The sequence below is a fragment of the Meriones unguiculatus genome, chromosome 1, assembly GCF_030254825.1.
Source record: "Meriones unguiculatus strain TT.TT164.6M chromosome 1, Bangor_MerUng_6.1, whole genome shotgun sequence".
In the NCBI taxonomy this organism is placed as follows: domain Eukaryota; kingdom Metazoa; phylum Chordata; class Mammalia; order Rodentia; family Muridae; genus Meriones; species Meriones unguiculatus.
This window is the reverse complement of record NC_083349.1, coordinates 18,802,090-18,866,352: the sequence shown is the minus strand read 5'-3', so window position 1 is coordinate 18,866,352 and position 64,263 is coordinate 18,802,090. Positions and strand designations below refer to the sequence as shown.

General features: G+C 52.1%; 1 protein-coding gene across 1 annotated transcript; it reads right to left on the bottom strand.

Moving 5' to 3' along the window:
- Positions 1-32,667: 32,667 nt before the first annotated feature.
- Muc2 (mucin 2, oligomeric mucus/gel-forming) lies at positions 32,668-63,979 on the bottom strand. Its single transcript, XM_060382773.1, has 48 exons — positions 63,896-63,979; positions 62,739-63,000; positions 61,581-61,695; positions 61,130-61,220; positions 60,926-61,035; positions 60,580-60,790; positions 60,281-60,406; positions 59,931-60,048; positions 59,710-59,848; positions 59,450-59,560; positions 59,291-59,360; positions 58,937-59,074; positions 58,673-58,837; positions 58,046-58,140; positions 57,688-57,814; positions 57,092-57,347; positions 56,788-56,840; positions 56,581-56,681; positions 56,079-56,233; positions 55,666-55,804; positions 55,088-55,195; positions 54,829-55,008; positions 54,471-54,710; positions 53,588-53,744; positions 53,230-53,361; positions 52,700-52,847; positions 52,125-52,168; positions 51,457-51,679; positions 43,296-50,005; positions 42,424-42,663; positions 41,468-41,742; positions 40,949-41,123; positions 40,228-40,475; positions 39,443-39,626; positions 38,947-39,160; positions 38,044-38,222; positions 37,774-37,843; positions 37,541-37,638; positions 37,381-37,412; positions 35,961-36,138; positions 35,551-35,655; positions 35,309-35,349; positions 35,064-35,186; positions 34,690-34,788; positions 33,912-34,040; positions 33,693-33,732; positions 33,179-33,305; positions 32,668-33,054 (listed from the first exon to the last, which is right to left on the bottom strand). The coding sequence occupies exons 1-48, from the start codon at positions 63,966-63,968 to the stop codon at positions 32,832-32,834; spliced, it is 13,377 nt and encodes a 4,458-aa protein (XP_060238756.1). The 5' UTR covers positions 63,969-63,979; the 3' UTR covers positions 32,668-32,831.
- Between the last annotated feature and the right edge of the window lie 284 nt (positions 63,980-64,263).

Here is a 64,263-nt window from a genome sequence, read left to right as displayed (position 1 = left end):
CAGGCTTGGGCTTAGATACATGACAACCCCGCTGCTCCAACCACTAACTGTTGTAGAGCTGGGACTAGCCTTAGCACTGAACAGGAAGCCTGGAGAAAGGTTGGTAGTGAGGCCTTGCTGTGGGGCAGGCCAAGTGGACAAGGCTAGCCATGGCTGGGTATCTGGACTGTGTGATATTTGGGACCAGTGCTGAGGAGTCCATAAGGAGCTGCAGGTGGTGACCAGTCCCAGACTGGGGAGAGTACTTGACCTTGGTCATGCCTTCCTCACACCCTTAGCAATGTAGGAGGCTGCTTGGCCACCAGGATCCATGACCCTAGCACAAAGAAACTATCCCAAAGCACATCTTGACCCCTGAGTTATCAGCCTGACTTTGGTGGAGATCACACCTGTGTTGTGGGTTGAACCACGACAAGCTGATTCTTTGGCCAACTCACAGACCAGACCATCCCTAGGCATGGCACACAAAATTCTAGGACTGCTCTGGGGACCAGGCCCATGTGACTGACTCATCCTGTCATGTCCATGTGGATGTTGAGTTTCCTTTAGTACCTAGTACCTGGTTCTGGGCATTTCAACCACTGGACATCAGCTACCAGGAGTACTGGCTGTTTCCATGTAAATCTAACCTAGATGGACCCTTGGCAGAGCCCAGTATTCTCCCTGAGGTTTAACTAACAGTCTCAGCACCCAGGATTCACAAATCCACCTTGTAGGGCTCCCGTGGCTTCTGGCCCCCCACCTCCAGCCTCACTCTGACACCTCTGATGGGCCCCAGTTATTCCTGCTTTCCCCTTGCCCTTTCTTCCACCCTAGGACAGAGTCTGTCAAGCTTCTGATCCAGGGCATGTGTGGGAGCAATGGCTGGGTCTAGAAGCCAAGGTGACAAGGCCTGATTTGCAGAATGGATCCCAGGCTGTGGCTGTGCTCAGCTGCTGGAACCTGAAGGACACTGTTCTAAAGGACATACAGGAAAGACCCTGTGCACACGAAGGCAAGGGGCATGGGGCCAGGGCAGTGAGCAAAAGCCTTCTTTTGCTTGGCCCTTGAGGCTACCCAGCTCCAGGGCTGTGCCTGGGCTGAGCTGGAGCCCTCCATTCCCTTATCAGCTCCAGTTGATAAGTGGATGGCTCACTACAGTCCATTGAGGAAGGCCTGGGATAACACCCCAGCTGTTGCCATGGAGTTAGGGAAATGTTAGGGACCAGAACAGGGCAGAGGCCATGGCTGTATTCCAGAGCATCACTGTCACTCTGTTGTCCATTAGTCCCACCTTTGGCCCCCCAGTGTAGGACAGGAAGCCAGTATCTGATATCCCCTTGATCCTGGCATGCTAGCCTGGTGACTCAGTGGAGATTAAGCCCCATCTAGCTTGATCATGTTGGGATCAGGCCCACAGAATGGCAAGACATAGCCAGTCTGGACAGCCTGGAGAATTGAAGGCATAGCTGGAAATATCAAGACTCCATGCCCATCATAGAAAGACCCCTCATCTGCAAGTCTAGCATGGTCTTGGAAGATGCTTTACATTTGATGGGTGGTATGCTCATTCCAAATCCCTTCTTGCCTGTAGCAGGAACTTCTTAGAGAATTCCTTGTCTTAGGCGAAGCCTCTGGCCTGCACCTGACATTAAGGTATCATTCCCACTCTACTGGCACCTGCCTCGCCCAGCCCAGCCACAGTTTGACTCTCAGCCCAGCCTGTCACTGGTCCATATGAGCGGGTCTCAGATCCCAGCATCTGGAGCTCCAGGGCTGGCATTCCCCCACTGGCCACACCGTCTCCCTTCCAGTTTCTAGACATTGTCCTGAGGCCCTCAGGTCAGTGTAGCTCTGCCTAGAGAAGTTCATGTCCCTGCAGCAATGTGCAGGCCTGAGATCCTCGGCTTTCTTGCTCCTTCCCAGGGGTGAGTAGGAAAGGACTCTTCCTGGGACATCAGGGGTGCACTTTGCCAGAGGGTTTGCTTCATGCATATGGCACCTGGCTGCTAGCATGGTTGGGCAGCCCTGCCGCTTTCAAGAATTAACTCGGGTGTTGACAGAAGGGGCAGGCTGCACAGTGGGTCTTTACCAAGGCCGGAACTTCCTTGATAAGGGAGAAAAGCATCTTAAATTTCGCCGGCTTTATTGGGAGTGGGGGCAAGGGAGAGACATGGTGAAGCAATGGCCACGAAGGTGTTGTTCCACCCTGCCCGGAAGGAACTGAAAGTTGGCTTGGCTTGCCTGAGGCCAGGAACTGCACCCCAGCATCAGAGGTGAAAGGAATCGCGTCAATTTGATTTTGCGGCGGGGCTGCCATGATTCGGAGCATTCCTGCGCTTATTTGTTTCTCTGAATCATTAGGCAAACAGAATTCCTCCCAAGATCTGGCTGGGCAGCTGGAGGAAGTCCTAACCCCTCTGGTCCTGGTTCTAGCCAAAGGGCCAGTTCTCCGGCAGTGCCCACAGCAAGGACCACATAGATGGCTGCTGAAAGTGACCAATACCAGCCTCCACACGGCTGGTGCTCCCCTTGCCTTGTCTGGAAGCATAGAGGGCTCTCTCTTACTGTCTCTGGGGGCTGAACCCCCTCTTTGCCCTGCAGCCCTTCATTCCTCCTTCTTTTGGGCTCTAGTCACCTATCGCTTCCTGGGCTTCTAGAGCATGTGAACCTGAAGATAACTTTGGGGGCAGATGAGACCATGAAGCAGAACACCAGACCCATATCCTTCTCTGGGGCCATCACTCAGCCCATCAGCCCAGCCTTCTCCCAACCCTGAGAGGCTCTGGGTCTGTGACAGTCAAGTGGACCCTGTTAGTGCTATTCCTTGGTCACCCCTTCATACTGCTGTTCTCCCGCTCTGACCTGGGGAGCCTGGTCAAGTTGCTCACCTCTCTGTGCCACCCTTTCCTCAGCCTTAAAGGGAGAGAAGGAATATTTCTTTACTGGCTCCCCAGGGCCAAGCCCCAACCAGAGCACTGGGACACAGATAGTAGTTCTAACCCTTTGGATGGAAAAAGAACACAAGTTCAAGTTGCATTCTATACAGCAGAGTCGGCGTATTTAAAGGACATTTTCTTCAATAGCTGTCATCCCCAGGGGCAGGAAGATTACTCGGTCGGTAGAGTGCACTCCAGGAAAGCATGAGGACACAATATTTGGATCCTCTGAACCCTCATTAAAAAGCCTGACAAACATATAGAACACCAGCACTGGGGAATCAGGAACAGGCGACCCCTGTTCCTAGTAGAATCAATGACACCAAAATCAGTAAGAGAACCTGTCTCAGAAACTAAGCTTCAGAACGATTCAAGAAGACACTTAATAACAACCCGTGGCCTCTACAGGCACATGCATGCACGTGCACACAATAATGTCTGTTGCAATTTATATTAATATGTAAGTACTGTTTCTGGATACACAATATAAGTATTGCTTCTGGAACAATGCAAGGGAATCTCCAAGAGACGCTTGCATACCCAGGCTCACAGTAGCACAAGAGCCAAAATACACTAGTACATGCACAGTCATCCTGTGTCCACACACCAGAATATTGCTCAACACACACCTGTAAGCCCAGCACCCTGAGCCTGACACAGAAGGATAGCAAGTTTGAGGCCAGCCAGAACAACACAGAAAGATAGCCTGTCTCAAAAGTCAGGGGCAGGAAATCCTGGCACGTGAGATAAACCAAACATAAAAAGATAAATTCAGGGCTGAGCATGGTACAGCATGCCTTCAATCCCAGCACTTGGGAAGTAGAGGCAGGTAGATCCGAGGGCAGTCTGATCTACAGAGCTTGTTCCAGGACAGCCAGAGCTGCATAGCGAGAACTTCTCAAATTTAGAGAGAGAGAGAGAGAGAGAGTTGTCAAATCCACAAAAACAGAAAGCAAAATGAAGCTGGGAGGTGGTGGCACATGCCTTTAGTGCCAGCAGAAGGCAGAGGCAAGTAGATCTCTGAGTTCAAGGCCAGCCTGGTCTACAGAGCAAGTTCCAGGACCCCCAAGGCTACACAGAGAAACCCTGTCTCAAAAAACCTAAAAAGAGAGGAAGAAAGAAAGAAATGAGATGCCTGCAACTGGAGACATGAGTCCGTGTTTAATGCAGGCAGAGTTTCAGTCTAGAAAGGTGGAATATTCTGGAAGTGAGTGGCGGGGACGGCTGAACCCTTATGACACGGAATGAAGCACTTAAAACGGCTGTGGAGGGTTAGTTTCAATTGTCAACTGGGCAGTCACCTGGAAGGGAGTCTTAGTGGGAAAATGTCTGCACTGGTTTGTAGCGGGTACGAGGTCATCTGTGGGTAGACCCAGCCTAAAAGCAAGTGGGTTTGGGTCCTGGGCCATGTAAGGGTGGAGAAGTGAGTTGAGTGTCAAGCATGTGTGCATTTGTCCTCTCTCAGCTCTTGACAGCGGGTGAGACATGACTGGCTGGTTCAGGTTCCTGCCGCCTTGACGTCTCTGCAGTGATGGAGTGTAAGCTTTCTTCCCAAAGTTGTAAGCTCTCTCTCTCTCTCTTCTCTCTCTCTCTCTCTCTCTCTCTCTCTCTCTCTCTCTCTCTCGCTTTTTGGCAGGGAGTTTTGTTACAGCAACGGAAATGAACGTAGGATGACTCAGACGGCGGGTCTTATGTGATGCATATTTTATTATGGTTTTTAAAATGGAAGGGGACATGGCATCAACTGTTGCTTCTCTGGGTTGAGAACCATGTGTGCACTCTCCCAAGCCTTGTTGACCCTGGCTGGACTGGACTCTTGGCTGCTTGGCTGAGCTGCCATCCCTCCTCACCCAGAGGTGCCACTGTGGGGTCAGTTTTCTTGGGTTATATGTAAACCACAACTACTGCCCCTGGAGTACCGAGAATGAGGCTGAGATCACCCGCCAAAGCCTAGTCCCAAGAGCAGCCAGATCAGAGGCACGCACATATTAGAGTCAGGGGAGCCACCCCAACACCCTGCTCTGAAAGTGCATGGGCTTACTCCCACACCTTGGCCTCTGAGCGCCGAGCAGGTAAACAATCCATAGATGCCCATGTGTGCACAGCTCTGAATCACTACCAGGCCAGCTCAGGGTCCCAGCATGCCAGCCACGCACTCCTGTCCCACAGGCCCTGGACTCTGCCCTTCCAACCTCCGTGTGCCTCCCTGACAGCCAGTCAACCCTTCAGTCAGAACCCACACGGAGCAACCCTGACCTGCCTTGTTTTACCAGGCCTGATGTGCTCATCTAGAGCATACAAGGGTGGCTGAGTCCACCCAGAAGCACCGGGAATGTAGAAAAGGCAAGCCCAGCTGCAAGCAGTCGCCCTGGGAGACGGCGTCCTACAACAGGCAGTTCAGACTCACACACACAGTCCGCAGAATTACACAACTAGAAAGAGGAAGATGAGGAAAAGCACAGACATAATAGCAAGGCTCAGCCCTCAGGTCAGACCATGGCCAGAAGCCTAGACAGCTTACACCAGCAGGGCTGAGCCATGGCTGCCTCAATGCATCTAGATCAGCCTCCAGCAGCGGGGTTAGGAGGAGCCTCAGAAAGCTGTGGCTCCTTCTCAGCCCCCTCCAGAGGCAAAGATATGGGACCTCCCTATGGTTTGAACTCAGGACATGAAGATCTGTCCAGTTTATTTATAGCCACTAGAAACCTAGCTAAAATGTACTTTTTTCAAGCCTTTTGTCAAGTTTTTTTTTTTTTTTTCTTGAATTAGGGTATGTACATCTCAGTAGAGAAAGTATTTGCCAGGCAAACATAAGCCCCTGAGCTTGAGCCCCAACATCCATTAAAAAGTATAATGATGCTTGCCCTCCATCCCAGTGCTGGGGAGGGAGGGTCCCTGGGGTTAACTGGCCAGTCTGGCTGAACTGGCAAACCCCAGGTTGAGTGAAAGACTGTCTAAAATAATAAGGTAGAAAATTATTGAGGAATGACATTTGACACTGACCTCTAACACACACACACACACACACACACACACACATAATAAAATTTTTTTAATGAAATAAAGCAGATAGAGTCGTGGGCCTAAGGCTGGAACTCAAGGAGGTGACTGGGGGTGGGGGGAGCTGCAATCAGGATGTAAAGTAAATAAATTTAATAAAAAAAATAAAATAAAATTGAATACTTTAGTATTGACTTTCGAAATGACTGTATTTTCACTACTCCTTACCTGCACGTGAGTCCTTAGAGTGTGCTGTTTAAATAGTTCTTAGTCCAAATTGATTTCTAGATAAAGCATACTCTGGTCATTATTCTTTGCCACAAGGTTTTCTATGAGCTCATGAATAGCTACCTGTAAATCTGCCTATAGGTCGGACAATCTCCCAGTTCGATTAAGGTTAGTCCATTAAACTGTGTTTTGTTTTGTTTGCTTGCTTGCTTTGGTGACCTGCAGTACAGAGACCATTAAAGAAAGTGCTGCTGCCCTATCTCTAAGAACCAGATTAAACTTTTTTAAATTAAAAAAAAAATGAAATAAAATTGAGGTAGGCTCTTTTCCATATAGGTTTTAGGTGTTCTTTAAGTATGCACCATGTAAATCCCCTTTGGAAATATACTGTGAATCCTTTAACTGTCTTTTGATGGAATTCCTGGTTCAGGCGGTATCCAGTTTATCAGTTCTCTTCCTTATACGCAGTGTCTTAGCCTTCTCTTCAAGCAGCCTTGGCCTAAGACTTGGTCTGTTTTAGGCCATGCAGCATCACCACCAGGTTTTCTCCCAGGATATTATTTTTTAATGTCTAGTTTCTTTAATCCTGCAGTTTATTTTTTTATTTTTCTTTCTTTCTTTATTTAAACAGTTTACAGCCTGATCTCAGCCTCCTCCCTTCTATCCTCCCAGTCCCACCCTCATGTCCATCCCCCACCTCCTTCTTCTCAGCAAAGGGGAGCCCAGGATATTATTGCCCTGGTTTCAGCTGTAAGACAGGAGCCACCTGAGGAGAGGTGATATAAAGTCTGAGCCAAGGCTTGTTACTACCCACTCCCACCTCCGATTTGCCACCGTGCTGCTGTTTTCCAACAACGGGGCCAACGGTGAGTCAAACGGCCGCCTGGATGACAGTGTGTGCCTGGGCTTCTTACTCATTGCATCTGTCTTAGACCACTCCACCTTTACAGGAGTTGCAAACAGTGTCCTCTAACTTAGCCCAAGACTGCCCTGACTGTCCTAGAAGCCACAGGCCCATACAAACCTCAAAAAATGAGCATGTCACTGTCTGGAAAGAAACCTGCTGATCAGTGGCGAGGAAAATGCCATCTCAACCATCCCGAGTCATCTCTTCTCTTCTCCTCTTGTATTGATCTCTACATTTCTTCTGCTTTCTCCTGTTTCCGTGTGGAGGTCCTGGGTATATTTTGTTAAGCTTACTCCTAGGTGTTCATGGTTCTATGAGTCAGCTGAGGACTTCCCTTTCCTTGTAGTCTGCTGATGGTCTGAGGATCTAGGGAGCACGGTGTTGCTGTTCACCAACTGTGTCGGTCTCAGTAACGCAACCCCCACACTCTATATTAGCTTTCTTGCTGTGACAACAAAATACCCAGTAAAAGTGGGTTAAGGACGGGAGGGCTTTAGTCCACAGCGTCAGAGTCCAGGCCATGCTAGAGAAGTCACGATGGCAGAAGCACAAGGCATCTGGCCACACTGTGCCTACAGCTAGGAAGGAGAGGTGAGTGGTGGGGCTCTGCTTGGGGGGTGGGAGGGGGTTCTTATTCGGTCTGGGACCCCTTCCTTGGGATGACGCTGATCACACCTAGGGTGAATCTTCCCACCTAAAGTATCACAGTCCAGAAATTGTCTCACAGGCACGGTGACTCCAGACCTTGTCAGGTTGACAAGTATTAACTATCATGGATGACTGTGTCCGCTCCCTGTACTTGTGTGCACTCCCTTTTTTTAAATGAAAGTCTCAGGTATGACTGTAAGAAGGATCTTGGGATAGGGTGAGTGTTCTGGCTTTCCTGATGGCCCTAAAGTGACCCCAGGAACTCTCACAGAGCAATAGATGAAGAGGTGAAGGGCTTTGGAGACAAGAAGGAGACAACAGCCGAGGGATGCAAGTAGCACTGGATGGTGGAACATGAAGGAAATGGATTCTCCCAAGAGCCTCTGGGAGAAATAGGGCCCTGCTGACTCACTGCAGACCTCCAGCCTCCTGGACTGCAGAAGTACATCAGTGTTGCTTCAGGCCACTGAGCCTGTGAGTATTGTGAAGTTCTCTGTGTTGAAAATCATTGACTGGCAAGAACTTCATGAATGTGGAGAGACAGAAAGCTACAGGTAGAGAACCGAGTTTTCTTGAGCTGTCTTTAGTCCCAGGATAGCCATTTGTCATCTCTAGATCTGATCCACTATCCTTTCAACTGCCAGGTAAAGCCTTTGGAAAGTATTGACTTAGCAGACAGCTAGATCCTACCAATTCAAAAGCTAAGAATGTCATCAGATAGTAACTGAGCCCTAGAGCAGAAATTTTCTGCTTTGCTGGTGGTGACAGGCATCCCTGCTTCTTCCCAGAAGGGAACAGAAAGCTTTGGCCTTTAGCCATTGAAGACACTGTTGACAGGTTATGATATGTGTACTGTGTGTGTTTGTGCATGTGTGTGCATGTTTGTATTCATGTGTATGCACAGGTATGTGTGCTCATGTAAATGTGTGTGTGTGTGTGTGTGTGTGTGTGTGTGTGTGTGTGTGTGTGTGTGTACATGTGAAGGCTAGAGAATAACCTCAAATCTCTTTCCTTGGAGTTGTCCGCTTATGTGAGACAGGGTCTCTCATTGGCTTAACCTCACCAAGTAGATCAGGCTGGCTGGCAGTGAGCCCCAGGGATCTGCCTGTCTTTGTCTCCCCAGTGCTGTGATGGCAAGTACACGCCACCACATCAGGCTTTTTCCCTGCCAGGGGCTAACCTTAGCAACTGAGCCATCCCCTCATTTCCACAGCAGAGTTTGTATAGATGGTTTTTCATTTTCCAGAAGGCAACTTTCTGTGTTCCTATTTCTCTGAAGCTTAACATGAGTGATGGTTGAACTTCCCAAATGCATTATTCCCTGGCCATGGGTTACACAGCCAAATGCTCCTGGCTGGTCAAGTGTTTGGAGGTCCCCTTGCTGTTTTATGTCCTGATTTCTGATTTGATTCTACTGTCATCAGACTCAGTATGAGCAGGATTATTTGAGATCCCAGGACATAAAGCACATAGGCCTGCTGCATGACTTTTTTCTGCAGACATAAAGAAACATTTCTTCATCTCAGATAAGGAGAGTCCCAGCAGACCAAGGAGAGCCTGTTCAAGTCCACCTTGGTGAGTAGAGCAGCTATGACTTTCGTATCTAGTAACCAAGTATCTGGCAAGACACATCTCAAGAGAGGCTGGGTTTAGTTTGGCTTGTGGGTTAAGAGAGTACAGCTCAGGGAAGGGATGAAGACAGGAGCAACTCAAGACTGTGGAGATGGAAGCTTGCTCATGTCTGCCTGGGGCTGGAGGCAGAGCTAGACTGTAAATCTCATGGCCCACCACCCGTGACCCCCTTCCTCCCTCTAGAACCCACCTCTGAAATGTTCCACAGTCTCCCAAAATAACACCTCAGGCTGGTGACCAAGTTCACACACAGGAGCATGGCGGAGGCATTCTACTTTCAAACCCCAACAGTCAGCCAGTGAGTCTGTTGGAGTTACTGTCAGGAGTGTGGGTAACTCTCCAGCAGCTGCACCACCATAACCCCCCACCCAAATCAACCCTCCACCTCTTGCTTAATCCAGCATCCCTCACAACCCCATACAGCTAGGGCACGACCCCTTGCAGGCTCAGCTGAGGCAGAAGAGACTGTCACCCAGAAGCCCAGCATCCGTAACTCTCCCTCTACATAAGAATATTATCAGCCCCATCACCCCCTGACCACTCCATCAGCCATACTTCTGCTTAGTCCTTGCCGTGACTGCAGGCCAAGGTCTTCTGAGATCACCACATCAGCTTTGCTTCCAGACAACGCTGGTCACATAACCTGGAGGAAGCAGCTACCAGACAATGGTCCCTGGGCGTTTGAGAGGAGGGTGTGTGCCCCAGGGTGGAGTGCCCTCAGATGAAGGCTAGGTCCTGTTAGCTGATAGCATTAAGCCCTGCTACATCCTTGTTGGTCTTCGGTCTCATTGTTCTAACAATTGTTTAGAGAGGGGTGTCGGCGTCTCTAACAAAAACTGTAAATTTGTGTTTCTCCTTTTGTTCCTTTCAGCTTCGGGCATTGGCCTTTCAGCTGTTAGTCCCTTCTTCTGAGAAGGTCCTGACCCCTGGATTTCTCAGAGTCACCCTCGCTGGAGTGTCATTCTGGGCTGGGGAACAGTTCTTCCCACACTTGGAGATTGCTCTGCCACCTTTGACCTTCATGGTTTCTGATGAGGAATCTGCTGTCGGCTGAGTCAGTGCTCCCTGTAGATGTTTTCCTACTTGTTCTCTTGGGTTTTGAGAAGTTTGGCACTGATGTCTCCATGTGGCTTGATTCTGTTCGAGGTTCACCTGGTTTCTTGAGCCTCCATGTGTTTTGCCATACTTGAAAAGTGTTTACTTTTTTAAGTAATTTATTTATTTATTTATTTATTTATAAGTAATAAATTAATTAATTTATTTATTCACTTTATATCCCTATCATAGCCCCCTCCACCCCCTCCTCATGGTCCCACCCTCCCTCTTTCCCTCTCTGCCCTCCTTTATTCCTCAGAAAAGTGAAGCCCTACCCACCCACCCGCCGCAGCTCATCAAGTTGCATGAGGACTGAGTGAGCCCTCTTCCCCTGTGGCCTGGTGAGACAGCCCCACCAGGGGAGAGTGATAAAAAAGGAGGCAACAGAGTCAATCTCAGAGATAGCCCCTGCTCCCCTCACTAGGGGACCCACATGAGCTACCCATTGGCTACATCTGTGTAAGAGGCCTAGGTCCAGTCTATGCATGGTTCTTGGTTGGTGCTTCAGTCTCTGCAAGCCCCTGTGGGCCCTGGGCAGTTGGCTCTGTTGGTCTTCTTGTGGAGCTCCTGTCCCCTCCAGGTCCTTTTATCCTTCCCACTGCTTTTCCACAAGACTCCCTATGCTTCACCCTATGTGTGTCTGTGAGTCTCAGCATCTGTTTCAAACCACTACTGGGTGGAGCCTCTCAGAGGATAGCTATGTTAGGCTCCTGTCTGTGAACATAGCAAAATATCATTAATAGTGTTATTTTTAATTATATGTGTGGCTATGTGTCTGTGCGTGTGAGGTCAGGTACCTGTGGAGGCCAGAAGAAGGAGTCAGATCCCCTGGATTTGAAGTTACAGGCCATTCTGAGCTTCAGTATGGGTGCTAGGAACTCAACTCAGGTCCTCTGTAAGAACAGCAAGTACTCTTAACTTCTCACTCATCTTTCTAATCCTACTCAGGAGATTTTGACCTTTTTTGTGGTACTTTTTCTGCCGTACCCTCTGCCTGTTCTTCCATGATTCCCACAGCTTTATGAGTCAGCTTTGGTTACTATAACCAAACACAAATGCCCGAGATAGCCATTTTAGGACCATACTGGACAATAATAGGGTTGGTCTGGGGCTTAAAGGGCTCATGTTTGGAGGTTCTAGACCATGACCGTTGGGCTCATGCTTGGGCCATGCTTGGACCTATGACAAGGCCACACATCTCAACAACAGAGTGTGATGAACCAATGCCTCTAGCCTCATGGGTGAGAAGCAAATGAAAGAAAAAATGGGAGCTAGTCTCTCAATAGCCCCTTCAAAGCCATGCTCCTAGTGTAGTGGTTTGAATAAAAATGGCCCCCAAATGTCTATAGGGAGTGACACTATTAGGAGGTATGGCCTTGTTGCAGTAGGTGTGACTTTGTTGGAGGAAGTGCATCCCTAGGGGGAGGGCTTTGAGGTCTCAGAAGCTCAAGCCAGGCCTAGTGGCTCACATTCTTTTCCTGCTGCTGGTGGATCCAAATGTAGAACTCTCAGCTCCTCTCCAGTACCATGTCTGCCACCACACTGCCATGCTTTCTGCCATGACAATAATGGACTAAAAGTCTGGAAGTGCAAGCCAGCCCCAGTTAAATGTTTTTCTTTATAATAAGAGTTGTTGCAGTCATGATGTCTCTTCACAGCAATAGAAATCCTAACTAAGACACCCACCGACCAAGATCTCCTGCCAGACCTCATTTCATAAAGATTCTACCACCTCCCCATGGTATCACACTGGACACTGAGCCTTCAAAATATTGGCCTTTCAAGTAATACCAAAGATCAAACATACCTGACGGCTGATATTGACCATCAACTTGTCCACTTGATCTAGTAGAACCAAGGAGACAAAACTCTGGGCATGTCTGTAAGGGAGTTTCTGGATTGGGTTGACTGAGGTGTAAATGCCGCCCTGAATGTGGGTATCACCATCCCATGCTCTAAATAAAAAGAAAACAGCAAGCTGAGTGCCAGCATTCACCTGTCTCTCCTTCCTGTGGACTGTGGCCTGTGCCTTGCCTGCACCAATGGTCTGTACCCCTCCAAAATGTGAATCAGAATAAGCCCTATCTTAAGTTGCTTTTGTTGGGAATTTGGTCAAGTGAAAAGTAACTGACACGCCACAAGGCATCGCTGTGAGCTTTCTGATACAGTCCCTCAGAAGCTGGGGCTGTGTGTGTGTTCTTGGTCTATCTCCTCTCTAGCCTGGATCATCTTTGTTGGCCTATATCTTCCAGTTCAGTGTTTCATTCTCTCAAGGGATCTTTTTCCTTCCTTTACTTAAGTCCACTGTAGTAGCTACTTCTCTTGTTGCTGCGACTAAAGACAAGAAGCAACCTAAATGATGAAGGGCTTATTTTGGCTCATAGTTTGCAGAGATAAAGTCTGTCGGGGGGGGGGGAAGATGGTGGTGGGCCACTCTGTGCCTGGTGGTTGTTCACCACAGGGGACCAGGATCAAGAGAGACAAATACAACAAGGGCTAGGCTACAACTGTCAAGGCTAATCCCTCAGTGAACCACTTCCTGCAGCACATCCCCATCTCCCAAAGGCTGTGTAACTTCCTCAAACAGTATCCCTCAGTTAAAGACCAAGGGTTGAAACAGATGAACCTGAGAAGCACATTTCACATCCAGATACACACACACACACACACACACACACACACACACACAAATATCTTTTGTCTTCCCCCCTCCCTCCTTTTCATTGCTGTAGTTTTCAGTCCTAAAAGTCCCATTTGAATCTCCTTGGTATCTTTTTTTTTTTTTAATGTGTGTATAGGTGTTTTGCTTGCATGTATGTTTGCACACCATTTTCATGTCTGGGACCCAAGGAGGCAGAAGAAGACATTGAATCCCCTGGAACTGGGCTATGGATGGTTGGGAGCTGCCGTGTGGGTGCTGGGAATACAACCCAGGTCCTCTGGAAGAGCAGCCAATGTTCTTAACATCTAAACCACCTCTCCAGCCTTACCCCTTAGTATTTTTCCTATCTCTGCTTGGATTCTCTGGTTTTGCTGAGCCTCTGTGTGTGTGTTTTAGCTTGTCCCATGGGAGGGTTTTAACAGTGGCTGTGCTAAGGTCTTGGCTGAGTTAATTGTACCATCAGTGTTGCCTCAGTATTGACCTCTACTGATCACCTCTGACTTCAGCTTTAGATCATCCTGGTTCTTGTTCTGGGTTTTTACCAAAGCCTGGGTATTACAGATTCCGTTAGGAAATTCTAGGTCTTAAAACTCTGTTAGTAGGCTTCCCCTAGCATTGCTTCACCGGGAGGAAGCGGAGGCTCATATTCCCTGCAAGTTTCTGAATGCCCAAGAGATCTCTGCTCCTTGCTCACGTTGGGTTTGATTCTTGCTTAGGGTGGGACAGGGTAGGTTGTTACAACTCTTCCCAAGTCCTCCACTGACCCTGCAAAAGCTTGGTCATCAATGAAGTAAAGCCAATAGGGAGAGATGGGTGCTTCATTACTGAACGTTTGTGTGTGACAGGAGCATGAGATCTGACTGACATAAAGGAAAAGAGGGAATGGACGCCTGGCTTAGACAAACCCCAGCTGGGGTTCCTCATCTCTACCAGCCTCGGCTGTCCTTTGTGCACTATTTTTTCTGTAGCTTTATTTGGCTGAACTAAAGTAGTTCTTTGTGTGTGTGTGTGTGTGTGTGTGTGTGTGTTTCCTTTTTTATTTGGGGAGTGGTGGTTGAAGAGAAAGGATTGAGACAAGATCTTACTGTGTAGCCTTGGCCTGGTACTTACTGTATAGATTGTAAACAAGGTCATACAAGATGGCCTTGAACATGTGGAAATGCCTCATCCTCTCAAGTGCTGGAAATACAGACATGAGCCACTATGCCTGGCTAGTTCTCCATTTCTTTAGGGTTCCCCTTTTCCTCATCCCTTTCACTTTAGAAAGCAAGATTTTGTTCCCTGACTATTGCTTCTTTTCTACTGGTGTTCCACTCTGCTAACCTTCTCAGCTCCTGAATGTCTGGACATAGGAAAGCGCTTGCTGAGGTCACCACCCCATTAAAACATATTCCCAGGAGACTCCCGCTATGAGAGCAAGGATCTCAACTGGTGTTGCACTTCAGGACATGAAAGAGAGGCTTTAAGTTTCATGAATGGGCCAGAATGAAGATCCAAATGAGCGGATTTGCTCCTCGGCTCCTTTATGTGGTGTCCCCAGATTCCTAGTTCAAAGTCTGGCAACAATGTGCTTAGATCCCAGTCTGCTCTGTCTAGCGAGCTGCTGCCTTCATCTTGAGCTCTCCCCATCATGAACCTGCAGGCTGTGATAGAGGTACCACAGTTTGAATGAGAAACCATCCCTTCCCACTCATGTCAAACACGTTGGATCCAGCTGGCGCCACTGTTTTAGGCATTCCGTCTGAGCTCTCTTCCTCTCCCTGAAAACTGGAGAGACTCCTCCAGGGGAGCCAGCTGCCATCGTTTGGAAATGAAATGTTCCTCTCTCCCAGCTCCTGTGTCTAACACATGCTTCCTCACCTTGGAAAGTTCTGGAAATGTTAGCTGGAGCCCGGCTGGTGGAAGTAGGTCCCTATCGTGTGCCTTTGAAAGCGATGCCTTCACTCTCTGCTTCCTGTCGGCCAGGAGAGCAAGAATTTCCTCTACAACACATTTCTGCATCATGAGGCATAGAGTCCAAGTGATCATGGACCGAATGGACCCCCTGAAAACATGGGCCAAAAGCACTGGTCAATGTTCACACTTCACCTACTTCCTTGTGCTGGTTGGACCCCCTCTGACACTGCCTACCTCTCTCTACTCCCCGGTCTTTAACATAGGGTCCTGTTATGCTGCCTAAATCTGTGACTCTGAGTGGCAGATGTGTCCACATCAAGTGAACCACTCCTCAGCACTGAAGGGACCACCCACTGTCCCTCCGCACTCTTCCTCCCTGTCCACAGGGAACCCTTCATGCCCTCCGCCTGTCTTACTCTACTTTATAATGTGTTTTTCTCTCCTGGACATTTTTCATGGGCCTCACCACAGCTGTGTGTGAGTGAGTGTGTGTGCATGTTGCTTTCAGAAACATGGCCTCCCTAGTCTCTGTAGCTCTCCCGAGGGTCTGTGGATTACCTGGTCCCCTAAGTCACCATTTGCTTGTTCTAAAAGCCTGTGGTTTAAAGGACCAAAGAGTACTCAGGTTTCTCAGTATGTCTGCTGTGGGCTCACTGGGCCTCTCCCCTGCTGGCAGAGAATCAAGAGGATCCCTGGGCACCAGAGCAGAGGACAGAACCAGTGACAATTGGAAATATTCCCAAGAGCATTGTAAAAAAAAAAAAAAAAAAAGTGCTAATTTTTCATCGTTTTATATTCCCCAGGCTCAGATGATAATCCTGAAAAAAATGAAGAGGTACTTGTATGAAATGCCAGGGGTGAGAGAGGGGTCCTAAGCCTGGAAAACCAAGGTCGAGGTTTGGGAGATAGATACCCTAAGACCTCAGGAGTCAGCGTCACATAGTGACTTACGATGATGGTGGCAGGGATGGAGAGAGAAGAAGCAGAGAAGAAAAGAACCTGTCCAGAGCTCAAGCCACCCAGCACTGACCATAATGACCATGCATGGCCCAGGGGTCTCACTTCAAGAAGAGGAGAAACAAACTGATCTTGGCCTCAGCTGTCCATCCTCCAGCCTTTGGACAGTTTCCAGGGTTGCTGAGGTCCAGAGAGGCTCAGAGCCCTCCCTGGCCAGGCTTGCACAGAACCTGCTAGAGTCCTTGCATTCCCTGCCTTGAACCAGGGACCCAGACGACTCAGGGATACCCAATCTTCTCAGACAGCTTCGGCCCAGGTGCCCTCTCCCCTGGCCTCCGGGTGGGGCTAGGGTGTCTAGACTGTGAGGCTCCTCAGCCCCCAGCTTTTGTCCCCAGAGTGCCTGGAATAGAAGAAGAGGTCCCACACAAAGGGCTGTTTGCCTTTCCCCCAGCTCTGGGACAATGCTCTGGCTGTGAGCCAACGCTGGGGCCCCATGCCCACCAGCTAGAGGCTGCTGTTGCTCATCAGCTTGAGGATAAAGGGTGTGCCAGCCGGGACAAACTCAAGAGGCTGCACTTCCTGCTTTGGGGATAGGAGCTTTGTGAGGGAGCCTTGGACATAGAGCGTCTAGGTAAGCAGGCGTGGGACTTGGAGAAGCCATCGTGCTGCATGGGCAGACTCAGACGAGACGTGCAGGGTGTGATGAGGTGGAGCCTGACGATGCTAGGTCTTCAGCGGGAGGTCAGGCTGCCTGGGGCAAGGCTGGGCAAAGGTGGGCTCAAGCTAGACTGGCTGAGACACGGCTGGATGTAAGTGAGCTCTGGGGTGGGACAGAGGAGGAAGTGGACTCCATCAACCTCCCCAGCTCCCCAAGCTCTCTGTTCAACACCTTGTGCCTCCCTCGGTGGCCTCAGGACCCCTTTCCTGGGCCATCCATACCCCAGCCCTTCCAGCCTATGTAGACTTCATCTCTTCATCTCTCTCCACCCCTTCTCTCACCATCCCACCCCTGCCACCTAAGAGCCAAGCATCTGACTTGCCACTCACCCCGGAGCTACCTGATTTCCACATCTGTGTTTCCCTTACCCAGTTTCCATGCTGGCTTTATTTTGGTTTGGGCCATGGGTCGCTGTAAGATGCTCAGAACTGTCTTGGGATGAGACCTGACTGCACAAGAGGCAGTGATATTCCCCAGTGCCACTTCCCTTAGAGTGGGTGTGGTCTCAGGGATTGGTCAGAGGAACTGTAGGGATGCATTTGGTCCCAGAGGTGCCCAGGCCCAGCTACAAGTCCTCATGTTTGAGGCTGATCCTGACGGCCCTCTCCTTGTTGGCCTTCATGCTCCATTCACGGGGGAATAAGGAGGAAGGCTGCCTCTGAGGACCAAACAGGAGAGGAAAGTACCAACCTTGGCTCCCATCCACCTTGGCCCCTGGGGCAGGAGGCCCCTGGCCTGGCCTTCCCAGCCCTCCCCCTTCTTGGTGCTGCCTCTCTGTAGCCTGGGAACACCTCTCCCCTGGGCCTGCCCAACTCCACCTGAGACAACATCCTGGCCTCGATAAAGCCTAAGGGCGCACGCCAAGCTAAGCGGCTTATCTACCACAACGAAACCGCACCCAAGAGGAGCCACATGGAGTGTAGATAAGGGGACAAGTTGGTGGGTGGCGTTCCCAGATATCCATCAAGGCCAGTGCCAGAGCCTGGCAGGCCCCTCTGCCAAACTGGTGGGGGAGGGATACTCAGCTTTCAACCCCTCTTTTTCCATACCTGAAGGGATCATTGTGAAGCTGTGGACAGATACAGGACAGCTGCCCTGGGGGATGGCCCACCACTCTGGCAGTGGCTGAGCCGAGGGGTAGCATCCGCTGGAGGAATCACAAGGTGTCTTGATTGCCTTCTTGAGCATCTTCCCTTCTTAGACTCTCAACTGTCTGTGCTCCCTGGCCAGGCCACAGCAAGCGGACAGCTTTAAGCAAGGCAATGCGGTGTTAGGTACGAGTCCAGCTCTGTCAGCATTTGATAGGTGTCTTTAGGCCTTGATTTCCCCAGCCACAATGAGGATGCTGAGGTAGGCACCACAGAGTCCTCTGGTGTTCCCTCAGGGCCAGGGAGTGCCCCTGGCCCCAGCTGGCATGAGCCTGAGACACCTGTGGTAGGGAAGAAAAAGAGTTGCAGAGTTTCCCTGGCTACCAGTGGCCTTGCATGGTAGAAACTACTCAGCCTCCACCAGGACCACGGCCTATTGTTGCCAGAGGCAGTGCTGATTCCCCCGGGAACTGCCTTGTCCAGGGTCATATTTGGCCTCCAGAACCCTGTCAGAAGGAAGGCGCAAGGCCAGTGCTGGACTCTCTGGAAGTCCAGAGTTTATCTTTTACCTTGTTCCAAGGGTAACATCCTGACAGTGTCCAGTGTATCCCTGCCCACAAATGTCAGAGTCCTATGAGACTCCACAGTCAGGTTCCGTGAAAAATAGAATATGTATGTTGCTATAGGGAGAATACATGATGCATGAGACCCCGTCTGGTCTAAGCTCCACCCTGATGCCCTTGGTGCCTGCACAGGCAGGCTGTGTAAGAAGCTTCTTCTTGAAGGAGGGCGTGGTGGTTATTGATCTTGACTGAAGAAGTAAACCATAGGGCAGCAGGTGCAGGTTCACCCCCCTGAGGCCTACAGCAGGAGTATGGGGTGAGGGTGCCAGGCATCCCAGCCTCCCCTGCACTCAGGGACCTGTCACTAAGCCAAGCTAATTCCCCTGCTCCAAGCTCACACCTCCCCTCCCCTCTTTCCTGACCTCCTGAGGGCACTTGGTTAATCACACACACCCCATGGACTTGATTTGGACCCTGCTTGACAATTGTCTTTCCATGTTGCTCTGGCTTTTCCCTTTAGCCACCCCTTCCTTTCCTCATGCTGAAGGCTTGAAGTGTCCCTGGGCTCAGAGTTCATAGTACCCTCACTTCCATTCTGGCATCCCTCCTGCTGGCCAGACAAGGGCTATAAGGTATAGCCAAGCTGTGAGAAAGCACACTGTGTGGATGGGGCATGTGCAACAAGGTCTGAAGGGCTTGGCACAGGGCGGAGGACAGCTGGCTATTCTCCTGTGTAGAGCATAGGGGCCTGGCTGGACCAGGGCCCTCATTACCGTGTTCAACCTACAAGGAGCAGGAAAAGGACACGGCATCCGTAAGAAAGCTGGGCAGAGGTTTCTCAATAATGCCATTTTCTTTGTTGCTATGACAAAATGCTTGACAAGAGGAACTTAAGGAAAGGTTCATTTGGGCTGATAGTTAAGGGCACCGTCATCATGGTGAAGACACAGCAGCAGGAGTGTGAGGCGGCCGGTCACATTGTCACTGTAGCCAGGAAGCAGAGAGAGCTGGAGGCTGCTACTCAGCTCGCTCTCTCTTTTCCAGTCTAGGACCCCAGCCCAAGGAGTGGCGCTGCCCACATCAAGGTGGGTTGTCCTGCCTAGAACTTCCATCACAGACATGCCCAGAGGCGTGTCTCCTGGGTGATCTTAACTCCTGTCACGTTGACATCAATGTTAACCATCACGACTGGGATGCCCCACCCCAGGATTACGCAGACCTTCGATGCTGGAGGCATCCAACTCTATATTCAATTGCTGCTGCCTACCCTGATATGCCTCCCTCCAAGATGCACCTGCGTGAGCGGTGTGGAGTGAGCTCGGACGCACAGAGCAGTGGCCACTGGTCCTGGTAACACAGCATGCCACCCAGAAGGGTCAGGGAACTAGCCACGTGGAATGAGGATGGCACCCTGGTGCCTCTGAACAGGGCCAGAATGGGTGGAGTCAAAACAGTAGAGACCCTCTACCAGAGTTTTGTGGGTTCCAGATGCCTTGGATACAGACAACTGGAGATTCCCGTCTTTGTCAGCCTACCTGCCTCGGTGGGCCCCACACACACCTGCTTGATCCTAACAAGCCAGCTTTTTGCACACCAGGTTTACATGTCTTTACTTCCAAGATCCAACAGGTGGAAAACCAAGTATCCAACAGGTAACAGGCCAGTGATCTTCTTGTCCCGTGTGTGGTCATCCTCATAGGAGGCCACTACTCAACCTTTATAAATAGGACACTCACCATGGGTCAAGGATGGTGCACTAAGTCTAGCAGGATTCCATGTCTTGGACGTCCCTGCAGTTGTACGATTCATAGAAACATATGAGAGAGAGACAGAGAGAGAGAAAGAGTGAGAAAGAGGGTGTTGGGTGCTGAGGAATCCTTGCTTGACAGGAACAAGGTTCTAACTTTTTTCTTTTAAAAAAAAAAAAAAGAATGATGGTGACAGTTGCATAACATTGTACCTGGGACTTATACCACCGAAATGTGGACTTAGACCTGGCTATGATGGGATGCTGCTTCCCCAAGCCTCCCCTCTCCCCTTTTATAATACACTCTGTAATGTGCTGACGTGCAGAGTATGACATACACCCTTGTGACCATGTTAAGTCCTGTGGCACCGAATACATTCACACAGCTCTATGACTGTCCCACAGAAATTCCCGGTGTGCCTAAAGTGGAGACTGAGGCTGGGTTTGGGCTTTACTGGTACTGGACACTCACAAACAGCACAGGACAAAAATGTCCACTGTATGGAAGGAGTGGGTGAAGACACAGGCAGAAATATCATCCCCCTGTCTGACACAGTGCCTAATGCGTGTATCAATGAGGGACCATTAAAGAGCTGGTGGAAAGTGGAGAAGAGGGAACTAGAGAGGAAAAGAAGAAGGGGGGGACAGAGGGAGTAAGACAGGGTCCCTGAGACTAATTGGTCCAGGCCACTGTTCAGCACAGAAAAACTCAACCTGAGGTCACTTGAGTAAGAAGCCTGGGGCCTTTCTGTGGGCCAATGGTGAACACACGTGCTGGTGGCAGTGGTCTGAGCCATTCACTCTTCCTCTAATTAAGCTAATATTGATCAAGCCATAACCATGGGCCACTGGTCAGTGTGCCCCTGCAATGCTCATTCAATGTAAGAAGAACCTTCTGACCAGCATATGGAATATTCAAGTGTGTCTAAACAGCTTAACAGGGGGTACCTAGAAAAAGACTAGCCCAAGCCACCAAGCCACCAAGCCACCGCCAGTGGTTGTTGGCAGGTCATCGGGTACGTGGAAGATACCCTGTGGATGATAAACATGTATGGGCTGATGTTGAGCCTAGGATTTCTTCCGTCTGCGATGGGTGGTTCCAGGTTCCCCAGGGAAGCCTGAGTCATGGGCTATAGCCCAGCCAGGTTCCAGGGCCTATGAGCAGTGTACCTTGGCATGCATACTAGCAAAAGACACGTTTATACATAGAAAAGGAAAATATCTTCTCCTGCCACCCTCCTCCTTCAGAAAACAAACTGGGGTTTATCTCTCCCTGGACCATGGGAACCAGCATTGGGTGGAGAGTGTATTCATCAGCCAAAGGGCAGACTGGCTCAAATCAAGGACTCAGAAAAAGAACAGCACCTGCTACCATGGTTGACCAGATGGCTCTGCAGCCATGCTTAGCTCCTAATCCCACTTCAGGAAATGTAAGGGAGTGGAAGAGGGCAGAAGACCCACAGTGATGGATACTCTCAGAAAAAAACACCAGGACCAACTATGAGGCCTCCTCAATCCAATACCTTCTTGAAGTGAACTCCAGAGGAAATGGGACACAACTCTAGCTCCTTACCCAGCATTTCTAGGGAGTCTTAGGCCTCTTCTGACCCCATGAAAAAGAGACATTGCTCAGTGTCTTAGCAATGCTGCCAAAGCCTGAGTGGACAGTGGCCACCACCCTTGGGCTAGAGAGAATGGACCAGACATAGGATCATCCTCCACTATTTCCTGGCTGGAGACCAGTGGCTCTGCTTGACGGCTGGGGACATCCTGGTATCATCAACACCTCCCTGACCCTAAAGACATGCTTCAGTGCTAGAACCAGGCCTGGAGATCAGGGTGAAGGAATGAAAGATGGACAAGATCTCAGTTCACAGGAGAGGATGGCCAGCACGTAATGAGCACACAAGGTGAGGAGTGTGAGAATGAAAAGGATGGTGGAAGGAAATCTTCCTGGCCTCAGGAGATGGGAAGGGGGGCATAACTGTATCCAACATGAGGTAAAAGAAGAAAGCCAAGTGACAGCAGGAAATATGGGGTCTCTGAGACATCAGAGCAGAGGCAGGTCCTGGGCCATAGACAAGCCCTTCCCTCAGGGCAGAACCTGACCCTTGCCTCTGGGGCTCTGGCTGGGAGCATGTTGAAAGCTACATGAGCTGAGGATTCATAAATTGGCCCACAGTGGTCTCAACATCTCCACAGTACTTCCACAGTGCCCCCAGTACTTCCACAGCCTCCTGCACCATACACCAGACCTGCTTTGAAATTCAATGTGGAGGTTATAAATCCACTCCCCAGGCTGTGGTCCACCCACACCTTGCTAGCTATCACTCTGTGTGGGGTAAGGTTACATAGATGTACTATGTTTGTACTCAGGGCTAGACCAGATGCCTTGTATAAGATTTGTCAAGTTTGAATCAACCACTAGATGCTCAGCGTGGTAGGGAGTGATCCCATATCTCCTGGAAGCTCCAAGTGCCCAGCAAGCCCCCATGCCTCCAGACTCTAGCCCTCTAGAACCAAGGTCTGGACCCACAGTATCTTTCACCTGCTAGCAGGTCCCCTAAGTCCTGAGTCTACTTAGAAGAGTCTTTGAAAGTTCCAGGTATCTAGCCCTCTTCTCCTGCCACCCCCCACCACAACTCCCATCTACCTTCTCTCAGCCCCTTGAAGATTCTTCCAGAAACATGGCCTCCTCCTTCTGCTTCACTGATTGGCCCTTCATCTGGCCTAGCCCAGCTGAACAGCCAGTGGTCCTCACTCTTACACCCACCTTCCTCCTCCCATGAACCTTTTCACCACCCTCCTCCACCAATCTCATCCCTATACTCTCCTGACAAGGTCTGTTCCAGATCCAGACTTTGGGGCTGTCCAGGAAGCCCTCTCCAATCCCACAGGGCCCCTGCATCACCAGGCCTGCCCACCTAAAGAGGCAAGAGGACTCTGATCAAGAATAGTGACAATTGCAGGCTGGAACCCTTGCTTCTCAGACACCAAACATCCTTGTCTTTCAGCCAGGCCCACTGACCAGTGAGTGGTTAAGCTGTCTGGGCTGACTTGGGGTTAGACTGGAAGAGGGGATAATGTCTGTGAAGGATAAGTATTGGGCTGGGGACACTGCTCTGTGCCCTAACACCACAGACCCTGCGTCTAGGTGATCCCATCACAAGACAAGAGGCAGACAGCTGGACCTAGAGGTAGGTCAGACACTGTGCACACTTGGTATTGAGGAACCCTGTGGCACATCTGCCATCCTGTCCATTCCTAAAGCTTTACCCACCAGCCAGAAAAGAACCTAGCAATAAGACAAGACAGTCCAAGGATGGAGGACTCCTGTGCAGGTCATGCAGGTATCACCCTGGTGGCTCCCTTGAATGTGACTCAAACTGTTCATCTTTTCCGTCGCTCAGTGTAGATTAGTGTGAGATGGCAGACAGTCAATTTCCACCCTGGCAGAGCCTGCATCTGAGAGGCCAGTGCAATTACCAGAGCCTAAAGCGTGCCCCAGCCCAGAAATCCAAGCGCTCAAGGCCCTGTGTGGAGAGGCTGTCTGGCCCTGATTCCCAAGGAATCCACAGGATCCTGCAGCTAGTTGATGAATGACACTCCTGGGTGGGCTCCCACACCAGGGACATGGCTGATATTGTCAATGGACTTAATTCCCCAAAGTTAAAAAAAAAAAAAGAAAGACTCATTGGCCTACCATATTCTCTTTCAACCCCAGGAGGACAAAGCTGCAAGACTAAACCTGTCTGTACATAGGCCCCAGGGAAGAAGAGCCTTGAGACCCTAGGACCAAGCTGGAGCCTTCTGACACCACAGAAGCCAGAGCTGCTGAGCTACCATGGTCTGCAGAGACCACAGCCTGCAGCCTGCAGCCCACACCAGGGCTCCAGAATGGGATGGAGCTCGGGATCATAGAAGGAGGACAGGCAGGGAAGACCCACAACTCAGTAGCCATGCTGTTCTACACAATGAGGGCTCCTCAAGGAAGCTAGGTCCCAGAGCCTGGTGAGACTCTGCCCCAAGCATGGCGGGGTTGGAAGGGCTTTTGTTTCATCTATGGGAAAAACACCAAAGAACACCCTTGGCCCTCCACCACACCTACACTGCAGAAAGGAGTGGTGTGGAGGAAGACAAACTCCAGGAATGAGATAAACAAGGACACAGAGACAGACAGAAATAGGACACAATGAAAGAGACAGAAACAAAACAGAGACAGGCATACCAGAAGGTACAGAGATCAAAAAAGAGAAGAGGGACACAGTGACAGAGACAAAAAGACACAGAGATAGGAGACATTGAAGCAGAGTAGCACATACAGACAGAGGCAGATACAGGGAAAGACACAAGCAGAGACATATAGAAAAATAAAGAGACAGACAGAGATAGTTGCGAGGATCCAAAGACAGAAAGACAAAAGGAAAGAGAGAGACACACAAAGACAAAAAAATAAATAGGGGCATAGAGACATGGAAGCAGACAGACAAGAACAGGCAAAGTCAAAGAAAGAGGAGATGCAGAGATAGAGACCAAGACATGACAGCTGATCTCCAACATTCACACCAGCATCATTGGCAAAGGCTGGAAGGTGGCAGCAAGGTCCTCAGAAGGAAACAACAGAGAGAAGAACTGTGTCTTTCCCGGTGTTTTGCAAGATGAGCAGGGTTCCGGGGAAGATGTGGCGGCCTCACACAACATGGCTTCCCCAAACAGTTGCAATGGGAGCTTCTGTTACATGTTTTACCACAGTTTTAAGTTGTCCAGTTTTAATGGAGTAGAAATCATTAAAGTCATGATGGAGATGGTTTTCCCACAATTAAGGGCAAAGGGCTCCAACAAGGGCTTCAGAAAGGTAAGCAGAAGAGACACCCATGCATGAGAACACACTGAGACTTCAGGAGCCTGGATGAGGGTCTCCTACCAGCACCCCAGACTGCATTACAGACGCACAAATATGTAGGCACAGCTATTCCAAAAAGCATTTGTCCTACACAGAACCCTACCGCTCACTCCCAATTTCCCTGAGGAAGCAGTCCAATCCACTCAAACCACGTATGTGGACATTATAGTCACCATGTCCATAATAGTCAAGAACTGAGCATATCTGTCTGCCAGGCCCATGGGACATAGTGCCAGAACCATGCCTTCAACCACAGAAATAGGCACTCTCATGTAGCAGGCAGGGGCCTAAGCTTCAGATGGGAGGGCTGATCCTCCCCCGGGCTGTGAGGGAGTATGTCAGCCTGCCCAAGCTCTTGTGGCTGCTAGCCATCCTCATTAGAGAAACAAAACTGTCCTCTGCCTTCCTCTTCCCATGGCACCCTCCCTGAACATGACTGTGTCATCTCTCCTTTCTATGAAGATGCCTGTCTGTCTTAGGGTTCCTATTGCTGTGATAAAACGTCATGTCCAAAAACAACTTGGGGACAAAGGGTTTTTTTTCATCTTACAGCTTGCAGTCTATCATCCAGGGGTAAGGGCAGGGACTCAAGGGAGGAGCCTGGAGGCAGGAGCTGATGCAGAGGCCATGGAGGAGTGCTTACTGAACTGTTTGCTCAGGCTGCTTTCTTAAGGAACCCCAGGACCACCTACCCACCAGGAGTGACACCACCCATAATAGGCTAGGCCCTCTCATATCAATCACTAGCTAAGAAAATGTCCCACAAGCTTGCCTACATGTGATCTTACGGAGGCATTTTCTCAGTTATGTTTTCCTCTTCTCAGATGACTTTAGCTTTTGTGAAGCTGACAAATCTGAATAGCATAAAGACTGCATTAGGATTCACCCTCCTGGCCTTATTGTAATATGCTGACCTTTATAAAGATCTATCTCCAAATGAAGTCCTGAGGATTCTCACACTAACATATGAATGGGGAAAGCAAACAGCTTGAGCATCACAGTGGGAATAACAAAAATATCATCAGTAGAAAGAATAAATAACCATGGTACAAGCATACAATATGATGCTCCCAGAAACAACAAAATAAAAAAAAAAAAAAAAAAAAAAACACAGGATTCCAGTCAAAGTTGATACCCGTGCGGCCTGCACTTAAGGTTCAGAAGACAGAAAATATACAAAAGGGGAAAGAATCATGGTCAGTCCAGCAAGAGTGTGGTTCTGGGAATGTTCTGGATCTCATCAGGAGTTGGTCACAAATGTGTACCTGTGTGGACACTCACCAGGCCATGCAACTCGGATGCCTGTGAATTACAAGGCTCAGTTTGACTCAGAGAGTCTGTTCTACCTTCATATCTGTTGCTGTAGTTAAAAAAAAAAATACCCTGACAAAAAGCAACTTAGGGGATAAAAATGGTTCATTTCAGGTTATAATTTCAAGTTACAGTCCACAACTGAGAAAAATCAAAGCAGGCACTTCAAACAGCTGATCCTATCACACCCACAGTCAAGAGTCACAGTCACACATGAATTCATGTGTGCTCACCTCCATTTCCCCGCTCACACACTTCAGAATCCCCTGCCTAGGGAATGGTGCTGCCCACGGTGGGCTGAATCTTCCCACATCAATCAACTTAGTTAAAACAACCCCTCCCAACAGACATGCCCACAGGCCAACCGAATTTAGACAATCTCCCATTAAAGCCCCTTTACCGGCTGGTTCTATGTTGTGTGTAGTTGGCAGTTAAAGCCAGCTGCCAGAGAGACCAATCGACGTGATCAACTCATGGTCTCTACGGTCTGGGGAGACAAGAGGCCATGTTTTTGAAGTACTGAAAGAACTTTTATTTTTTGTTTTGTTTCTCATAGCTGTGACAAGATACCTGACAGAAGAAACTTAGAGGAGGAGACAGGTTTTTAATCACAGCTTCAAGGAGGCGTCTCATCACGACAGGGAAGGCGTGGGAACTGGGATAGCTCATCCGTGCTAGCAGAGGCCTACAGCTCAGCTTGTTCACATCTTCAGGAAGCAGAGAGCCTCAGAAACCAGAAGAGGATTCACCTTTAACACCCAGCCCCAGGGACTCATTTCCGACCCCAAAAGTTGCATAGCCTCCTAAAATAGTGCTGGAAACTAAGGATCAATTGTCAGAACACGTGAGCCTGTGGGGAACATTTCACATGCAACACACATCAGCCTAACTGCGTTTACCACAAGACACAAAACAGACCCCTCATTTCTGAAGCCGAAGAAGGTCTGGCAGAGGCTTGAAGAGTCATGAGGTGAAGGACTCAGCACAGAAACACGCCCTGACACCTTGGAGACGTGCAGACATGCAGCAGGCAAAGTCGAGAAGATGCCTCCACAATCTGCTGCCATTCCCTCCAAAAAGGGAGGCCTGGAACTGAAACCAGAACTCAGGATACGTCAGCTTCTCAGAGGCAGTAAGAGTGGGCCAGCTTCTTTCAAGGAAAGAAAGCAATATGCTGTCCCCAGACTTCCTTGTCTGCTGTTCCTGAGACCCGTGTCCAGCCCTTATGACTCCCCACCCCCTCTGTGTGTGAAGATACCCCTGGAGTTCTAGGTAGCACAGCCACATGGTCCTCTGTGGAGTTAGCTTGGCCACATTGGAGTAAGTGCCAGCCTCACCCTTCTCGGGTCAGAAGGGTGTGACTGGCCTAGGAGAGGGCTGTGTGGGCTCCAAGAATGAACCAGGCACCCTGAGTCCTTCCTGTGGACTCTGACCTAGCTTATCAGTAGTCTTCACAGAGGCTTTGCCACAGGAGTGGGGACAGGAAGCCCTCTCTGTTGTTAGATAAACTTCTGTGGCCTGGAGCATGGCCCTCTACCCTAACACACACGCACACACCTGGCCAGAGCTCTGTGGTTTGGCTGAGTTCTGTTGCTTTAAGTCTGAGTTCCACTTAGGCTCTGGGCTCATGGACAAGGGCCTCTGGGAATGCTGCTGTCCACTACAGCATGTGCCTCTGCCTGCCACCCGTGACCTGGCCTCATCAAGGAAGGAGCTCAAAGGCACAACAGGAAGGAGAGCCACAGTGTGGCCCCTGCAAGAGACTCAAGTTCAGCTTGCACTGGGCCCCTCTGTCCTGACAGTGGGGAGACTGGGTAGCATAAGCTTGCTAACTAGGCCATGATCCGGGTTTCCCTAGGGCTTTCTATCAAATGGAAGCCCCTCTAAGCTGAAGCCACTACACATAGGCAGAGTGACCAGTCAGTGTATCCAGCAGTGTCCATTCCAAGGCAAGCAGGCCAAAAGAAAGGTTCTATCTTCCCTCTGATAATGTGGCCTAAACTGGTCTCGGGTCCCCTCCTGTAGGACTGGCCACACACTCATTCTGCGACTGCATTTTCCAGTGTCCCTGTGAGGATTCCCCAGCTCCTGAAAATGAGCAGTTGTCAGAGTCACTGTGCTGACCACAAATGGCCACATTTCTCCCTATCCCTCTACCCAGAGACTGAAGCTAGATCAACCGAGTCAACAGTGATGGAAGGGACCCTGGGTACAACTGCCTTAGCAGGGATCAAACCACAGGGCCCAGGATCAAGGGGTCAGATGACCCAGGGACCCTGTCCCTCTCAGGAGACCCCTAAAGTTGGAGAGCAAAGATCACAGGTGCAAAATGAAACACCAAGCCACTATCTGTGTTCCTGCGCTAGTAGGGGCCACCTCCATCTGCACAGGAAGTGTGAAGACAATTAATCGACTCACTGACCCAGGAAACCACCAAGTCCTGATAAGCAGCATTTTGATAGGTCCTAAGATAAGAGGATACCACGACGCTTGCCAGCAAAAAGACACCTTTCAACAATGGGGAATGAGGGCCGTCTTTTTGGAGCCTTGTTAAATAAGCCTGTGGAGAGAAAGAGGCTGTGTGGAAAGTGCCTTCATGCCAGCATCATGCCAGGGTCAGACTTGGTTTGGGGTCTGAAACAGTAAAATGACACCCCAGAATCATGAGGTGGGCATGATCCTGACCACAACCCCATTTGAAAGGTGAAGCTACAGCATCCTGAGCCAGCTGGACCAATCTGAAGCTATGAATAGTAGAACAACACCACAGGCCTCCACAGCTCATCCAGGGTTTCAAAGACCATTGGGCCTCTGGGGTAACAAAAGGGGCCCCTGAGGCAGGGTGGCCAGGCAGTCCTTGTCATCTTCTAGCCCAATGCCAATGTCTCATGGGATTGCTGGTCCATCCATCCAGTCTTGCATCTGTGACAACCCCCCTGGACACTGCTGAGAGGGTCGTGAAGGTGTTGTGCCCTCAGCATAAGATCTGGATCCAATCTCCCTGCCAAAGACCATTCCTGTCATCTCTTCAGCTCCTTCTAGGATGCAGCTTCCCTGTAGGAACGCCTATGTCCTGAACTTCTCTTAATCCATAGTCAGTTAGATTAGACCCTGCATAACAACTTTATCGTGACCTATCTCTTTAAAGGCCATGTCTTCACAAGATGGATAGATGGTTCCGTGGTTAAGAGCACTTGTTCTTGCAGAGGATCAGGGGTTCCCACCACACGTCTATGGTGTGTGCAGAGGATCAGGGGTTCCCACCACATGCCTATGGTGTGTGCAGAGGATCAGGGGTTCCCACCACACGCCTATGGTGTGTGCAGAGGATCAGGGGTTCCCACCACACGCCTATGGTGTGTGCAGAGGATCAGGGGTTCCCACCACACGCCTATGGTGTGTGCAGAGGATCAGGGGTTCCCACCACACACACATGGTGGCTCACGGCCATCTGTAACTGCAGTTCCAGGGCATCCCAACGTCCTCTTCTGACTTCGGAGGGCACCAGGCATGCAAAAAGTGCACATACATACATGCAGGCAAAACACTCAAATACATAAAATAAAAACTAAAATAAAAATCTCCGTTTAAAAATCTCTTTCTAAACAGTCACTCGGGGGTGTTAGAAGTTAAGGGTTCAAGGCATTCCCACAGCACATGCAATTCAGCCTAAAACAGACAAGAGCCAGAGCTAGAAAGAAAGGGCCTGAAGTCACAGAGAAACCCTGGGCCTCTCGGACTCAGAAAGAGCGTGGGCTGCTGGGGTGGCTGGCAGAATCCTGCACAGAGTAGGTCTGACAGGACATCATTCCTTCTGCCAATTCCTCTCCATGGTCTGCCAGCGCTGTGAAGTTCTCAGAGCCCATTCCCTTCACACAGGTCCTACTCAGCTCTGATTTCCGGCCATTGATGTTAGACTCAGTCTGCGTGGCTCAGGCCATGGAAGAGCTATCCACGGGGGCAGAAAGACCAGAGTGGCAAGAGTTTCTCAAGCAGAGAAGAACGGCAAGGGACTCAAGACCATGTGGCCTCAGTATCCCCTGCTCGTGGTCCAGTACACGCTCACATTGGTTTGGTTTGGTTTGGTTTGGTTTGGTTTGGTTTGGTTTGGTTTGGTTTGGTTTGGTTTGGTTTGGTTTGGTAGTTTGGTTTGGCAGTTTGGTTTTTCAAGACAAGGTTTCGCTGTGTGGCCTTGGCTGTCTCTGCAGTGTAGACCATGCTGGCCTCAAACTCAGAGATGTGCCTGCCGCTACCTCCGCGTGCTGGGGTTAAAGGTGTGCCCCACCTCTGCCTGGTTCCCCAACTGTTTTTAAGATGAGTGACTTTAAACCTCACACCCCTCAGATTATCATGTAGCCAGCTTTGCTTTCAAATGTTCTTCCAATAGGGAATAAGACATCACAGTCAGCATTGCCCCTCTCAGTCCCGACACAGAGACAGCCACAATCCTGAATCTAGTGCTTCTCAAGGTGTTTTGTTTTGTTTTGTTTTGTTTGTTTGGCTTTTCTCTAGACAGGGTTTCTCTGTGTAGCCTTGGCTGTTCTGGACTCACTTTGTAGACCAGGCTGGCCTCGAACTCACAGCAATCTGCCTACCTCTGTCTGAGAACTGAGATTATAGGCGTGCACCACCGCATTCAGCTGCTTCTTGGTTACATGTCTGCTTGTTTGTTTATGCGTGTATGGGGGTGCATTGTGCCACACACGTGTTGAGGTCACAGGACAACTCCTAGAACTGTTCTGCCCTTCAACTATGCAGCCCCAGAGATTGAAAACAGGTAGCCAGGCTTGCTGGCAGTTATCTTTACCCACTGAACCCTCTTACTGGAGCTCAAATGTTTTGTGCTTGTTGCATTTGCGAATACTCAAGTAATACGGTACTTTTCTACATTTGTAGAAACTAATAGACACCACCAACATTGGAGAGAGATGGCCCAGTCAGTACAGTATTTGTAGATGAAGCATGAGGGCCTATATATGATCCCCAGAAGACGTGTGCAAAAATTTGGGGTGATAGTGACAGGAGACCCCTGGAACTCACACAGATACACACAGCACAAACACAGACACATGGTACACACACACACACACACACACACACACACACACACACACACACACTTCTCCCAAAAAAGTTTGGCTGCATCTATCCAACGGCCATCACTGGACAGCCACCGAGTGCCTCTGGCTCCCCCAGCTGCCTAATGGTAGTATTACAATCCCAGCATCCAAAGTCTGCTGAGCTGGACCACTAAGGATGGATTCTGGGAAGACTCCTGAGCTGGCTTAAGCCATCACGACAGAAGAGCCCTTAGAGATGAAAGCTTCTCTGCCATCTCAGGTTCCAGGCATCTGAGGCATGCAATATGATGCCAGCCAAGCTGCAGCAAGCAGGAAGCATGAGGAAAATAGGCCACATGCTGCTGCAAGCCTTTGACACTTGCCAGCTTTTGTCATTTCTGCATGCCAGAGTCCATTCTGACTAACCCAGGTTGGAAAGTTTCCTGTAGATAAACCCTATTCATGATTATTGAGACTCTGGGTAGGAGAGATTCACAGCATCCTCCCCTCGGGGTTTGAACCAATACAAGAGCAAGCTAAGGGAGTTGACATTTTCCCAAAGAACCACATAAGCTCATGCTGGTAGAACCATGTGGTTTGATAGCGCTGCCCAGCAGTCTTTGAGAAGCCATGTTATGGTTTGTGTATGGAGTAGCCCCCTCCCCCTCAAAAAAAAGGCTCACAGATTAAAAGGGTGTTATTTGGGGAGATTCAAGAAACTTGGCAGGGGAGACCTGGCTAAAGGTTATGAGGGGCTGAGTCCTTGGAGGATATTATCCCTGGCCCTTTCCGGTCATGCTCAGTCAGATTCCTGGCCCGCCATACTGTGAACAGCTGGTCTCTGCCCGGTGTCCCCGCTGCTTTGGTGTTCTACTCAAATGCATAGGGTCAAGCGATCGTGGGCTGATCCCTCAAAACCATGAGCCAAATAAATCCTCCTTCCCTTACGTCGTTTCTCATCAGGTATGTTTATCACAGTGACACAGCAGGAAGCAACCCAGTCCACAAAGTTATGGCTGCTTTTCTTTCCGTTTGCAGCAGAGGCCAATGCCCTGCCCCCAGCCTGCGACCCGAGACAGCCTCAGTGATGTGCTCACACCACACAGACACAGACACATGGCAATACACTTGTGTGCACGCATACTGTATACTCACACCTGCACACACCGTCCCCAGAGCACATGAGCAAAAGTTCTCTCCCATAGCAGAGAACCCTGAAAATGAATCTGAGGCCTTTTTCACTCATGGTGTGGAGGGGGCTCTTCACTCAGCCAGAGCTCTGAACAGGCAGAGCCCAAGGGAAAGCAATACAGATGGCAGAGTCACATTGTGGCTGGTGTGCATGGCTATGCCTGGGTTTATTATCAGAAAGCAAAGGATAAAATAGAAACTCTGAAAATAAATACCTACAGAGAAGGAGACAAGCTAGAAGCGGAGGAAGCTCAGAGGGTTAGCAGGATGGTGCAAGATGGGAAGGGTTGTGCACGGTAGAACCCGTTCACTTCCTTCCCAGAAGCCAGGAACTAGAACGCCTGACGCGGCCTTGCTGGGCCTGTGGGAGCCCACAGACGGTGTCCTGGCACAGACAGCTCTCGATGTGTGTGTAGGTGTGGCTCTGCTCAGTGCCATCTGGGCATTCCAGGGTCACCTCACGTACACTGGTCCTCTCCTCCTTGCAGCAAGAACACTTGTGATCCAGCTCCTGGACCTGGGAAGAGTACCTGGGGACAGGAAGGGCAGAATGAGTGCCAGCCTCCCCGGGAACAGCATCAGCACCTTCCCTCTTTGGCGTCTGTCAGTGAGCTCCTCCAGCCCTCCATCTCACGCTTGAAACCTGGGACTCACATGGCAAAAGTCCCACAGGACCCAGAACAGTAGTTCATGGAGACGTTCTTCGTGCAGCCATTGTAGGAAATCTCCTTCATGACGGGGATGGCAGAGCAAGGGACTCTGGTCTGGTTTCGAGGGATGCCTGTGGAAGGAGATGGAGGTGCAGAGGGTGGCCTAAGACTGGGGTGCTCTTTCTCCTTCCCTCTCCCTCCATCTCTACCTCTACTTCCACCTCCACCTCTACCTCTCTGGTGCCATTTTCTCTCCCTTTTCCAAGCATGGCTAGCCCTTAACTCCCAGCCCCATTTCCCTTTCAGGAAATGAGACACAGCATGCAGCTGAGGACCATCAGGCTCTTCCCGGAAGGGGATTCGGGTCCTTATACATCCACATGAGTGTAGGAGACAAAGCAGGGACAGGAGTCCTGCAGCAGCCTGCCCTTGTGTCTTCCTGCCCAAGGTTCTAGTAAAGTCCAGCCACCAGCCACCACCCACCACCCACCAACCTACCCGTCCCCAGCTGTACTCACATGTCTTACAGCAGCCATTGGGCATGTAAGTGATGGAGTCCTGAAAAGAAAGAGGAATGAGAAGGGAGCCCAGAGTACCCCCAGCAGGTGAGTGCCCCCTCTTGCCAGGGAGTGCATAAGGGCTGTCCTACAGAAGAATGTGGAACAAGCCTCCTGGAAACTGGGGTCCCCTGATCCTGGCAGAGCACACAGGGCTGGTACCATAGGGGTCCCACTCACCGGAACACAGTCACTGGGGTTGAAGTCAGGGCAGGTGATGTTGGAGACAGAGGAGATGAGCTGTTTGTTGAATTTCATGCAGCTGAAGAAGGTGCACCTATCGTTGGGGTTTCTCTGTATGTCCCCAGGCTGTAGATACAACACGGATAGAACAAAGGCAAGCAAGTGAGCTCCAGGGGCCAGCCCAGGAAGACCTGGGATGTACAGCTTCACAGACAGGAGGCTAGCCCTCAGGTCCAGAGTCACTGGACAAGTGACACTCATAAGAGAGTTTTGGAGACTGAAATTTACCAGCCTATGGTTACATAACACAAAAAATCTCTAACCTGTGAACGAGGAAGCGATTCTGAATGGGAAAAGAATCTGTGGAAACCTCAAGAAAAGAATCTGGAGATGAGGTCATCCTTTGGAGATGATAGCATCCTCCATCAAGGAAGTCCTAACTCCAGGGATGAGGAGACGTGGGCTCAGATAGAAGGAAGACTGCTACATGAAGACTGTTACATCAGAGATGACACAAACAATCTCGCCTGGAGCCCAAAGAAGAGGCGGCAGGAAGGACTCCTCACAGCTTCTGCCAGCGTTGATCCTGAACTTCAGAGCCCCAGAAGTGGAGCAGCCACAAATGTTTTTTTTTTTTTAAGCCACCCAAATATGGTCACTCACACCAAGCTATGTGGAACCTGGGACGACTCAAGCCCAAAGTCATCCTAGCCTTGCCCTCAGTGGCTGGCAAGCTCATCGGTGGAGCCCGAAGCGCTTCCCACCGTGCACACACCTTCAGAATGAGGTACTGCTGGTTGGGCCTCTCAATGATGCAGTGGGTCTGCTGGCACTTCTTGCAGCACTCCCCAGGGACCTCCACAAGTTCAAAGCCCTGTAGACACAGAAGAGGATGAGGCTGAGTTCAAAGACTCGTCCCCACACCCAACCAGGACACGGGGTCACTGGAATGCCTCACCCTGGGGGAGGCTGCACACAGAACAAGTGGCATGGTAGGAGGGAGAGACGGGCACAGCTTGGCAAGGAAGATTTAAAGCACAAAACTGAAGGCAAGTCATGGAAATGAACGCAAACCGTGTGCCTCTTAGAAGATGGGAAGGTAATGAACTGAGGCAGAGAGAGGGAGAGGAGAGAGAAGGCCATACTCACGGAACTGCAGGAGATGTTACAGGGCACATGGGTACAGGAGATGACGTTGAGCTGGGTGCTGTTGTCCATGATGTTGGTGCACATGCAGTCCTGGCACTTGTTGGAATACACTGGAGATCCGGGCTTTGGGAACGGGCAGAAGTAAAGTTGCCGCACGCATCAACACCCATGCATACTCCATCTTTGGGAGACAGACAAGGGCAATGCCACCCATCCTCCCTGCCCCCTCCCAGCTCAGAACTCACCTGGTATTCAGCGTTCTGGTGCACACACACGCCCTTGGGCACTTGGAAGAAAGAGTGGGAAAAGCCATCAGAGGCCATCCTGAGCCTCAGCCTGGCACATACAACTGAATAGATGCTCAGGGCTGGGTGGGTGCACAGCCATGGCCGTGATAAAGAAGTCCAAGGAGAAGCATGTTCCCTCCACTGGCCCCTTGTTCACTGTCCTGCCCATGGCCTGCCCTTGCCCTGCTGGCCTCGCTTACCACAGGAGTAAACTGGACAGCATTTTCCAGGCACATGCTCGATCTTCACTTCGAATCCCAGCAAACATGAGGGGCGTTCCATTTTGCATCGTTTGGTGTCACACTCTGAAGACAGAGCAGGAGTGTGGTGACCAGGACAGCTCCCATAGGCAGAGACCCACCCCCCAGTGCATAGCATGGCTCCAGGCCTCTGTGGCTCCCACGAGGAGCGGTTTCTGCAGCAGAGGCTCCTGGCCTGATCCAACAGCGACTACCACCACTCACTCAAGTGAGCACAACCTGAACTCACCACAGAGGACATGGCAGAAAGCCTCACCTGCAGTGGGCATGCTCGGTTACAGCAGACACCTCAGCAGGACATGGCCCCAGCGGTGTGAGAACGGCTCCCATGGCCCCGGGGGTGGACTTACTGCATGAGGTGATGTTGCAGCATGTGTCTTCTGGGTTGACCTCCACAACAAGGTAGGTGCCATCCTCCTCACATGTCTGCTGGTCCTCTCCAGGACATTTCTTTGGCTGGCAGACAATGCCGCTTCCACCCTCCCGGCAATCACAGTCCTGGCAGTTGAACTCAAAGTGCTCTCCAAACTGCAAAGAGGAAGGATTAGATTAGCATCAGGCTAGCCCTACTGTGGAACATCCAGGGCCACCCAGGGAGAAAAGGGCTGAACCGGGTAGCCAGGTGAGAGGTCAAGTGAGAAAGCCATATCTCTCACCACCTCTGAGCTCATAGGGCAGGCTCAGGGACAGGCCAGCAGCTGTTCGTTCAAGGCCACTGATACTACACAATTGTGCCCTGCTCACCAGCACTCACCGACATCCGTGTGGTACATAACAGAGACACCACAAATTGTCTATCAGTTTTTTTCATTTGAGCTAAAGAGTCAACCAATGGTTGTGAGCACACACGGGAAGCAACAATAACCAATGTGCCACATTTAGTCAGAGTATTATGTGACTGGTGGGTAGATGGGTGGATACACGAATGGATGGTTTGATGGATGAACGAATGATTAGAAAGATAGAAGGATGGATGGATGATGGATTGGTGGTTGGTTGCATGGATGAATAGTGAGGCGAAGTTGAATGGGTGGGTGGGTGGGTAGATAGATGAATGGAGCCAGGGGAAGAATGGATAGATTATGGATGGGTTTTTGGATGGATAGATAATGGATAGATGGATGTGAGTGAATGATGGTGAATGGAGGATGGGTAAGTGGATGAATGAACAAAAGACAGATGGATGATAGATGGGTGGCTAGACGGATAGCAGGTGGGTGAATGGAGGATGAGTGTTTCAGATGGATGGGTAGTAGGATAGATTGAAGGGTGTAGAATAGGTGGGTAAATGATGAATAAATGAATGAATGAATGGCTGAGCGGATAATGGATGAATGAAGGATAAATTAATGAATGGGGGGGTGGGTTGATGAATGTATGGATAGAGGACAGATGGATAATGGATGGGTGATTGGATGGATAAAGTTGGATGGATGGGCAGATGATGGATGGTATTGGGTAGATTGATGGATAGTCAGATGGCCAATGGATAGGTAAGTGGATGGATGGGTGGATGAATACCTGGGTGATAACAGATTGTTAAATGCATGAATGAATGGATGACGGATGGTTCAAGGATGGATGGATGGATGGATGGATGGATGATTGGTTGATGGGTTAGATGCACCAATGGGCAGGTGAATGAGTGAGTGGATCTCACCCAGGACTTACATGGCTCATGACTCCCAGGCTATCATATCACTTCACCCCAGTCATTCCCCAAAGCTCAGGATTTTAGGGAGAATTCTCCCAGCACAAGGGGGAACCTACCTTTCTGGGCACATTGTCGGGTCCCACACATCCTAGGGAGAGAGGAGGCAAACTTAGATAACACTGCCATGACATTATAAGGAACTGTGATGAGCCTCCTGGCCTCGCCTCTGCAGAAACAGAGGAAGCAGGAGGGAGGCGGCGGAAGCAGGAAGCTTACCACATGTCTCCACACAGACGTCACGGCCGGGAGCAAATTTTATGGTGCCTTCGCGGCAGAAGCAGCCTTCCACCAAGAGCGTGGAATTCTCAAAGGCACTAGAATGGCAAGACACATGCTCAGAAGGAAGGAGGGTCACAGGTTGGGGCACAGCTCTGGGAGGAGGGTGGCTACAGCCGACTGGGCTGCATGAGCTGGACTGGGGAACCAGCAGGAATCTTCAGGCAGCGTACCTGGACTGGCAGGTGGGTTCTTCTGCGGGGCCACAGGCCTTGTACTCCCTGTGAGATGGACACTTCACAGCTGCAGGAGAAGCGCAACCGTTGGTAAGGTCATATCCAGAGGGAGAACCCTGTCCCTCCCTGCAGTGACAGAACTACCTAGCCCTTCCCACACAGGACTTCACCCCCTGCCAGCAGAGGATGGGAAACTGCCCAGTACCCTTGCCTGACCCACAGGCCCCAGCACAGAGCAGTACATGGGGAGAGATGAGCGGCACTTACGGCAGGCCCCCTGGGCATGGCTCCGCCAGTCAATGCAGGCACCTTCCTTGGCACAGAGGGCCGCGTAGGCCTGTACGCTGGCACACTCCATACCGGAGCCAGGCACAAAGCAGCTATCAAACAGGCAAGCTTCATAGTAGTACTTAGGAGGCACGAAGGGGTGACACTGGGAAAAGAGGCTGTGCAGGGAGAGGTGGGTCACACTCGGGTCAGCTCCCAAGCCTCTCCACATGCTCTCCCGGCCTCCCCCTGCCCTGCTAGAGCCTGCTCAGAGGCACCGACCAAAGAGGCACTCTGGTTAGCAGCAGCGGAAGCCAGAAAGGGCTGTTCTCTAGGAAAGGAAGGACATATATGTCTGTCACCAGGCGTCTAGAGACATACTATGCACACCTGAAAGGTCACTAGTTGCCAGACTGTCCCCTCGGAAAAATCCAAGGCTCACCTAGATTAGCCTTCATCCAAACACCTCCAGGGAACAGGGAGAGTCCTCCTGTGGCTACCAGATTTAGAAGCCCCTGACCTGTGTCCAAGCCTGAACCTGCCTCCCTGAGAAGCTAATGCTTTCCGGTCAGCTGATCTACTCAGGGTCTCCAGCTCAGCTGAGCCTGCACCTGGCCAGGAGGTGAGAAATGTCTGAGAAGAAAGGAGGGTGCTGAGGGAGGGAGTGTCAGAGATAATAGCTAGGGCCTGGGGAAACAGAAGCCAAGTCCTGTGGCCCCTGTGACCCGACACCCATCCACAGTGACATAACCTTAGCTCTTGCAGGCCCACCCAGGGGCTGCTCTTTGCTACTTGGTAGACAGCAGGGACAGTAGAAAGGTAAGACCTCTAGAGACCCTGCAATTTTTCTTTTTTGAGACAGGATCTCACTGGACCCTCTCGCCTCCACTTCCCACAGGTCACCTGTCCTTGATGAGCTCGCACACAGGAGACTGAGTACAGTTATTCGGCAAAAGCCCTGGCGTGATGGCCGGGCGCTTGGTGGTGAAGCCGCTGTGAGGACAGTGTGGCTTGGAGGGGTCGTTCACCAGCCACTGGTCAGCAGCAACCTCACAGTCGGAGACGATCTCTCCACTGGGGAGGATGCAGTCATCGGCAGTATTGTTGGTGCAGGTTCCTGTGTACAGAGAAGCCACCCATCAAGGCGGTGCCAAGACAGCACTACCAGACTCAGGTCAAGCCCTGGCACCTGTCCTTCTCCAGTCCAGGCTCCGTGTGTCCCGTTGGTCAGGCCAGAGGGCAAAGCCAAGGCCAAGCCAACAGCTGCTGGCTTCTCACAAGGGCCAAACGCAAGACAATGCCACAGTGACTGTCCACAGAGGAGCAGCGAAGCCACAGCTAGGCGACAGGTGCTCACACCTATTCTTGCCCTCCGAGCGAAGAGGGCGGGGGGACTCACCGCACTGGCCCTTTGTGTTGTTGCCAAACAGTTCGTAGGGCAGCCGGATGGAGAAATACATGCCATTGTAGGAGATCTGGGCCTTCAGCCTGGGGATGTCCACCACAAAGTTGATGCCAGATTCGTACACCTGCAGCCCGTACTTCTTGTAGGGCAAAGCCACTACCTGCTTGTTCACCAGCACCTGTGGTCAACATGTCTGAGTCAAGGAGGGTCTCTGAGACAGGAGACAGAAGCCTGACACCTGATAGAGGCCTGCCCTACTCTGTACTGTCCCGCCATGGCCCCCTCTGGAAGCCATATAGCTGACCAAGAAGGCCAATTTGCACCTTGGGATAGCACCAGGGATGTCTCCGCCTTGATCTGAAAAGGGGAGCTTTTCCTGTCCCTCGCCTCCTTTCTCTTCTCTTCTTGCTGCCTTTCCACCATAACTGGGACAGACCTTTGTCCCAGCTCATCCCAGGAGAAGGCAAAAGAGACTTCTCAGAGACTTTGAAGCTCCTTGAAAGGGTCAGGGCTCCTCAGTTGTTTCCATCAACATCACCAGTGGCCCCAGAGGATAGAGAAGACCCAGCTAGATCCAGTCACCTATCCTCAGAGAAGGAGTTTCTGTGCTCACGTAGAAAGCCCGTGAGAAGAGCTGACACGGCCCTAAGGAGCCCCAACATGTGTCATGGCTCCAGCCTGGTCCAGTGGACACGCAGCCTGGTCCTCTGCTGCAGGGGCCCACACTAGAAGGCCGTGACAGGCATACTGTGGATGCCCAGTCGGTCCCAGCCACGTACCTGCACCTCAATGGGCATCAAGTTCACCGTCTTGATCTGCACTTCCTGGGTCTCGTGGCGCACGATAATCGTGCGGGGGCAGGACACCTTGTCGTTGACGTCACAGTGGTAGTTGTCAATGTAGACACCAAAGTTGTCCACCGTGGGGTTGATCTCCTCCACTAGCACGTAGGTGCAGTTACCCTGGTAACTGTAGTAGAGCCCGTCGAAGGTGACAAAGTGTGGATCCCCCCAGCCGGTGCAGTAGCCTGTGGAGGGAGCGCCATAAATCGGCATCATCGGGCCAGAACTACTGGAATCAAGTCATCGTGAGGATTCAGGGGATAGGCTGGAAAAACTAGCAGTAACTAAAGAAGTCTAAAGAACAAAACCAAACCGAAAACCTGGTCCCTACTTTGAGCCTCTCTAGGGTCTAGCCTCTAGCATCTTCCCATTTGGTCCAGAGACCCTCCTTCTGTAGGGTGAGTCCTTGCCTTAGAGTCAGAAGGTCAATCCTAATCTCAGAAACTCCTTACTCTGAAAGCTGCTTCTACCTGCCCAGGCCTCCTGCTCAAGGAAACATAAAGTATGTCGGGAAGTCCCTAAGACTGTGTGCCTGGCCTTCAGCAGGCACTTGTCAATCAAAGTCTGCTCCCAGGAGGCCGGCCCTGTAGCCACCAACACCAGATCAGAAAGGACCCTGGCAGGTGCCCCCCCCCCCCCGGATAGCTAAGGGCCTTACAGTCACACTCCCAGTGCCAGCAGCAGCCATCAGGGTCCACGACACGCACGGGCTTGAGGCCGCTGGAACAGGTAGGCATGGGCGGGGGGTCGCACTCCAGCTCCACAATCTCCACTACGTTGTCATACTTGCAAATGGCCATGGTACAGTTACACAGCCACCAGGTCTCATTCACCTGCGGGAGGGGTGAGACGGGACAGTCACCGCGCAGCCCAGCTTAGCTCCCCGTCTACACAGGAGGTCGCAGCCTACACCCAGGACACCCAGGACCGGAGCTGAGGGAAGCTAGGATAAAAACACAGAAGGCAGGATATGGGGCGGGGGGGGGGGGAGAGAAAGAACAGGCCAGCAGGACCTGTGCCCATGGTGCTTTGGGAAGTACCAGCCCCAGTGGAGAAGGGGCAGGGGGTGGGGAAATGGGTGGCTTGGATAACCAGGGAGGGTGTCCTTCAGACCATGGGCACCTGGGCACGGACCTGTCCAGTGCCAGGGTAACAAAGCCACATACTGCCCACCGACCTGTCTGGGAGGATCAAAGTCGAGGCATCCACCGGAGGTAGTTTTGGTTGGTGTGCTGGGGGTTGGCGTTGTAGATTTGGGCGTGGAGGGAGTGGACGTTGAAGGTGTGGTGGATGGTGTGGAGGGTGCGGTCGTCGGAGAGGACACTGGCGTTAAGGGTGTAGTAGTTGGGGGAGTGGATGGACAGGACCAGTTGAAGATCTGGAGTTGGCAGTCCTCAGAGCAGTTCACATAATAACACCTGTCCCCATGGGTACCGTTGTAGATCATTTCACCTACAAGGGAAGAGAAAGATGCCGTTTTTACGCCATCCAGAGGCAGATCTGGCCACGAGAACACACTGACGAGACCCCCACGGAGGCCAATAGGGAGAAGCTCGCTGTACTGGGGGAAGGACCTTAGCGGAGATACCCAGGTTAGATGAGGTATGAGGGTGAAGCTGAGGTATGAGGGTGAAGCTGAGGTATGAGGGTGAAGCTGAGGTATGAGGGTGAAGCTGAGGTATGAGGGTGAAGCTGAGGTATGAGGGTGAAGCCCCTAGCATAGCGTTAGTGGCATTACAAGAAAAGGAAGAGAGACTAGAGCTAACACACTTGTGCCATACCTGAAACCTGTACCATGTTTTGATGCAGAATGCCAGTGCCATGTTGCTGTACCTCCTTACCTCCAGAACTGCCAGCTAAATGGCCATCTATGATTTATAAATCATCTGGCCAACTATTTGGTTACAACAGAAAAAGGATTAAGCTCCACCTCTACTTGTTCTCCAAGCCTTGGAAGAGCCCTGATCTCTGGTTTACGTCTCCAGCAAGGGGAAGCTGGCCACAAAAACATTCACCCATGGCCAGCCTCCAGCCTCCACCCTCCTGATCAAGCTTCAAGTTGCGGTCTACCCACTGGTAAAATCGGGGACCAGCCTGAGCTTTGTGAACATTAGACAGGAACACCATGAATACCTGGGCCATAAAATATGTCATCCACAACGCAGCAGGTAGTCGAGGTTGCAATGCTGGTCCAGGTGGTGCTGGGAGAGGTGATTGGGGAGACTGAGAGGACTGTGCTCCAAGACGAGGTCTTGGTGGTCTCCAAAGTAGTTGGTGTGGTGGTTTCCGGGGTGGTCGTTGTCACAGTAGGAACTGTAGGGGTGGTCGTGGAGGGTGGTCCTGTGGTGGGTGAGGTTGGCCCCGTCGTGGTCTCTGAGGAGGTAGGCACGCCCGTAAGAACAGTTACATCATGAGCTGACGGCACTGTTCATCTCAGGTGCTACAGAGATCTACTTGAAGGCCCCACCACTGTGAGATAACAGCTTGCTCAAGAAGCCGTGGTAAGGTGTCAAAGCCTGCTATCCACTCACCAGGATTTGACATCACCATCCACACTGTGTGACTATCACGCTGGACACTGGACATCTGCCAGTGCCAGACTAGCTACCCTCTCGTGCCACACCCAGACAGGAGAGGCCCTCTGCCTTATACCAGCCCCGGCTCCGTCTAGCCCAGGGCTTTCCTGGGAGGGCTTTCCCACATGGACTCCATCCCTGTTGGGCTGCAAAATCTGCGCTGATGTAGCTCTGCCTGAGCAAAGCCTGTCTACAGAGCGGGAGCGACTTTTGTTTCCCTCCAATCCATCGCTCCCAGGAATCTGACTCAGTAGGCAGAGAAGACCCACTTAGCCCGCCTCAAACCTTCCCGGGGACAGGCCTCACTGGGAAAGGGCAGGTCAGGAGCGAAGCGCCGACTTCAGGGTTAGATCTTGACACCTCTCTCCCATGCAAAGAGAAGCTCTCGTAAGAGAGGAGGAATAGGGGTGGCTTCACATGTCTGCTTACCTGTAGGAGGTGCGGTAGGTCCTGGTGTTGAACCTGGAGATGGTGACGGAGTGCTGCCCACTGACGAAGTGATGAATGGTGATGTTGTTCCAGGTGATGATTCTGTGCTAGGTGTTGTTATGGTAGTCACAGGAGTGCTTGGAAGAGTGATGGACTCCGTGGGTGGGGAAGAAGTTGACTGAGAGATCACAGGCGTTGGGGACTCAGTGGGAGGTTTGGTTGTGGTGGTACGAGTTGGGGTGGGTGTCTGTGTGGGGGTAGGGGTGGAGGTCACTGGTGTGGGTGTTGGGGTTGTGGTCTGTGTGGTAGTAGATGTTGAAATGGGGGTCCCTGTGGTGGTTGGTGTTGGTGTTGGAGTCACTGTAGTGGTGGTCTCTGTTGGTATTGGGGTTGTGGTCTGTGTGGTGGTAGGTGTAGGAGGGGTGGTCTCTGTTGATGTTGGTGTTGGTGTTGGTGTTGTAGTGACTGTAATGGTGGTTGCAGTTGGGGTTGGTGTTTGTGTGGTGGTAGACGTAGGAGGAGTGGTCTCTGTTGGTGTTGGAGTCACTGTAGTGGTGGTCTCTGTTGGTGTTGGTGTTGGTGTTGGTGTTGGTGTTGGAGTCACTGTAGTGGTGGTCCCTGTAGGTGTTGGTGTTGGTGTTGGAGTCACTGTAATGGTGGTCCCTGTTGGTGTTGGTGTTGGTGTTGGAGTCATTGTAGTGGTGGTCTCTGTAGGTGTTGGTGTTGGTGTTGGTGTTGGAGTCACTGTAATGGTGGTCTCTGTTGGTGTTGGTGTTGGAGTCACTGTAGTGGTGGTCTCTGTAGGTGTTGGTGTTGGTGTTGGTGTTGGAGTCACTGTAGTGGTGGTCTCTGTAGGTGTTGGTGTTGGTGTTGGTGTTGGAGTCACTGTAGTGGTGGTCTCTGTTGGTGTTGGTGTTGGAGTCACTGTAGTGGTGGTCTCTGTTAGTGTTGGTGTTGGTGTTGGTGTTGGAGTCACTGTAGTGGTGGTCTCTGTAGGTGTTGGTGTTGGTGTTGGAGTCACTGTAGTGGTGGTCTCTGTTGGTGTTGGTGTTGGTGTTGGTGTTGGTGTTGGAGTCACTGTAGTGGTGGTCTCTGTAGGTGTTGGTGTTGGTGTTGGAGTCACTGTAGTGGTGGTCTCTGTTGGTGTTGGTGTTGGTGTTGGAGTCACTGTAATGGTGGTCTCTGTTGGTGTTGGTGTTGGAGTCACTGTAGTGGTGGTCTCTGTAGGTGTTGGTGTTGGTGTTGGAGTCACTGTAGTGGTGGTCTCTGTTGGTGTTGGTGTTGGTGTTGGTGTTGGAGTCACTGTAGTGGTGGTCTCTGTAGGTGTTGGTGTTGGTGTTGGAGTCACTGTAGTGGTGGTCTCTGTAGGTGTTGGTGTTGGTGTTGGTGTTGGTGTTGGAGTCACTGTAGTGGTGGTCTCTGTAGGTGTTGGTGTTGGTGTTGGTGTTGGTGTTGGAGTCACTGTAGTGGTGGTCTCTGTAGGTGTTGGTGTTGGTGTTGGAGTCACTGTAGTGGTGGTCTCTGTTGGTGTTGGTGTTGGTGTTGGTGTTGGTGTTGGAGTCACTGTAGTGGTGGTCTCTGTAGGTGTTGGTGTTGGTGTTGGAGTCACTGTAGTGGTGGTCTCTGTAGGTGTTGGTGTTGGTGTTGTGGTCACTGTAGTGGTGGTCTCTGTTGGTGTTGGTGTTGGTGTTGGTGTTGGAGTCACTGTAGTGGTGGTCCCTGTAGGTGTTGGTGTTGGTGTTGGTGTTGGTGTTGGTGTTGGTGTTGGAGTCACTGTAGTGGTGGTCTCTGTAGGTGTTGATGTTGGTGTTGGTGTTGGAGTCACTGTAGTGGTGGTCTTTGTTGGTGTTGGTGTTGGAGTCACTGTAGTGGTGGTCTTTGTTGGTGTTGGTGTTGGTGTTGGAGTCACTGTAGTGGTGGTCTCTGTTGGTGTTGGTGTTGGAGTCACTGTAATGGTGGTTCCTGTTGGTGTTGGTGTTGGTGTTGGTGTTGGTGTTGGAGTCACTGTAGTGGTGGTCTCTGTTGGTGTTGGTGTTGGTGTTGGTGTTGGAGTCACTGTAGTGGTGGTCTCTGTTGGTGTTGGTGTTGGTGTTGGAGTCACTGTAGTGGTGGTCTCTGTTGGTGTTGGTGTTGGTGTTGGTGTTGGTGTTGGTGTTGGAGTCACTGTAGTGGTGGTCTCTGTTGGTGTTGGTGTTGGTGTTGGTGTTGGAGTCACTGTAGTGGTGGTCTCTGTTGGTGTTGGTGTTGGTGTTGGAGTCACTGTAGTGGTGGTCTCTGTTGGTGTTGGTGTTGGTGTTGGTGTTGGTGTTGGTGTTGGAGTCACTGAAGTGGTGGTCTCTGTTGGTGTTGGTGTTGGTGTTGGTGTTGGTGTTGGTGTTGGAGTCACTATAGTGGTGGTCTCTGTTGGTGTTGGTGTTGGTGTTGGTGTTGGAGTCACTGTAGTGGTGGTCTTTGTTGGTGTTGGTGTTGGTGTTGGAGTCACTGTAATGGTGGTCCCTGTTGGTGTTAGTGTTGGTGTTGGAGTCACTGTAGTGGTGGTCTCTGTAGGTGTTGGTGTTGGTGTTGGAGTCACTGTAGTGGTGGTCCCTGTAGGTGTTGGTGTTGGTGTTGGTGTTGGAGTCACTGTAGTGGTGGTCTTTGTTGGTGTTGGTGTTGGTGTTGGAGTCACTGTAGTGGTGGTCTCTGTTGGTGTTGGTGTTGGTGTTGGTGTTGGTGTTGGTGTTGGTGTCACTGTAGTGGTGGTCTCTGTAGGTGTTGGTGTTGGAGTCACTGTAATGGTGGTTCCTATTGGTTTTGGTGTTGGTGTTGGAGTCACTGTAGTGGTGGTCTCTGTTGGTGTTGGTGTTGGTGTTGGAGTCACTGTAGTGGTGGTCTCTGTAGGTGTTGGTGTTGGTGTTGGTGTTGGAGTGACTGTAATGGTGGTCCCTGTTGGTGTTGGTGTTGGTGTTGGTGTTGGAGTCACTGTAGTGGTGGTCTCTGTTGGTGTTGGTGTTGGAGTCACTGTAGTGGTGGTCTCTGTTGGTGTTGGTGTCACTGTAATGGTGGTTCCTGTTGGTGTTGGTGTTGGTGTTGGTGTTGGAGTCACTGTAGTGGTGGTCTCTGTTGGTGTTGGTGTTGGTGTTGGTGTTGGAGTCACTGTAGTGGTGGTCTCTGTTGGTGTTGGTGTTGGTGTTGGAGTCACTGTAGTGGTGGTCTCTGTTGGTGTTGGTGTTGGTGTTGGTGTTGGAGTCACTGTAGTGGTGGTCTTTGTTGGTGTTGGTGTTGGTGTTGGAGTCACTGTAATGGTGGTCCCTGTTGGTGTTGGTGTTGGTGTTGGTGTTGGTGTTGGAGTCACTGTAGTGGTGGTCTTTGTTGGTGTTGGTGTTGGTGTTGGAGTCACTGTAGTGGTGGTCTCTGTTGGTGTTGGTGTTGGTGTTGGTGTTGGAGTCACTGTAGTGGTGGTCTCTGTTGGTGTTGATGTTGGTGTTGGTGTTGGAGTCACTGTAATGGTGGTCCCTGTTGGTGTTGGTGTTGGTGTTGGAGTCACTGTAGTGGTGGTCTCTGTAGGTGTTGGTGTTGGTGTTGGTGTTGGAGTCACTGTAGTGGTGGTCTCTGTAGGTGTTGGTGTTGGTGTTGGAGTCACTGTAATGGTGGTTCCTGTTGGTGTTGGTGTTGGAGTCACTGTAGTGGTGGTCTCTGTTGGTGTTGGTGTTGGTGTTGGTGTTGGAGTCACTGTAGTGGTGGTCTCTGTAGGTGTTGGTGTTGGTGTTGGAGTCACTGTAATGGTGGTTCCTGTTGGTGTTGGTGTTGGAGTCACTGTAGTGGTGGTCTCTGTTGGTGTTGGTGTTGGTGTTGGTGTTGGTGTTGGAGTCACTGTAGTGGTGGTCTCTGTAGGTGTTGGTGTTGGTGTTGGAGTCACTGTAATGGTGGTTCCTGTTGGTGTTGGTGTTGGAGTCACTGTAGTGGTGGTCTCTGTTGGTGTTGGTGTTGGTGTTGGTGTTGGTGTTGGAGTCACTGTAGTGGTGGTCTTTGTTGGTGTTGGTGTTGGTGTTGGAGTCACTGTAATGGTGGTCCCTGTTGGTGTTGGTGTTGGTGTTGGTGTTGGAGTCACTGTAGTGGTGGTCTCTGTAGGTGTTGGTGTTGGTGTTGGAGTCACTGTAATGGTGGTCCCTGTTGGTGTTGGTGTTGGTGTTGGTGTTGGAGTCACTGTAGTGGTGGTCTCTGTAGGTGTTGGTGTTGGTGTTGGTGTTGGAGTCACTGTAATGGTGGTCCCTGTTGGTGTTGGTGTTGGTGTTGGTGTTGGAGTCACTGTAGTGGTGGTCTCTGTTGGTGTTGGTGTTGGTGTTGGAGTCACTGTAGTGGTGGTCTCTGTTGGTGTTGGTGTTGGTATTGGAGTCACTGTAATGGTGGTCCCTGTTGCTGTTGGTGCTGGTGTTGGTGTTGGAGTCACTGTAGTGGTGGTCCCTGTTGGTGTTGGTGTTGGTGTTGGTGTTGGTGTTGGAGTCACTGTAGTGGTGGTCTCTGTTGGTGTTGGTGTTGGAGTCACTGTAGTGGTGGTCTCTGTAGGTGTTGGTGTTGGTGTTGGTGTTGGAGTCACTGTAGTGGTGGTCTCTGTTGGTGTTGGTGTTGGAGTCATTGTAGTGGTGGTCTCTGTTGGTGTTGGTGTTGGAGTCACTGTAATGGTGGTCCCTGTTGGTGTTGGTGTTGGTGTTGGTGTTGGTGTTGGAGTCACTGTAGTGGTGGTCTCTGTTGGTGTTGGTGTTGGTGTTGGTGTTGGAGTCACTGTAGTGGTGGTCTCTGTTGGTGTTGGAGTCACTGTAATGGTGGTCCCTGTTGGTGTTGGTGTTGGTGTTGGTGTTGGTGTTGGAGTCACTGTAATGGTGGTCCCTGTAGGTGTTGGTGTTGGAGTCACTGTAGTGGTGGTCCCTGTTGGTGTTGGTGTTGGTGTTGGAGTCTCTGTAGTGGTGGTCTCTGTTTGTATTGGTTTTGGTGTTGTAGTGACTGTAGTGGTGGTCTCTGTTGGTGTTGGTGTTGGTGTTGTAGTGACTGTAGTGGTGGTCCCTGTTGGTGTTGGTGTTGGTGTTGGAGTCACTGTAGTGGTGGTCTCTGTTGGTGTTGGTGTTGGTGTTGGTGTTGGTGTTGGAGTCACTGTAGTGGTGGTCTCTGTTGGTGTTGGTGTTGGTGTTGGAGTCACTGTAGTGGTCGTCTCTGTTGGTGTTGGTGTTGGAGTCACTGTAGTGGTCGTCTCTGTTGGTGTTGGTGTTGGAGTCACTGTAGTGGTGGTCTCTGTTGGTGTTGGTGTTGGTGTTGGTGTTGGAGTCACTGTAGTGGTGGTCTCTGTTGGTGTTGGTGTTGGTGTTGGAGTCACTGTAGTGGTCGTCTCTGTTGGTGTTGGTGTTGGTGTCACTGTAGTGGTGGTCTCTGTTGGTGTTGGTGTTGGTGTTGGAGTCACTGTAGTGGTGGTCTCTGTTGGTGTTGGTGTTGGTGTTGGTGTTGGAGTCACTGTAGTGGTGGTCTCTGTTGGTGTTGGTGTTGGAGTCACTGTAGTGGTGGTTGCAGTTGGGGTTGGTGTCTGTGTGGTGGTAGACGTAGGAGGCGTGGTCTCTGTTGGAGTTGGGGTTGGTGTCTGTGTGGTAGTTGCTGTTATAATGGGAGTCCCTGTGGTGGTTGGTGTTGGTGTTGGTGTTGTAGTCACTGTAGTGGTGGTTACTGTTGGGGTTGGTGTCTGTGTGGTGGTAGGTGTAGGAGGGGTGGTCTCTGGAGTGGTTGTTGGAGTGGTGGTCTTTGTAGTGGTGGTGGGCCCACATATACAGCACTCGACATTGATCTCGTAGTTGAAGCACATGCCCGTGGGCATGAACCCTTCCTTCGGCTGTTCGGAGTTTTTGCACACTAGCCCTACCTCTTCGTTGCAAGTCACTTTCTGTCCAAGCTGCTGAAGCGGAACGTTGGAATACAGCACGGCTCTGCAGGAGACGTTGTTTACCGCCCAGCCTGGTTCACAGCTGCCCTCAACCGGTTCAAAATCTCCACTATCCTTACCGTAGGAGGGTTTTCCAGAATCCTTCCAGCCCATCCACTTGCATTCTTCAATGCAAGGAGTGGAAACTGTTGTGGTGAAGGGGGTAGTCACCGGTGATGAGGTGGTAGGTGAGGTGCTTGGTGTTGTGGCAGTTGAGGTTCCTGGTGAAGGGGTTGGTGAGGTGGTAGCAGGTGTGGTTGGTGAGCTCTTAGGAGGGGGGGCTGGTGAAGATGTCTGTGAAGTCGTAAATGAAGTCATCGGCGTAGCGGTAGACGAGATGGTGGGTGTGGTCGTCGGTGAGGTGGTTGGTAAAGTAGCAGATGGAGTCAGTGGCGATGTTGTAGGTAAGGTGGTTGGTGAAGAGGTAGGTGGAGTGGTGGATGAGGTTGTCAGTGAAGTCGTAGGTGTGATGGTTGAAGTAGGACAGTATTCCATTGGATAGCAACATTTGACTCGTATCTCATAGTCATAACAAAGTTCCCATTGTCCACTTCCATACTGCTCTTCACTTTTGCAAATGAGCCCATCTGAGACACTACAGTGTACCTTCTGGCCCAGTTCCTCCCAGCTTTCTTTGGGCTCTGTGGCTGATCTGCACTCAATGTCCTCAGGAACGCTGCAGACATGGGTAAAGTTCTCTCGATCACCACCATTTACACTGGTAGGATGGTTGTCGTTAATCCAGTCAGACCAGAAGCAGCATGGCATGCCTAGGGAAGTAAATTTACATACAGGCCATTAGTGCTTGAGAGAGACTGGGGTGATTCGGAGTCCTCAGCAAGCTCTGCACCTCACAGATACACTTGCCCACCCTCCCATCATCACCAAGGAACCAGGTTGATGGGGTCAGAGTTCAGAATAGACCCATTTCCACCTTTTGGCGGCCAAAAGACTGACGCTAAGAGGGAAGGGGCCACGAGGCCAAATCTAGGTGAAACATCCCTAAAGCCCCAGCTCAGTACCCCTTCCTTGTCAGTGCTGAATCTCTGTGAGGGGGGAAGACTAACAAGAGAGCCATTCCCAAGAAAGAGTGTGAAAGGGGCTGTTTCTGTTCCTGAGAAGAACATGGTCATCCACACAGGTCCCACCTCCCTGTCCATGGACTTGGCAAACAGTGAATAAATACAGTAAGCACAATGGATACAATTCTCAAGCAGTAAGTGTAGCCTGTCCTCAACACCTGCTTCCGAAGGAAGCCCAGGAGTCATTTTAAAAGATATAATGGTTTTTTTTTTCCTTTTGAGCCCTACTTATCATGGGAAAGTATCGTCAATGTCACTTACTAGAAGTTGTTGCTGGAACTTCAATCAAGAAAAAAAAAAAAGGAGGATATTACTGCACAATATGAGACTTTTTAAAGAAGCCTAGTCTTTCTGCACAGCCCTGCACAGCCTGGAACTCTCTAAATATACCATAGGCCTCAAACTGATGGCAATCATCCTGCTTCCTCCTAAGAGGTGGTTGTAAGTGTGCACCGCCACGCTCAGCCTGCATCGTGTGTGTGCATCTGTGTGTGTGTGTTTGTGTGCGTACACCTGTATACATGTGTATGCAGATGTGCATACGTGAGTGCGGAGACCAGAGGAGTCTCCAGTGTCATCCTCGAGAATGCCACCTACTTCCTTTCAGACAAGGTCTCCCATTGGCCTGGAACTTGCCAATGACGCTATACCTGACTAACAGTGAGCCCCAAGAATCCTGCCTCTCCGTGTCCCCCACAGTGGGATTACAAATGTGAACCCCCATGCCTGGCATTTGTACACGGGCTCTGGGTATCGAACCTACGGCCTCACGCTTGTGAAGCAAGTGCTTTGCCAACTGACCAAGCTCAGCCCAGGTCCTCAAACGTTCTCCCCTGTGTCTGTCATACCCCTGACCGCTCACTCATCATAGATGGGATTTGAACTGGAGCAAATGCAGGGGGAAGTAAGGTAATTCCCTAGTTCAGAGAAATGTCAACACCACCTATATTCCCAGTTGATTTGCAGAATGGAGGCTGGCTCTGGCCCCCAGAAGAGCTCTCTATGCTGGGTTCTCACAACAGCAAAGGCCCCAGAAAAACTCTCACCTGTGATGGGGGTCATCGTGACGGTGGTGGTGGGAGTGGTGGTGGCGGTGGTGGTGGAGATGGGGGTGGTGGAGATGGGGGTGGTGGAGATGGGGGTGGTGGAGATGGGGGTGGTGGAGATGGGGGTGGTGGAGATGGGGGTGGTGGAGATGGGGGTGGTGGAGATGGGGGTGGAGATTGTGGTGAAGCTTGTCATAGTAGATGGGGGTGGTGTGGAGGAACCACAAATATCGAAGTGCTGCTCCACTGTCCCATTGGAGGTGCAGATCTCCCGGTAGCAGAAAATACCATCCTGGGTCTCGTTAACAATCTTCCCTGCACAGGAGGGATGGATCCATCAACCAAACAGGAAAGACAGACTTTCAAGGCTCCCCCAGTTTATCACATGTGAGGGAAGACTGGAGACACGTTCCAGCGGGACTGTATACCCAGAGCCTCTCGCTTTGAAGGAGCATCATTGAGCATCACAATGAGCACAGAACCCAGATGCCCTAGAGATGCCCTAGAGATGCCCTAGAAACTCCCCATAGGGTACCGCTCCCATTGGAGAAAGGGAACAAAGATACATAGTGTGAGCCCCTCAGGCTTGCTGTACAGCTCAGCAAGCGGAAGCAGGAGAGGGCGTGGACAACAAGGAAGCAGAGGAAGGAAAGCTTCCCCTCCCGAGGCCAGGTCCCATGCGTACAAGAACAGCCCACAGGCTTCCCGGGCTGGGACCTCTAACCCTCTACCTTCTGGAACCCAGCAGGGGGCAGCTCACCTTCATCTGGACTGCAGATGATGTCTGAGGTGTTGGTGCATGTACTGAAAAGCCAAACAAGTGTAAATGCTACAGGTCGGCCCCGTAACCATTCTGCACACAGATGCCACATGCCCATCACCCTGTGTCATGGCCCAAAGTCCCCAGAGTACTGCCCCAAACACAAGCTACAGAGAAACCCACCCACTGTGTTCTAAATGTGACCAGCCAGATGGAGTGAAGCAAGCTAAGAAAAAGCTGATCCAAGAGGATGGGGTGAGCTCAAAAGGCCTCCCCACCCCCCCCAAAAACACCTCCATACTTAAGCTCCTATGACCATATGTGTACATGTGTGATTGGATGTGCAACAGGGTGTGCTGTGCCCTGTATGTATGTATGTATGTATGTATGCACATTGAATGGGCTGTGCATGCATGTGTGGCTATGAGCCATGTGTGTGCTTGCATGCAAATATGCACCTAATACAGAGTGATCATATTTCCATGTGTATGAACATGGGATGTGTGTGTGTGTGTGTGTGTGTGTGTGTGTGTGTGCCAACTTTTCCCAGACCCTGTGCAATGCAGACTCAGTACCAAGACATGCAGATCTCCTCAGTGGGAACAGGATCTCCAGGTAGGTAGCGAGTGTCCTCAATATAGCAGCCACACTGGTCTCCAGAGACGCATTTCTTCTGGTCCTCATCGTAGATGGGCCTGTCCTCAGGGCACCGAGGGTAGCAACCTAGTGGGTACAGGCAATGGGGCTCAGTCCACCCCATCTGGTACCGTCCTTGGAGATGTTCATGTATGAAGACCGAGAGTCAGAAGACAGGGTTTGTGTCTCTCCTGCAGCTAGGGCGTTCTGCTCCCCACATGCCCGCATGGTTCCCACCCATGAGTTAACCTGCTCCTCTGCCTCCCCTTTAGGAGGCGGGACCTTAGCTGGGCTCCCTGGCCCCAGTTCAGTGAGCAGACTGTGGTGAAAAGAACCTTGTTCCTCCAACCAAGCCTCTCAGCCCTTGGGCCCCTCTCACATGCCCCCACGTGTCTCCATGATGGTGGCCCGCAGGCTGACAGGGACCTCCCCTTGGCGGCTATCTCGCTGGAGGGCCCTGCCTGCTCACCCTCCAGGTAGGACACAGAGATGTTGGAGTGGATGCCGTTGAGGGTCCTGCACGTCTCGAAGCTGCGGTTCCCACATGGTTCGTAGTGCCATTCGCACTCGTCTGGGGGGTTGTAGTAATCACAGAATATGGCTAGAGGGGGAGAGGATGGGGACATGGTCAGACTTAGGAGCATAGAAACAGGTGCCCAGGTAAGCCTGAGTCAGGGGACGTGAGCAGGAACGGGACCCGTCCACTCCTACCAACACAACTCTCGCTGTGGCCCGAGAAAGGGCATCTGGGGACAAGAACTGGGATGGTGGACATCCAGTCATCACTTGGATGGGGAAGGAAGGTGCTGTCCACCATGGGCACTCACGGCATAGGTCCGGCGTCCTCCAGTACACACAGGCCTCTGCCTTGGTGCACTCCTGAGCGTAGGAGGCCACGGCGGAGCAGAAACACTCGCAGTCACCACCCGTGTCACAGGAGCAGGAGTCATGCACACAGGCCTCATAGAAGACCGTGGGGTCCACCTAGGAAGAAGACTTTCATGTGCCCATGGCCCACACTGCCCACAGAGGGCCTGGAACTCAGGATGCTGAAGCTGGCCCACACCCCCAGTGCGGCTGATGGAGCTGGTTCAGGCCACCCTAGCCAGGAGTTTCGTCACCCATACCCTGAGTACCTCGAGATGACCATCCTAAAACTGGTCCTCCCCCTGCTAGCTTCTAGGCCCTAACAAAATAAGTCCTTTATCTCCCTCCCTGGTGATCATGCAATCAGGGCAGAGGAGGTCAGGTTCCAACCAGGAATCTCAGAGAGAAAGGCTTACCAGCTAATTACCAGCTCAAAGAACAAAGTGCACAGAGCCGGAGGAAAAAAATACCTCATAGTGGTACAGCAACATGCCTCTACGTGTCCTTAACCCATTCGGAGAGGCCAGGAGCCCAAAAGCAACCACAGTAAGACTAATAAGCCACACCCCTCTCATGGCCACAGTCGTGCTTACCAGTCTCTCTCGGTGGCCCCCAACCATGGCCCTGAACACAACTATAACACACCTATAGGTGGGACTTTGCCTACGGAGCCCTTTGCCCATGCCCACAGTCCACCCATACCCGTGCCCCCCGCCCATACTTGTTTGTACATTCCCATGGACCACCCACACATGTGCCACTGCCCACGCGGGTGGCCCCACTCAGGCGTGCAGCCCTGCCCGCTTTGCCGCGACCCTACCCACGCCTGCAGCGCCAACCTACCTTGCTGTGGCACGCTTTGAACACACGACTCTTGATGATGCTGCACTGCTTCTCTGCCCAGGAGCGACGGTGCGGGTTCAGGCTGCAGGGGTCTGGGGTGTGGCTCACATCTGGGCAAGTGGAAGCCTCCTTCCAGCTATTCCCAAAGTCCAGCTCGCTGGTCACCACCATGTGGTCCCGAGTGGTGAAGTCGTTTTTGGTCTGGTAATCAAAGTTCCCGCACAGACCACATACCATGCCCTGCAGGAGGAAAGACGGGAATCTTCAGCTCGAGAAGGTCTTCGGGTGGGTGACTGCGGCACCCACAGTGCCTATGCTGGGGGCAGCCCAGGGCGCAGCTGGCATCTGGGTGGCTCACCTTGTAAGAGGGAGCCAGTTTGATGAAGATGGTGGTCTTCTTGTCCCAGATAACGATGATACCAGAGCTGGCCTCCACCACCAGGTACTGGCCCACTTCCCGTGTGATATAGGGCACGTGATGCCCCTCTTCCAACTGCTTCACCACGCGGTGTTTATCCACCAACTTCAGCTCTGTCCCCTGTCCAGAGGAAAGGCGGTCAGGGCTGTGTCCAAGGGCGCCCCAGGGCCTTCCTGTCCCAGGAACCAGCAGTACTCACCCCTATAAAGATCTTTATGGCCTTGGAGCAGGTGACGCCAGTGGTGCCACAGGGGACATTCTCGGTGATAATGCTGAAGGAGCCGGTAGAGTTCTGGCCGCAGTAGTCCTGGGGCCAACACGACGGTGTAAGTCCAGAAGGCCAGGACACAGATGCCTACCCTGGCTGGCAAGGCTAAAGCTACCTCTCTGAGTTGAAAATGCTCGGCCCTTCCCCATCTGAGATGGGAGGCCCTAACTCAAACCTCCTCCAGCCAGATCTTCTGTGGTCTAGGAATGATGACGGCACACAAAGGGCACAAGGGGTAGTAGCTGGGCCTGTCTACACACACACACACACACACACACACACACACGTGAGAGAGAAAGAGAGAGCAGGCTTTCTCAACACCCCCATCCCCATGCCTGGGTAAGGCAATAGAGGGAGGAAAGGGGTTTATTACTCTCTCTGTTCGTTGCTGGGAGCCCAAATCCTGGCAGTGTGGGTTCCAGGATGAGGAAGTGTTGGCCCGTCCCACCCCAAGGGCCCTCTCTCGTATCTCAGGGCAAGCCTCTTCCTGGAGGGGTCCACAGTCCCACCTGGACAGCCACATAGGAGCAGTGTCCATCAAAGTCGTAGTGCTTCCCGTCGAAGGTGATATAGTGGCCGCTCCCATAGATGGAGCAGGTGCTGTGGCACGCATAGCGGGTGCACTCCCAGCGCCCCTTCTGACAGGTACTGGAGAGAAAAGCAGAGGAGCCTGAAGGGGCCTGAGGGCAAGACTTCCACCTGCTCTTGGAGAGCAGCTTGGGTGAAGCCCTGGACACCACGGAGATAGCTCCTGAGTTGGTCCATCTAGGAAAGCTGCAAGCACCTGCCCTGGCCTAAAAGTCACCTGCCTCCAGGACAAGGGGTAGACACAAGGCTTGGCCCATCAACAGAGCGGGGACCACCTTGTATCCCCACAAAAGCAGCCCGCTCCCTCCAGGGCAGCCCAACTGGGCCAGCTCACCAGGTGTTGTTACAGTCCAGACTGATCGTCGCCCCAGGATTATATAGGTCTTTGTTGTGGATGCAAGGACAGTCCTTCTCCTCCACACATTTACCACGGCCATCATCCAGCAACCCATCGGGACACACGCAGCCACTGATACACTCTGTGTTGTACTGGAATAAGAAGGGCTCAGATGAGAACCAAAGCTTCCTTAAGGGGTCAAATGTAGATGCCCACGTGAGGAGATCTAACAGTGTCCTGGACCGCCCCCCCAACTTCTCTTCCTCTCTCCTAATCCCCCTCCTGTCAAGCTCATCCTGGTCAGGGAGACCAAGTAGGGCTGCTGGTCAAGGTCCCTAGGCTGTCCTCTGCCACTTCGGGGGTCACAGGGAGTATCTAAGACTCAGCCTCCAGCTCAGTGAATTGGCGGTGTAGGGGTCCGCCTTTTCCTCCACAGGGTACTCAGGCATCCAGAGAACCCTCAACCAGCCCGCCCACAGCAGCCCTCGCTGGCACTCACATAGCCAGCCACCAATGTCTGGCAGCTAGTGGGGCGGGGTTTCCGGGTGGCCAGAGCGGTCAAGTTGTTGCAATCCACAAGGATTTTGGGGGACACACAGCCTGTGGGGTGGAAGAGTCTGTCTTAGCTTAAGGTGAATTCAGGGTACCAGGTAAGTGGGGAGGGGAAACAAGACTCAGTGGGCCTACACAGTACGCATCCACTTACTGTGGCCGATCAGTTTGACCTGGGTGCATTGCAGCCTCCCGTTCCGGCAGACGCTATGAGGGAGAAGTGGGAAGGGATGAAGGCGGCCCAGTCTGTCCCCACACAGGACAGACGCCAGCCAGGCCACTCTCAGAATCTCACCCCTGGCACCTCTGCACCATTTGAGAGCCTCAGGTCCCACAGGGAGATTTCGAGCCCTCCCCCCACCCCCACTCCAGCCGCCGCATTTTTTTCACTTGGGGCAAAGATCCAAGAGCAGCCCCCTCCCCACTCCGTGGGCCCGTTGCCAATCCAGGACACTCACCAGCGCTCCTCCTGCCTCAGAATCACATCTCCTGCCTCCAGGTACAGACCGTGGTGGTAGCAGGAGCACTTAGCCAACGGCACGCAGCGGCCCTTCTCGTCCATGAAGGTATGGTCAGGGCAGCCACAGCCTTCCACCGGTGCAAATCCCTTGAGGCAGTGGCTGTCACCCTCCGAGAGTGAGCGGCAGGTCTGCTGGCAAGTGGTCAGGTTGTACAGGAAGATCTGCGAGCCGGGGCAAGCATGCACATCTTTGTCTGCAGAGGAAACCACGGGCGTAAGGGGCAAAGGGACTGACTCCATGTTCTCTCCCTATAGGCTGTCCCTGGGCCAGAAGGGCGGGCACCCTGGAAACCCCTCCCAGGCCCCTGGACTCAGCTGCCACAGCCGTGGCTACCCCATAGCCCGTCTCGGCAGAATTCTGCTCCTCGCTGCAAGCAGAGAGCCTGAAAAGCCAGGCGACTCTGCCGCTTCCACTTCCGGCGAAGCCAGGTGGCAGCTACAGGGAGCTGGGCCCCTCCCTGGCCTGAGTGTGGCCAGGCCTGGAGTTCTGTCCAGACAGCCATCTTAGAAAGCAGCCAGTGGGGAAGCACTCACTGCAGACACGCTCCCGCCAGCCCCACAGCATGACACCCTTGGCCGCGCAGGCGCGGGCATAGGAGGAGAGGGCGGCGCACATGCAGTCCTCGTTGTTCTGACAGTTGCACGTGTCATATTTGCACCTCTAGGAGGGAAAGCAAAGTAAGAGACAGTGAGGTGAGGAGGCCGGGCGCATGGCCCCGGCACCCTGTGCACCCAAGTGAACATACGTTGTGCATGCCTGCCAGCACACACGCACACACACACCCAGCCACTCACAGGCTCAGCCAGGTGCCCCAGCAAACTTTTCCGGCTCTGGGGACACTGCATGCAGCATGGAGTGTGCAGGGTCGGGGGTGGGGGGTGGTGAAGTCACCTTGTAGTAGTCAGTGGGATCCACAGCCAGATGGCACCTGGCAAACGGGGTCTCCGACCTCTTCAGAAGGGAACACCAGTGCTCAGCGTAATTGGCTGGGGAGTGGGTCGGAATCTTAGCATGGGCCAGGCTATACCTAAAGCCTCACATACCCTAAGCCTAAAGTCTGATCGCCCAGGATGGAGGTGACATGGTCTCCTGTGCGACCAAAGCCAGACCCCCCCTTCCTTCCTCCCTTCATAACAGAGCTGATGAGACCTCTTTGCATAACACCCACCTCTCCCTTTCTCAACCCAAAGGGGTTAGAAATCCCCAAAATGGAGGCCTGGGTAGGAAGGCATGTCATCCTAGCATTAGGTCAGGCCTAGATGAGATCCACTTAGCAGTTAGCCTACCCAACCCATCTACTTTGTCTCTTGGAAATCTACCACCGTGGCACCATTCTAAACTAGCCAAAACAGCAGGTGAATGTGCTGGTCCCCATCCCATGAGCCATGCGACCTCCACCCATCCCTCACCCGCGTACCATGTCCCCATTAGGAGCCCCATCTGCTTTGAGGCCATACTGGTCAGGATTGTGTGTCAAAACAATGCCGCGGACAGCAACCAGCTCCCCCTGAGCCTTACCGCTCTCAATGTTGAGGGAACAGGGGTCATCTAGCCAGTCCAGCTTGTCATGGCAGCTTGACTGGGCCTTCCAGGTATTGGCGAAGCCAGAACCCGTGGCCTCCACCAGCCCGCCGGATGTCATGAAGTCGTCACTTTCCAGGCCATTGAAGTTCCCACAGAGACCTAAAGGACCAGGACAGGATTAGGAAGGATCTGGGGGATGACAGGGGGCACAATCCTCACGGGGCTTCTTCAAGGACAGGACGGGAAAGGACCACTCACCCTGCACCTGTCCCTGGGCAGCCTGGTCCAGAGTCACAAAAAGTTGCATGACTGGAACCAACTGGACCTGCAGCCGCAGCCCAAACACCGTGTTCACCACGATGTGGTAGGAGGAGGGTTGGAAGATGGAGAAGCTCGCTGTAAGACAAGGACGTGGTGAAAGGTAGCAGGGCTCCTTGGTTCCACCTTACTAGGAGGGCCTGTGCCCACCATCCCCCTACCACACCAGCAGGGATCCAAGGATAGAGACTGCCTGAGCACACCAGCCTCCTGGGCCCAGCCTCTTGGGCTGTCTGAATCCCAGCTGGCTCTGATGACTGGTAGCAGCTCAGGGTCCCTCCCCGAGCCACTCACCTGCCACGTGGGGCAGGGTCACCTCCAGCTCATTGAGCAAGACGCTGCCACCTGATTTGAAGGCCACCACCTGCGAGAAATGTCGAGAGGGCATAGATCTGAGAGGACGGGCGTGCAAGACCCAGGAATGCCGGAAAGGAAGTGCGTGGGAGCACTCACATTCTTCTTGTTGTCAGTCAACAGTACCACGGTCTTCAGGCAGGTCTGCTTGTCTGTAGAGCCACAGGGAGCCAGCTCACCCAGGAGAGCAAAGGACTCATTATGGTCGCCCTGAATGGGAAAGGGCGGTAAAGTTGCTGACAGCCTCTTTTCACCCTGTTTCTAACAGCAGCAGCAGCCGTCATCCCAGAGTCAGCCTTTCCATCCTCCCCAGAAGACAGAGGGCCCCCAGCTCCATCCAGGTAGCCCGGCTGGCCTACCTTGGTCAGGACATAGTAGCAGTCCCCATGAAAGGTAAACTTTTTCCCATCAAAGGTGGTGATGTGGGAGCCACCTTCCAGGGCACAGGTCTCCGGGCAAGGCAGGTCTTTACAATCCCAGCGACCAGCTTTGCAGACACTGCGGGGAAGCAGGGCACAGGGTCAAGATTCAGTAACGCCCCAGTCTGTCCGACCTCCAGCCTCTATGCCCTGAGACTCACCACTGCTCACAGTCATTGGTGATCTCCTGGCCTGGTCTATAGAGGTGTCCGTGCAGCTTGCAATGGCACTGGCTCACGGAGATGCAGCCGCTGCCCGTGATGTCATCATACACCGTGCCTGTGATAGCCAGAAGTGTAAACTTACCCTGGCAGCCTCAGAAAGGGCCAGTCTCCCCTCCCCCCAAGATGAGGCTGCCAGCCAGACCTCGACCCACAGGCATCTGGACCCCTGATCTGTCAATGAAGATTCTCATCTCCCAGCCCCTAAGGCTCATGGGAGGGAAGAATTCCAACCCCTCTTGCCTGTTCCCCATCCAGTCTCTAGGACAAGGGACTTCCATTGCACGTACCTTCTGGGCAGAAACAGCCATCCATGTAGTGTTCTTCACACAAGCTACTGACCTCCAGATGCGAGCAGGTGTCGACACAGGGCGAGCTGCTCTCCAGGTACACCATGTTACCAGGGCATTTCTTGGCTAAAAGCAAAGTCCACTCCATCAGTCCACACACAAGGAGCTAGCAGAGCGCCGAGGCCACAGACAGACAGATACAGTGTCTGGGTGCTTGTCACAGACAGGGCTCCCAGCAGGGGCTCCCTAAACCCGGGGACACTAAGGCTGAGCACACACGGGGGTCGCCAGCTACTCACGGCAGAGCGAGGCGGTCCTCCAGTTCTCAGGTCGGCCGCCTGCGTGGGAGCACTGGCGGGAGAACTCAGCGAGGGTGCTGCACTCGCAGGCGCCGCCCTGCGCGCACCGGCAGCGGTCCTGCATGCAGGCGCGCACATACAGCTCCACAGGCACCCGGGCCTGGCAGTCCTCGAAGGCTTCGGAGGTCAGCAGCCTCTCACATTCGGCTCGCTGAAGAGAGGAACATGAGCTCGGACAGCTGTTCACACCCCTTTTCCCTCCCCTCAGAATGTGGGGATCCCCCAACAAAGACCACCAGCAGGTACAGGTTTCCTGAGAGCGTGGAGTTCCCTAGAGGTGACTCACGTGTTCAGAGCAGGACTCGGGCTCTGGCACTGCCTCGGGGTCCTGACATTCAACCTCAGGCTTGTTGATCTTCTGCATGTTCCCAAAGTCAATGGCGCTGTAGGATATGCCTAGGGACACAGCTGGTCAGCAGTGGTCCTCGGGAGCCAAGAGCCTGCAGCCACACCCATGTCTCCCTCCCAACAAGCCCAGCTTAGCACTCACCTTCAGAGAGGAACTCATTATAGGTCTGCATGCCATTGAAGTCTCCACAGAGGCCACAAGTGTGGTTCTGGAACCGGCTGTCCAGCTCTAGCTGTTGGAGGGGGAAGGGAGGGCAGGTGAGCAGGCCTCAGGGCCCAGCATAGCTTCTAGAGCCCCTAAGTCTAGACAGTTTCTCAGACAGGGCGGGTGGGAAGGAGGGCAGGGGTCAGCTACTAGGAAGGACAGCTTGGAGACAGCTCACTGCAGGCATAGCACAGCGAGCCTCTCCTAGGTCAGGCCAGTGGAGGCTCTGGTGCCAACCACGGTCTCCAGCGGCTTTCTCCACCACACAGGATCTTACTCCGTTTGTGAGGTATGGGCACCCCACCCTCTTGCCCTTCTGTGGAGCCGTCAGACATCTGGCCAGATAGAGGAGCCCCACCACCTCAGAGCCCAGGATGCTGGTGCCCACCATGAGTGCATCTTCCCGGTTCCACATGAGGGAGAGGCCAGCACGGGAGTAGACCTTGGTGTAGGCGTCATTCTTCTCAATGAGTAGCCCAGAGCTGTAGTGCGGGGTGCTGACCCTGGTGGGGGGGGGGTCACTATGAAGTCACTCACCAACCCACCATCCCAGAACCGACCCACTTGTCCTCCTGAGGGCTCTGCTGTCCGTAGGGTGCTGAGGCGATGGGCATTATCTGGGTGAAGTCAGTCCCAGCCTGGCTCCTTACTTGGCCAATCTGTTCTCAACCAGAGCCACAAACTGACTTGGCCAAGCTCCAGAAGGAGGCCAGAGAGCCCTTATCCCGGGCTAGGTGGATTTCCTTGGGGCAAAGCCAGGTCCTTCTGCCTATTTCCCTTCCCATGATCTCTCTGAGTCCTGGACAGAGGCCTTCCCAAGATCCCTAAAGGCAGTGGGTCTGGGATATGTTGGGAACTGAGCCCCCAGCCCTCTCCAGACCCTCTGTTCAGAGGTATTTTCTCACAGAATCTGCCAACCTCTCTTTAGCCCATCACCCTGGGGTGGGACTGCCAACCTCTCTTCAGCCCATCACCCTGGGGATCCCTATGCCAGAACCCCATCTCACTCCTGTGCTAGCCTGGAACTGCCACACCCTAGCCCCTCAAACCCCCATCCCTAGTGACCTCTGCTATACCCAAACCACACATGACAGCATGACCCAGGTAGACCAAGCAAGGTAAGGGAGCACTGGGAGAGCCTAAAGCAGGAAAAGAGCAAATCCCCAGGCATGAACCTGTAGGACAGGAATGTATTTAAGAGGACCTCATTGTTACTGAGACAATGCAGGGAACAATGGTGCTGGGCAAGCAACCTCCCCTTCTGAGCCTCTGCAACTTTACCCTGGGGGGCATGTTCTAGGAGCCACCAGCCACATGGCCCCCAGGGGAAGTCTGCAAGGGACTCAGAGGGGACTCATCATTGTGGAAAGAACCCATGGCTTAGCTCAACCCTCAAAGCATGCCTATTAGCCGTGTACCAAGGCAGAAGAGGGTATCCTGGAAGCTGGCTAGTTTGTTCAAATAATTCAGGGTCAAACTTGCTCCAAGGAGCCAGAGCATCCCCCTGGCTGCTGGGACACGGGAGAAAAGTATTTATCCCACTCACATGGCCCCGTTCACCACTGCCAGCTTGTGGGTGAGGTAGATGACATCATCCTTAATGGTGATCAGGATGGACTCTATCCGGGAGTGACCCCCGGCCTCGCCCAAGCCCCTCTTAATGTGTACAGCAAATTCCTTGTAGGAGTCTCGGCAGTCAGAAGCAAAGTTGTAATCACAGAGGCCAGGGAATCGGAAGACATCGCCGTCAAAGGTTTTGTAGTGGAAGTCGCCCCAGGTGCTGCAGACATGGTTTCGGGTTCTGGCTTCTGGGAGGACAGACGGGACACAAAGTGAGACACCCAAGATCAAGGAGGGCCTCCCTGGGCCCACTCACCAAATTAACCCCAGAGCTCCCTCTGGGGTACCCGTCCAGGGCTCCAGACCAGGATTTCTGGCCAAGCTTGCCCCCCATACAGAAGCAGTCTGTGCTAAGAGACTGTCAGTCAAGGAGCTAGCTAGTCTGGAAGCAGAGAATAAATGCGGAAGGGCCTTTCAGGCAACCTGGTTGTTCTGTCCGGATGGCCGGTGTATACCTATTTGTCACTGCTCAGCCTCTCTTCAGTTTCATCGTCATGCAGTGCATCGTCATGCACTGCCACAGGTTCCTGTCTAAATTCCTCTGAGACTGAGCGTTTTTCTTATTTTCATTTATGTGACTTTCTAAGGCTTGTATCTTATCAATTCACTTTCTACATCTAGCACAAAAAAGCCTCAACCAATGCCCCATTTAGCCCCCTCCACCCACCCCTTGGCCTTCAGAAATCCCCAATGAGACACCCCCCATCCATAGCTTTGTCCTGACGGGACAGAAATTCCCCATGTGGACATGCAGCCCATTCTCCAGAGGCGCTGTCTTTGCCAACAGTCCCCACACCTGGAACCGTCCTAAGCTTGGCTTCTTCTAGACATCCAATTCTTCCCCTACTCCCCGGGGACAACAGTTTCCCTGGAGATTGCAGCTTCTCATCCACCTGGTGCAGGACCCTCAGCTTTCAACCTCAGAGCAGTGGCGAGAGACCTAAGACCCAGTCCAACTGGAGAGGTCCCTCCTGGGGACCCCTTCTGTTCCAGGAGCCCCTTGTTAGCCGCTCTGGACTGCCCAGCCTTCCCCTCCTCAGGGTGCTCTGCCTGTTCCCTCGCCCAGACCACCCATCCCCTTACCTTTCTGGAGCTCCGAGCCCTTGGCTAAGGCCAGGACTAGGCACACCACCAGGCGAGCTAGTGGCAGCCCCATGGTGGCTCCGGAGGGTGGCACAGGAGAGCATCCCAGGGCAGGGGTCCAGGACTTATATGCCTAGCAAGCATCTGAGGGCGGGAGGACGAGGGAGGTGCGGAGGGTGGGTGGGGCATTTGCCGAGTTATCAGGAAAACAGCTGTGGGGGCTCCACGGTCCCAGTGAGGAAATATTGATTCAGGTTATCTGGGTTTATCTTTATATGACTCCCTGGGTAAACTTGGCCTTCCTCAGGATGTCACAGCCCCAATTATCCCAATGCCAGCACACACCCCAGGCGAACGCCATTCCTTTA

Excerpts from the sequence above, each read along its gene's own strand:
- Muc2 (XM_060382773.1), bottom strand. The coding sequence starts at position 63,968 with ATGGGGCTGCCACTAGCTCGCCTGGTGGTGTGCCTAGTCCTGGCCTTA. Across the intron at positions 61,696-62,738 it reads GCAGTGGTGAACGGGGCCAT|GGTCAGCACCCCGCACTACA; the intron begins GTGAGTGGGATA and ends CCCCCCCACCAG. Across the intron at positions 60,407-60,579 it reads GAGGACCGCCTCGCTCTGCC|CCAAGAAATGCCCTGGTAAC; the intron begins GTGAGTAGCTGG and ends CTTTGCTTTTAG.